General features: G+C 53.1%; 1 protein-coding gene across 1 annotated transcript; it reads right to left on the reverse strand.

Moving 5' to 3' along the window:
- Window positions 1–50,658: 50,658 nt before the first annotated feature.
- TEX29 (testis expressed 29) lies at window positions 50,659–60,594 on the reverse strand. The gene is made up of 5 exons (XM_005904639.3): window positions 60,537–60,594; window positions 59,032–59,142; window positions 52,447–52,516; window positions 51,528–51,691; window positions 50,659–50,779 (listed from the first exon to the last, which is right to left on the reverse strand). Exons 1-5 carry the CDS (start codon window positions 60,592–60,594, stop codon window positions 50,739–50,741), a joined length of 444 nt encoding a protein of 147 aa, XP_005904701.1. The 3' UTR covers window positions 50,659–50,738.
- Between the last annotated feature and the right edge of the window lie 1,024 nt (window positions 60,595–61,618).

The following is a 61,618-nucleotide window of genomic DNA, read 5'->3' on the forward strand; positions in this document are numbered from 1 at the left end:
ACAAGATTCCACCTTGCCCATGACTCCTCCTTCCACAGCCCTGACAAGGTATGGCCAAGCGGCCCAAATCACCCAGCCCATCTACACCATCTAAAGACCCGCACAGACAGTGGCTGCTCTCCTGCCACCACCAAGGGGCTGGCAGCTACTGAGTGACCTCTCATCCCGCAGGCTCTGGTTCTGGGACAAGAGGCCACTTTGCCTCCGAGAGCCCACACTTGGAGTGGACGGCTCGGGGTGCGAGCCCTCCGTCTGGAGGGATTTCCACTTTATGCCTCCACCCTGATCGTTACGCAACACCGTTAATGACGGTCCCGTTATTCTGCTGGCAATAAAGAAGAGAAAGCCTGCTGTTTCTCTATGGACTAACCACCCAGCTCCCACGCCCTGTGGGGAAAATCGCACACGTTTTTTCTGCTTTAGAGATCAGAGGCACTGAGCAGGCTGAGAAGGACGTTACCAAGCGTGGGAAGATTTGTGCAGGAAGAGCGCACGTCCGAGTCCAGAGTTAACGCTGGATGGAAAGCAAAGGTCGGCGAAGCCGCGGGCCTGGGCGGAAGTGCACGCGGTCTTCTCCCCAGGTCGTGGATTGTACCTGGGAAACTTGAGGGCTGTGCTGAGACCCCCACAAGCAGGTGCCCCAGGGATCTCACCTGGCTAAAGCCATGTGCCTCCCTCAGACATGGAGATGTAAGGACACAAAGCGGAACGCGCAGGGCCCCGTGCTGAGTCCCCAGTGAGAGGGCAGGGCACCGTGACCTGCACCAGAATCGCCTCTGCAGGCTCTCCGGCTGCAGAGAGCGGGAGGGGGGTCTCCCGGACCACAGCGTGCCGTGGGGCGCTCTGGTCCATGCATCCCCCTCACATCTGTCTGTGTCTGGAGGGACAGGCCCCCAGAGCCCCCGTGACCCCTCCGGTCAGCTGCGGCACGCCGGACTGACAGGTGGAGCCGCACGCCCAGGCTGAGAGTGCCCAGAAGCTGAAAACCCTCCCAGCTTTTCCATTCGTTCGTTCATCTTGCTCCCAGAAGGGCCCCTTGTATTCATCCCAGTCAGGTTTCAGACGGGGAGGGTAGAGACGAGCTCGACTGCTCCCCCTGCACTCAGGGGTCGGGAAACACGGGCGTCACTGGGAGGGCTCCCCACTGCCTGGCGGCCAGGGGTCTCAGGCCCTGCGGGCAGCTTCCGCCGGCAGAAGTCCTGACCTCCCAGCTCACCCTTTGAGAGCAGCACCCCTTTTACACACTCCTCTGAGGCCACACCAGAATGGCAGCAGAGACCACCTCCCACAGAGGAGGAATCCTGCCCGCCAGACCCAGCTCCGCAGGCTCTGCCGCCCCTTCCCCCGCACAACCATCATCCTCCGGAGCGAAGGCTCCTCTGGCACTGTTTAGGCTGGCAGGGACTGGAACGTGGCGTGATGGGAAAATCTTCTGAGCGTGCTGTTGCCTTCGGAAGTCTTAGCACCTCAAGCCTGCTGACTCCCTCAGCTGTCAAACCAACCTCCGACAGGAAGATCCCCCCACAGAGAGAGAGCCGGATGCACGGAGGAGGAAAGGAGTGCATGCGGAACCGTCTGGCTCTCCTTTGACCGGTCCTAAGCACTCTCATCTGCTCTTTCTTACCAAACGGTGGCAGCTGCTTTATTTTTCATTTCTGTGTCATGTCTGAAAAGTGAAGTTCAGTAGTGTATTCCCTTACTCAAATTCTGTTACTGTCGGGGAAAAATGGAGACTCTGTGGGATGTTTTACTCATTCTGCCTTCTGTTGGTTTATGCTGCTCAAGAATTTCATGGTTAGTCCATCCATGGAAAACCCAGAATTGTCCTCGAGGCCTAAAATTGTACATTCTCTTGCTGACATGGATGAAAAGTATACATCGCAGGCTGAAGGTAATGAGCGCCCTTGAAAACTCTTGATGATGCAGAGTCTTTAATAGATAACACTCTCCTCAAAGCTGCGGTCACCCACTAGTACAAAATAGTACCATCTCTTTCTAGACCGAACACCCAGTCACGGCTGCGGCACATTTTTCTCCCTCGGCTCATCTCTTCTATTTAAAATCGCTAGCCCCATGCGTCCTGAATGTTTACTGTTTTCCTCGGAAAGCGATGAGCAAGAATGCAGGCCAGTAAATAGTTATCAGCACCAGCTGTGAGGAGGGCGCTGCTCTCAGCGCAGGGGCAGATGGCAATCCCTTCCAAACGCTGGCGTCCGTCTAAGCGCTGGCTTCTGCTTTTGAAGGGCATTTCCAAACACTGACGCCAGTCTGTTGTTCATGGTAGCAGTTTAAGAATTTGTTGCTAATGGTGATGATTTGCATTGAACAAAAGACTGTGCTGCAAAGCTGACTGACCGAAAAGCCCCTCGAGACAGGTGGTTTGAAGTGGAGGTCTGCGCTGACCACATTCTGCTCTCCTGTCCTGCAGCGAGGTCAACCGGAGCGAGCTCACGAGCACCCCAGCCCTAGTCTCTGTGTCTGCACCCCAAGGAAATCAAAACCTGCCTCCCGGGGCATTCCTCACGTCCCAGGGCCCCCGCTACAGAATTTGGGACATAATGAGAAATCCTGAGCTTTATACACATCAGTGGACATCACGGGGAGCCTTTGCCAAATGAAGCCGGAGTCCCGGGGACAGCCATGTCCTGGGGAGGGCACGTGAGGATGGTGACCACACTCACCAGGGCCATGCCCCCGCTGGTGCCCCCGGTGCAGGGAGCAGTCCCCAGGGGGAGCAGAGGGCCTCACCTCGAGGGGGCAGGGAGAGGGCAGGACACCCCCAGAGCCCAGGACGACCGTTACACAGATACACAGCTCACAATTCCACAAGCCAGCAGCACAACCAAGACACAACAGGAAGACTCACAGCCCGACTCGCTTCGCCTGCGCTCGGGCACCGGCTCTGACCCCCAGCTCCGGGCCCTGGTCCCTTCCGGACGCACAGAGGCCCGAGGTGGCCTCATCAGCACACCATCCGGGGCTCCCCGCCTCCTCCTTGAGGGTCATCACCTGGGCCGCCCCATGGGGGCTGGGGGGGAAGGGGGTGCCCGGACCCGTGGAGAGGGTGTGACAGGCAGGGAGCCCCGCCACCAGCATGCTAAAGGTCTCCGAGGCCTCAGCAGTCTTCAGGCACAGCACCAGGGGTCTCGGGCACACCATGCTCTCTCCAGACTATACTGCAGGAACCCTGGGCAGAGCCTGCCTGCTAAGGCCAGGGAGGGCTGGGGGCGTCTGATTTGCCCACGTCCAGGGGATCGGCCAGTGGATGACCTGCTCCAACAGTCAGTAGCCACATGTTTTAGCTTTTGCATCTATTCACTGTGACCTCACTTTCCCCTGAGGCAAAAGCAGGCGTTCTTGCAGAGATGACATACTTGCCACGCAAACCTGCAGGGGGCAAGCGTGGCAGGTCACGTGGAAGGAGCGAAGCTCAGTGTGAGTCTCGGTCCTCATCACGGGGCCAGGATGCTTTCCTTCTGGCTACAGGAGAAGACTCGAGAGTCCCTTGGACCGTAAGGAGATCCAACCAGTCCATTCTGAAGGAGATCAGCCCTGGGATTTCTTGGGAAGGAATGCTGCTAAAGCTGAAACTCCAGTACTTTGGCCACTTCATGCGAAGAGTTGACTCATTGGAAAAGACTCTGATGCTGGGAGGGATTGGGGGCAGGAGGAGAAGGGGACGACAGAGGATGAGATGGCTGGATGGCATCACTGACTCAATGGACGTGAGTCTGAGTGAACTCCGGGAGTTGGTGATGGACAGGGAGGCCTGGCATGCTGCGATTCATGGGGTCGCAAAGAGTCGGACACGACTGAGCAACTGATCTGATCTGAAGGGCTTCCCAGGGGGCGCTCGTGGTAACGAACCCGCCTGCCAAGGCAGGAGAGGTAAAAGGGTCGGGAAGATCCCCTGGAGGAGGAAATGGGAACCCACTCCAGTCTTCTTGCCTGAGAATCCCACAGACAGGGGAGCCAGCAGGCTACAGTCCATAGAGTCACAGAGTCAGACACGACTGAGCGCGCGCACATGGTCAGGAGGGCCTCTCTGTCGGTACACCTGGCCGCACGGGTCAGTGTGTTTTGATACAGGACAAGTCAGGGAGGGTCAGCAGACACAGGGCAGATCTGTGCTCTCAGGAAATCCAGGCCCAAAGAGATCCAGATAGACGATGTGCTCATTCATAGTCTGATGAGCTGGGTGTTTTTTTTTTAATTTTCTCATATGAAAGCAAAGAGATTTCAGGTCAAAAAAAAAAAAAAGGAGAGACTATAAGGATCACATCAGATATCAAGATCAACTGCTTTGGGGTGATTTTTATTATTTTTTGAACACTTTTAAATTTGCATTAATGACCTTGTATTACCTTTATAAACAAAGTACTCCAGTGTTCTTGCCTGGAGAATCCCAGGGACGGGGGAGCCTGGTGGGCTGCTGTCTATGGGGTCACACAGAGTCGGATAGGACTGAAGGACTTAGCAGCGGCAGCAGCAGCCTTTTGAAAGTTAAGGATTACAGGGTAAATTTTATATGACAATAAAAGGGTTTAATGGCACATCAGGGCCCCCACGGACCACCTGGCAGGCAGAGAGAGGGCTGTGGAGGAAACTGGGCCCCACGCCCTCCAGGCGACCTTCCCAACACCCAGAGGTTGAATGCCACCCCGTGAGGACCCGCCCCCACGCCGTGAGGACCCGCCCCCACGCCGTGAGGACCCGCCCCACCCCGACCCCGCCCGCACCCCATGAGGACCCGCCCCCACCCTGACCCCGCCCCCACCCCGTGAGGACCCGCCCCCATCCCGTGAGGACGCCTCCCCGTCGCCTGGCCAGCATCCTCGGCCCCAGAGTCCTGCCCCAAATTCTCAAGGCGGCGCCCCCTCCTTCTTCGGGTACCCGTCAGGGAGCACCCGTTCCTCCTCTCGGCACAGACCATTTTTTGGAGCATCCTTGGTCACAGAACCCGGCTCCCTGGAGGAAGGAACCAGGCTCCCTGATGACGCCAGGGCGGCAGGAGCAGACACCAGACAAGCGCGGTCTGCCTCTTGGAGGGAGAAGGAGGGCCCGCACATCCCGAGAGCCCAGCCGTGCAGGGGCTGAGCGCCTGGGCGAGGGCCGCCCGAGGCCGCGGACAGCACAGCGCCCCAAGGAAGCTGACGGCCTGGGGCTGCCTTTGGGTCCGGCCTGGGCGTCACGCGTCTGGAGGCGGATTAGGACAAGAGGCGTTCTGCAAATGCAACGGGAAAGACGGTAGTTGTGAGAAAACATGTGGTTTGGATTTGACGCTGGATCCTGAGTAGAGCTGATCTCCTTCCAAGGGAAGGGTGAGAGATTTCACGTCAATTATCTTCTTTATGTAAAGACTGTTTGTGCCCAGAATACGAGACAAAATGTTTTGTCCCTTTCAAAATGCAGCAATTTGTGTCTTTCTGAACACCCAGTGTTCCGGGGGTGATTATGAGGCTTTATTGCTTCAAGATGCTGTGTGTCCCACATCTTAGTCTGAGAGATTTGACCAACATCAACCGCAGCAGACTCGCTGTGGTTCCTCCTTCCTGAGCATCTCCGGGAGAAGGATTCTAGGAGGCGGATTGTCATCAATAATTAATCCAGATATCCCTCCCTTCTCAGAAAGTCAACAAATCGCAGATAATTCCCTAATTATTGAAGAGTCGATCAGATTGATTACCATGGCCCACCAAATCAGAGGTGCTAAGACATAAGGAAGTTCACGTGAGAAGCCGAGGCGCAGCAGTAAGAGTCAGCGTGGACTGAGAGCTCTTCATGCACTCCGGGAACTCCTAGCACCAGGAGTGTTAGCTCATCGCGTCCCCAGGACGGCCCCAGCGGGTGGGTCTCATCGTCCCATCGTCCCAGACGGGGAGAGCCAGGCTTGAGGAGGCAGGGTGGCCAGTGCCTGCTGTGTCCAGGCAGGGGGACCCCTGCGCCTCACCTTTGTCATCCTGCCTCCCCTGAAGGTATGTCCACCCTCTGAGGCAGATTGGGCCTAAATTCCAGTTTTAATTACAGTTTGTGCATGCCAAGTTACTGCAGTTGTGTCTGACTCTGCGACCCTATGGCCTGTAGCCTGCCAGGCTCCTCTATCCTTGGGATTCTCCAGGCAAGAATACTGCAGTGGGTTGCCATGCCCTCCTCCGGGGATCTTCCCGACCCAGGGATCGAACCCACTTCTCTTGTGTCTCCTGCATTGGCAGGCGGGTTCTTTACTACTAACGCCCCCCAGGGAGGCCCCATTAAGGTTCAGCGAAACCCAGGTGTTGGCTAACTTGAATTAAACTCCGTTGTAAAGAGCAATAGCCCTCACTGACGGCAGTGCTTGGCAGGAGTTGAGTAAATATCGACACATCCTAGTATCTGGGCTGCACTGGCCACGCCTCCACACCCTGACCTGTGTTCTGAGAACGGCACGACCAGGCGCCACTGAGTCCTCTGTCCTTGGGCCAGGGCTGGAGGGCGCCTGCCTGAGCCCCCGCACCTCACAGGTCCCTGCCCGAGCTGCCCCCCAGGCAATCCCACCCCAGTGGACGGTGACCAGGGGACACGCCCACTGGATCGGCCCACACCCGCCACGAGGGGCTAAGACTTCGGAGTCCCGCATGCAGAGGGACGTGAGCCCCAGCCTGGGCCTGCTAGGGCTGCTTCCCTGACTGGCCTTCCCCAGGAGGGAGCAGCAGTGACTTGTGGGGTGCGGATTGATGGGTCCATGGGGCAGGAGTGGGGCACACGGCCGTGGCTCTGGAGCCAACTTACCTCAACCCACCAGGTCCCTTGCCAAGCCCCCGAAGATGAGACTTCTACATGCAAACCAGGCCTTCAGTGATCCTTAGAGCGTTTTCTCAAGGAGGAGGCAGGACCCACATTTGGTGGCTTGATTTATAGCTGAAACACCGAGACACATGGCCCGGGGGGCCGCCTTGGCTCTCTCGCTCTGGCCCTATAAATACTAGAAATGGGGAGCCAGCCCTGCGTGCTCTGGGGCCTAGCTGTATGCTTGTTGGGTGCTTAACCCTGGGAATCAAGGATGGTGGTGGTGGTGGTGGCTTAGTCACTAAGTCGTATCCAACACTTTATGACCCCATGGACTATAGCCCGCAGGCTCCTCTGTCCATGGGATTCTCCAGGCAAGAATACTGGAGTGGGATGCCATTCCCTTCTCCAGGGGATCTTTCCAACCCAGGGATCAAACCCTGTCTCTTGCATTGACAGACAGGGTCTTTACCTCTGAGCCATGAGGGAAGCCCAGAAAAAAAAGGATGTAAGGATTTAAATGACCCCAGGAACAAGGAACCCCTTTATTTTCAGCTGAAGGATATAAGGCCCAGAGAAGTAGTCAGGGTCAGGAATGGCAGCAGTGGGTGGACTCACAAATCCACAAATCCAAGAGTAGGAAAAGCAGATGTGCTTACGCAAAGGTAATCATCGATTTTTAAGCATGAGCATGACCTGGAGTAACCGCCCGAAGCACGGTCTTTACTTGACACCCAGAGATGTGATGGGGCCACGGCCAGGCCTCCCTCAGTTCCTTTTCCTGTAAAGTTACATCTTCAAAATCTGTGCTTTAAACCCAAGAATAACAGCAAAACCATTGTCCAGCAGAACTCGACTACAATTATTTAAGACCGATTGTATAGATGATTCATGTTATGAAACACACTTTATACATTTTAAGATTAAAAATAACTTCATTATAAAGTAATACTGAGAAAAGAATTAAAACTAATAATTCCAATTATTATCTCCAGAAATAAGCAAACTCATAAGTCCTCAAACATCATCTAAAGGACATCAGAACCACAATGTAGGAAAGACACATGTTCTCTCTGTTGGAAGCACACCCAGGATGTTTCTAGAATGCTAAGACCCCCACCAGCTGAGTACTTTCTCCCAGGGCCAGGAGTTTGGATGTAATAATTATTTCTTTTTATATTTTATATTATATTTTATTGTTGCTGTTCAGTAGCTAAGCTGTGTCTGACTGTTTCGACTCCATGGACTGCAACACACCAGGCTCCTCTGTCCTCCACTGTCTCCTGGAGTTTGCTCAAATTCATGTCCATTGAGTCAGTGATGCTATCAACCATCTCATCTTCTGTAACCCCATTTTCCTCTTGCCCTCAATCTTTCCCAGCATCGGGGGTCTTTTCCAGTGAGTTGGCTCTTCCCATCAGGTGGCCAAAGGATTGGAGCTTCAGCATCAGTCCTTCCAATGAATATTCAGAACTGATTTCCTTTAGAATTGACTGGTTGGATCTCCCTGCAGTCCAAGGGACTTTCAAGAGTCTTCTCCCAGTACCATAATTCAAAACCATCAATTCTTCAGTGCTCAGCCTTCTTGATGGTCCAACTCTCACATCCATACTTGACTACTGGAAAAACCATAGCTTTGACTATATGGACCTTTGTGGGCAAACTAATCTCTCTGCTTTTTAATATACTGTCTAGGTTATTATATTTTACATTAATATTTTAATTTTTCAAAAAGAAGAACAGTGATGTTTTGAGAATTTATCCAACACTTTCCAAAGAATGCTAGAGACATTTCTTCACTGTCAAGATAAAATATCTCAGATACCTGACAGATGGCCTTCTGAATAACATACACTTAGGAAAGACTAAAACCGAGGTAAAATATAGCATTGCATATTTTCAGGTTTATCTTTCAGTACTACGAAGTTTTTCAGAACTAGCTGGAGGAAGACTTAGGCATTAGGTTTTTGAGGTGTGTGCTCGGGGTAAGAATACAGTATAAGTAGGATCTGAAAACATTGCGTGTTTGCCCTGAACAAGAAACAACCATCTGCAAGCAATCTCTTAATTTTCCACAGCAGAAGACCGAAGGGCATGTCCCAAGTCATGGCGGCCTCATCCCAGACCAGTGAGCTTGGAAAGATGGTTGCATACAGCGGTAGAAAAGCGTTTCACCCAATGTTCTAGAGAGAGGAAGGTCGTGTAGCACAGATTAAAACAGAAAGAAAGAAAGAAAGAAACCCTTGAGATGCAATTCTTGACAGATAATTGTCTGCATGATGCCCTTTGAAAAGGCTGACGCTGGCTGCCAGCACTAAAAAAAAAGTGCCTATTTTTTAAGCCAACTTTTACTTGTCTCTTTTTCTTTTTCTTTTTTATTTGTCTCTTTGTCTAGTGATCAAAACTCATTTGTTTGCATCTACATTCTGATTCCCTGAAAAATAAAAAATACACATTCAAACATCCCTATTTCAGATGAATATATACTTCTTTGCCTTGTGGAAAGCCTAGTATGGCCGAGGTGACCACGAGCCACTTGACAATCCAGAATTAAAAGGCTGACATGGTGTTGATGGGAGGACCCTGCCGACACTGGCCTCCGTGTAAATGCGGGCTGTTTGCCTCCTCGCTTATAGAAGCCGTCCGCCTGCGTTAGGTCACGTGTGTGGACGAGACAGTCATGCAGGACACTGACCCTTCCTCAGTGGACATCCCCCCTCCTTCATTTCCCTCCTCCACCTTCATATTCAACTTACAGTTTTCAAAATACCATCAGAGGAAACTAACTCATCTCCCACCTGGCAGAAACCATGTGATGGGATCAGGCCGTGGGGTCTCCCAGCCCAGAATCCAGCCATCTGCCCAGAGTGACGCGGGGTCGTCCAAGGTGAGCAGCCACCTGGGTTCCGGGTGAGCTCCCAAGGGGGTGGGGGTGCCGGCTTCCCCGTCTCCATGGAAACCAAGGAAGCTGGTCAGGAGGCAGCCCCAGCGAGACCGGGCCTTGAGGCTGAGGTGGACACTTGACCCTGGTGGTTCTCCCAATGGGAGACTGAAGACTCCGCGTCACCGTGCAAAGCAGGATGGAGGCGGCGTGGCCGTGATGCAGGAGCTGGAGCGGCTCCCGGGAGGAGCTGGCAGGCCTCCAGCTGGGCCCCTGCTGCCACTGGTGAAAGATGTGGGGCCTGACCTACGCGAGCTCCGCAAGAAGGGCTTTGGCCAGCCCCCCGCACCCCTCAGCTCTCACTCCCCCACCCCAAAGGGCTGAGTCCTCAGAAAGAAGTGAAGGGCGCTCAGCCTGGGGCTCAAGGCTGCCCCAGGGTCACGGGGCAGGTGACTCTGTAGCCTGAGGCGAAGCCAGAGCCCAGAGCGCGGTGGCCGGAGCAGCCTGACCCCAGTGACCCCGATGATCCCATCTGGTGTCCCACCCCTCCTGGGACACCCGGTCTCTACCTCCCACCAAAGGCCCTCTTGGGCCAAAGATCCATCAGGCTCCGTTTTGGTGCCCTGGGCAGGGGAGGGGCTGGATGCCAGCCATGCCCGGGGGCATCCCCCGTGACCCACAGGCCTGACAGAGTCCTTCGAGGGGCGTGGAGGAGACGCACTGGCCGCAGAGGCGGCGGCCGAGACAGACCACTTGCTTTTCTCGTTTTTAAGTAACTGGAGAGAAACCGGGCTCAAGGCCAGGGTCCAGGTGCCCGCCTGCTGGATGGCCACCCGCCCCCGCATCAGACACCCCTCACCCCTCCCTGCTCTCAGCGGGCGCCTCTCAGGTGGAGGGGACAGAGCCACGGGTTACAACAGGAATCACAGAGAACTTTCCGTCAAGGCCACCAAATAGTTAAAACACAGGCAATCAGAGTTTTCAGGCTGAAAATGCGCTGTGATATGTGATCAATAGTTTCCATCATGAATAAAATCTCTTTCTTCACCGTGCCTCCCACAGTGGAAATGCTCCATGAGCTTTTCCTTATCATTTCCTTTGCAAGAAGTCAAAAGCCAATTCTTTGACAATTAGCAATCTTTTCTTTTGCATCAATTTAAGTTTAGCATTAAGAATAAAGCCCCACTCGACGCAGCTGTCAGCGGGAGAAAGTAAGAAGGGACTTGTCAGGGTTTCTCTGACGAGGAAGATAATAAAAGCCAGAGCAACCCTGGCGTTTTTCCCCCAAAATGCATGTGAAAGAGATTTTAAAAATCAGAATTTACTTAGCTGCTCATGATATTGAGAAGCACAGTACACTAACCGCAGCAGAATAAAATACATACAATTAGAATCCTCATTTTGAAAGACTTCAAAGAAAAGTATTTGTTGGAGCTGAAAACACATCGAGGTGTGTTAAGTAAAGCACCAAAACGTAAGTCCCCGTAAACTAATTGGATAATGACATATATTATCCCAACTGTCAGCTTCCACCGTGCCTTTAAAAGTTCCTTTTGTTAAGCACACAATTTCCTCATTAAAATACCAAAACAAGGCAAAAATACCTGTTAGCCAGCCCTGAACCTAGCACACACCCCGGCTGTATCTCAGAGACAGTGACGCCCCACGCTGCTCGTGCTCTCTGCTCGTTTCTGTGAGGCAGGCTCAGGGTTTATTGATTCCGTTTCCCCGAAACTCAAAGTTCAGTAGTTAAAAATCACACACCATGGTCTCATTTCAATGTCTCCCTTTGCCAGTTCTGAACCCAGGATGGAGTCTGCAGAGCCCCCAGGGAAGCCAAAAGATCCTCATTATTCCGCGGGATCCTCACCCCAAAATAAAGATAACCCAGAGTAAGACTGCCACCGTCCACCACACAAAACCCGGCAGGAAGGACTTTGTTCCAGCCGGGGGCAGACTCTGCCCACACCACCCGTACGCTTCTCAGCACCCAGAGGGCTTTCCTTTCTTCCTCTGTTTGTCCTGGGCACTATACTCAGAGCCAGACGCAGGAACTTCAAAAGCAGCCAGGAACGATTTCCCGGGCACAGCAAGGGCGTTCTATCAGAAGGGACGTGCTCACAGTCCCTGGGAAGTGGGGACAGAAAGCGTCCTCCAGGGAGCATCTCCCCCCACGGCTGGCCCAGCGTGCCCCCCACCAGTCTGGATCCGGGAGCCCCAGGGCTCTCTCCACAAACACAGCAGACACCGAGAGTGGGGCTGGCACACGTTTCTGCAATCCCCAGAACAGAACTTTTCACCAACTTGAGACAGAGAGCGCGAGTCCCGGCTGCCCAGGTGGCAACAGTGATGTGAGCGGCGATCCAACGGCAGGTCCCTCCTGCCCACGAGAGTCAGCCCTTCTGCTTCTGGCGGACCCCAGCTCGGCCCGGTGGCCAGCACACCCGGCCCAGCTCCCTCCACGCCGGATCCAGGGCAGAGCTGCTGTGGCCCTGGAACCCCCCCGACCCAGCGGCGGCCACTGTGGTTCAGACGACCAGACCCTCTGTGTCCAGCCCCAGCGCTCAGCAGAAGAGGCCCGGCCCGCGGGGCCCCCACCCTCCCAGGACACCCCTTCCCGCGGGGGGACCAGCGCCTACCTCCCGCGCGGACGTCCAGCTGCTGTCTGGTCGGGTCCCGATCCTCGTGGGGCCGCGAGGCGGCTCGAGCAGCCCGGGCGTCGGGGGCGGCAGGCAGGGTCTCCCGGCTGCCGCAGCCGAGGTGGCGATGGGCACAGCTGGAGCCCAGCCACGAGGAGCCAAATGCTGTGCGGCAGCAACAAGCCAACAAGCCAACGGAGTGGAGGGCCGTTTCTGGAGGCTTCCGAGAGCCGGGCACCGCGCGCTGCGTCTCCTCCTCGGATGGCTCCCGCTGCTCCTTCTGCTGCTTTTCTTGTACCATAATGCACTATGTCTGGCTTTTACCCTATTGAAAGAACATGAATATATTATTATCCACACAAAAGAGCAGGTTATTGTTTATGAATTACCAGCCTTCCCAGCAACAAAGGCTATTTTCATAAGAAAACTCAATTTCATTTTAGCTCCAATTTGATTACCAGCTGAAGAAAAGACGCTCCGCTCCTAACCCTCAAAGGATTTTTATTCATACCATTGAATGGGCTTTATTGCTTCCTTTTCAGAACTGACGTAGAAAGCTTTTAGAGTAAAACATTGACAAAAAATTATTGCGCTATTTTGTGCAACCACGGAGCTGAAGAGGGCAATGATTTCTCAGCCATCCTTCACTGTACTTCAGAATAGCAGAGGCTGAAATTAATGACAGACCAGAGAGGGGAGGCGAGCCCAGGTCTCACAATGCACGTCAAATCTAAATGATCACCATACATTGAAAAGCCCCCAAAAAAGCCACAGCTGATTGATTCACGGCTTTCACAAGAAAGACAGGCTTGAAGAGTTTATTGCACCACAATTTACTTGGAATTATCATAAAAACGAGTGCAGAGGCTGAATGTCACCCCAGCCTGCTCCAAAAACACACACCCAGGGACAGAGTTCAGGCAGACATTGTCGCCTCTCGGGCTGGAGCGCAGGGCGGCCGGGTGTCCAGGGAAGAGGCTCCGTGTGCTCTTAGCATGTAGAGCAGTGATTCAGGCTCCGTGGGGGAGAATGCTCACCCTCACACACACCGGAATATTTGTCCATCTTCATCATTTAAAATAGAAAAGACCTTGAGCTGGGAACAATGGCCCAGTGTCCTGGAGGCTGGTCGCCTGCTCCGAGAGGGGTCGTCCACCCTGGGGCTGCCCTGGAGGGCGCGTGTCTGTGGGCTTGTTGCTTCCATTTCCCGGGGAGACGGGAAGTTTGCAAGGGCTCAGTGGCTCACAAGAGTGGTTTAGAGGCAAATGTTTAAATAACACAGGTTGTTGTCGCTAAAAGTCTCTCTCCACATGCACAGCACGCCTCTTTTCATTAAAATCTGAGTAATAATGGCTAAGCTGGCGGGGTTGCCAAAGAAACCTGCATTTGACATTATGCAAACAGAGTCTGTGGCATGGTAACCCGGCTCTGGAAGCACTGGGGCCACGCCGGCTCACGGGGACAGCTCGGGTGGGATCGGACCAACCAAAACCGAGCAGATGCCCGAGAAATCTGCTGGCCAGTTGGCAGGCCAGCCCGCCACTGACCAGCCCGCCACTGACCAGCCCCGCCACTGACCAGCCCGCCACTGACCAGCCCACCACTGACCAGCCCCTCCACTTGCTTGTCTCCTGGCACCATCGAGTTTACAGGTGAAGAACGCATCACGCTCAATGTTTTACTGGGAAACAGCATTGATATTTTAAAACAAACTAGCCAGAGAGTAACACGACCCCCCATGAGCCACCACATTCTTCCAAGACTGTTGAACTCAAACACGGAAGACAAGGGTTTTCTCTCTTCTCTCCAAGTCAGGCTTCCGAGCCTCGCTGTCCAGCAGGGGCGAGGGTTTCCACTTGTAATAAGTCTTTCTCGATGACCTTCCCGTGATTACCGTGTCTGACCACCAACACCGGTGGCTGATGATGTCAAAGCTGATAATTAAAAAGCCAAGCTTCCGCCAAGCACTCACGTGCTTACAGACACCTGAGCGTTCGGAACTTGGTTGACAACAGAAGTCCAAGTCACTAAAGCCAGCGGTGCCTTCCTCGGGGTTTCCTGACTTTAAGACCTAAGGTCAAACGTTCACAGTACTGTGTCTCTGAATCAGCAAATGCTGACCACGGTTTCTGGGGATGAACAGGGAGGCTTCGGCCAGCTTCTGGCCACAGCACGTCCCCCAGCCCATCAGCACGTGACCTTGTTTTCCGTGTGGGTTTCTGTTAAAGACACCTCACAGGATACTCTCGATGCTCCACTCACATGGAGCCTGCAGCCAGCAGCCTGTGACCCCAGCCTGCAGGAGGCTCCTCTAACGGGCGTATTGTCCCCGGGAGGCCGGGTGAGGCTTCTCAGACTTTGCAACACTGCGCTCCCTCCAGCACTGTGCCTGGGGGCCATTTAAGACAGCAAAAACCACCCAAAACCTGGAACATGTGGCTCTGAGCCTATGAAAAGGCCACGTGGTCACAGCAAGAAAACCAAAATGAGAATCGGCTACCGCCTCATCCGACCTGAGCTGCGGACACGTACGTTGATTGATACGTATTCTTTGCCACACTGCACACGTCCGTCCACGAGAGGCCTCAAAACAACCACGCGTGTGGCTCTGAGGTTACGAATAAATGTGAGCAAATAGGCGGATCCGCAGACACAGAGTCACGGATGAGAATCACCTTCACAGACACAGAGTCACGGATGAGAAATGTGAGCAAATAGGCGGATCCGCAGACACAGAGTCACGGGTGAGAATCACCTTCGCTGTTCTTTGTGGACGTAAGGCCGTTTGCAGTTGTGTCCAGAAAGCGAAGGACTGAACTTTTCCCCCAAAAATGCAAGTGTTGACGCACCAACCCTGATGTAACTGTATCTGGACATGGACCTGTTATGTGAGGTCAGAAGGGCTTCATAGACGGCTCAGACAGTAAGGGATCTGCCTGCAATGCCGGAGACGCGGGTTCAATCCCTGGATCGGGAAGATCCCCTGGAGAAGGGAATGGCAACCCTGTCCAGTATGCCTGCCCGCAGAATTCCGTGGACAGAGGAGCCTGGTGGGCGATGTCAGAAGGACGGGGCCCAGATCTCTAGGACTGGGGGCCTCCTAAGAAGAGGAAGAGAGAACTCTGAACTCTCTCTGTCTCTCAGCACACAAGCAAAGGGAAGGCCTGTGAGGACACAGCCAGCGGGCGGCTGCCGGAGAGCCGGAGAGAGGCCTCAGGAGGAACCAACCCCCGGCATCTCCGGCCTCAAGAGCTGGGAGGACTCCATACCTGTGTTTCAGCGGCCCGGCCGTGTGCTCTGTCCTGACGGCCTGAGCGGACGGAGGCACCATGAGAACCGGAGCAGGGACGTCAGTCTGCAGCCCACCGAGATCCTCGAGTGAGGGTCTGCTGTTCACCAGCTCCAGGCGCAGACCGTGGGGCTTCAGAGAGACCCCAAGGGGGATGGAGCGGCAGCCTGCAGGCCAGGGGACACGTCCGGCCGCAGCCTGGCCTGCAGCAGCCCCGGGGCCGGCCCGGGGGCCTGGGGCCCACCCTCCAGGGGCCAGTTCCTCACAACAGGAGCCTGGGAGCTGTGACATCACGACCACCATCACGCCACCGAGCGTCCTCAGAAGCGGGAGTCTGGGGTCCAGCTGTCGTAGGCCCTGGGAGCCTGCGCGCTGCCTCTCCCGCCCAGGTGACCCCCATCCTCATTAGGTCAGAAAAACACCGCGATCAGTGAGCTGATTGGAGAAGGACTGAAGGAACCAGCGTGCAGAGCAGGCCCGGGCGGGGCCTCAGAGCGAGCCCTGAGCAGCCGCAGCTCTCCCACCTGGGTGTGACCAGGCCCAGGCCGTCTGCACACCCCCGTGCAACGCCATGCGCGCCCCCGAAGCTGGCCCTCAGGTATGCTTGCTGAGGCTTAACCAGGAAAAGCGTTTCTGGACCTTGAACAAGTCTCAGCTTCGAGAAACAAAGGAACCCATAGAATGGACAGAAATGACGTTCTCTTCAAAAGTAAACACAGATGGCATCTACTATTACTGCTAAAAGACCAGAAAGTTTGTTATCTTATGATTTAAAAAAAAAAAATTGAATAAGGCTTGAAATTTCTAATCCAATTCTGAGAGTATAAAAAAAAATAAGGAAATTGACATGTGATCTGGTATTAACTAAAGCACAGGTTTTGTTCAAATTGCACAAACTTTTATGCTCGTGTCCACTATTTATTTTCATACCTTATTCAAAGTTCCTCGTGGTACTCAGTTGCACTGAGCAGCTTGGCTGCATACAACAAGTTCTGGTCAATTCTCTTTTCATTTTTATTCTGTTGCAAATACTTCCTAATTTCCCTTGTTTATGGCTTCTTAGATGTACCCGTCATTTAAAAGTGGACACTGACTTTCTGAATACACGGGGTTTTTAAGCAACAAGAGAAAAGTAAACAGAGGGAACGTTGACAATGAAGCTTTCCCCGGGTTGTGGCAGCGTCCGGAAAGCCAGCCAGGGTCCAGCTTTGGCGTTGGGCAGACCTGCCCCTTGCTCAGGAGCCAGCTTCTCAGTCTCCCCAATAACCTCCGCGCTCCTGGAAGATCAGCATGGCCGCTCACCTGTCCTGGCTTCACGCAGCTGCACACAGCAGGAGCTTGAGTAAGTATTAGCATGAGACGCCATGAACATCACTCACGACCCACTGGAGAGCCAGCAGGGCGGGGACCCCAGGGCCTCGTCACACGTCAGCCAAGGTCACATGCTGGGGACCCACGTCAGCGTGAGGGCGACCGTGGACTCCGTGCTCCAAGCTGTTCACCAGAGACGACAGCACCTTTAGAACTGTGCGGTCCACCTGCCTTTGCACACGATTTAGAACATCTTTCAGCCACACTGGGAGGCTTCCCCGGAGGCTCAGACAGTAAGGAATCTGCCTACAATGTAGGAGACCACGGTGCAATTCCTAGGTCAGGAAGATCCCCTGGAGAAGGAAAGGGCATCCCACTCCAGTATTCCCACCTGGAAAATCCCATGAACAGAGGAGCCTGGCAGGTACAGCCCATGGGGTCTCAGAGTCAGACACAACTGAGATTCTGATACTTTCTCTTCACTTTTAGCCGCACTGAGTCCATTTCCTGCCTCTCTCGTCATCATCCAGACACACAAGATCCCGCTCGACTAAAGACTTCTAGCCGACCGCTGGGGTCCAGCCATGAACATACAGGAGCCCTGCCCAGCAAGACAGCACCTCCCCCGTGATCAGGGCTGCAACCGTCTGAGATCAGCGACCGTGTGGTCCCAGCTCCAGGAAGTCTCATCAGGTCTCCCGGGCCCCGAATGACCCATGACAACTTGTCCTTAGGCTTCGTCCTTGAAGCCAAGTCCAGTCGCCCGAGAAGCAGGGCTCTGGACCAGAGTCTAAGTCAGGAGGCCACGGAAGCGGAAAAACCACATTGTTCAAGCGGGAAAAGTTCGCCCGTGAGCTCAGCCCTGGGTGCCGGAGCGCTCGCCATTGGCGGAGCCTGACGTAAGAGAGCTCAGGTTTCCTCCACGGCTCTGCGGGCCTCACGAAGATGCTTCCCCGAAGTCCGATGGTGTCAGAGCAGACTGTCTGTTGTCACTGGACATTTAAGGAGCAGAGGACGCTGTCTTTAACTTGATGGCCATCCACTGCTCAAGAAGAAAATCTAAAAATTGCATAGTTATTCAGTTGTGTCTGACTCTGCAACCCTGTGGACTGTAGCCCACCGGGCTCTTCTGTCCCTGGGATTCTCCAGGCAAGAATACTGGAGTGGGTTGCCATTTCCTTCTCCAGGGGATCTTCCCAACCCAGGGATCAGTTATCTCCTGTGTCTCCTGCCTTGCAGGCAGATTCTTTACCCTCCGAGCCACACCAGGACAAAAATCACTTTCCATTTTTGATCACTGTCCAGTTTTTATCTTATTCTGCTTCATGTTTGAAAATTACAATCCAGACACTCTCAATTTCCTCCCCTGTCTACTCTTTTTCCCCCTCTTCTGATTATCAAAAAATAGAGACTGGCCTCATGTGCTTGGCTCACAAGTTCTTACAATCAATGCACATCTAAAAATTAGAATCCAGATGGGTATGAGCCATTTCAGCCTCTATTTCCATATATAACACAGCAAGAAAACAAGCCAGACTCAACCCAGAGCACAAATTCCCTCACGCAGGAAAACTCAAGTTAAAATCCTTCTGGACTTTGATGCGAGTCTTCTGAACCTGATCAGAAGTGTTGCTCCAGGGATGAACATTATGACCTCCAAGGCTTCTCAGGTCATGCTGGACCATGGCCATCAACAAGTTCAAAGGCCAGCTGCACCCTCCCACCCCAAAGGGAGCCCCATGTCCCCAAATTCTCCAGTATTCCTGCCTGGAGAAGCCCATGGACAGAGGAGCCTGGTGGGCTACAGTCCAGTTCAGTTCAGTCACTCAGCCCTGTCCAAGTCTTTGCAACCCCCATGGACTGCAGCACGCCAGGCTTCCCTGTCCATCACCAACTCCCAGTGTTCACCCAAACTCATGTCCACCTAGTTGGTGATGCCATCCAACCATCTCATCCTGTGTCGTCCCCTTCTCCTCCCGCCTTCAATCTTTCCCAGCATCAGGGTCTTTTCCAATGAGTCAGCTCTTGGCATCAGATGGACAAAGTATTGGAGTTTCAGCTTCAGCATCAGTCCTTCCAGTGAACATTCAGGACTGATCTCCTTTAGGAGGGACGGGTTGGATCTCCTCGCCGTCCGAGGGAGTCTCAAGGGTACAGCCCATAGTGTCCCAGACAGTCAGACACGACTGAAGCGACTCAGCACTCATGCAGGGTCTTAAGGGTTCCTGTGGCCTCGCTCGGGCCACAGATGGTGGGCGGCCCCTGCCGGGGTGGCCAAGCAGGCCAGGGTGTGGGGGCAGCCAGCCACAGCAGGAGGAGAGGGTGGGGGAGGCCGTGCGGGCCAAGGGGCAGGGGAGAGGAGGTCCAGCTGAGGTCAGGTCAAGCTGCCCAGAGGTGGAGGGAGGGGTCGGCGTCTGACTGTGGGGTCTGGTCTGGCGTGAGGACAGGGCCCTCTGTGTGGATGGGCCCCGGGTGCGGGCACAGCGAGTGGTCCATCCGGGAGCAGGGCTGGGAGCGGCGGCCTTGGCAGACACAGCCACCTTGAGCCTGGCCCTGCAGCCCGGGCACACCCACAGCCGGGCCTCCTCCACGGGGAGAGGGTCCACGTGCCCCTCGAGGCGCGTCTCGGGGCCCTGCTCCAGGGCTGGCCCCGGGCGTGTCAGGCGGCACGGAGGTTTCCTCACCTGTTTCACCCAGAGGGACTTAAGCGCAGACGCATCCCCCGCGAGCCTCCGTCCCGGGAGAGGCAGGGTGTGGCCCAGATGGTCACGGGGCCTCGCCTCCTCCAGAAACGCCCCTCGTCCTGGACGCGCGGTCCTGCAGGTCACACCTGGGTCTGGACCTCCTTGTGTCTGAATCTACGTCCCTATGAAAATGGCCAGCTGGCACATCAAGAGCAGCTACAGGCGTTTTCTTTCGCCAAGAAAAACAAGAGAAATCTAGATAAGATGCAAAGCCCAGGGGAAGCGGTGACGATGCGGAAAGAAGAGGCAACGAGGGACGAGGGTCCGATACAAGGAGACATGGGCGAGGACAGGAGGCGACACAGACAGGTGAGAGGCGACGGGCCGGGGAGGCCGGTGAGCTGGTGGGGACCTGGGATGGAGGGCGGCCCGGGGGAGGAGGACGCGGCGACAATCTCGGGGGGCAGCACTGCAGAACAGAAGCATCTTTTCTCTGCGGAAATCAGAGTGTTACCCCCAAAAGTCAAAGTTACCCTCGTAAGCCGAGCTTATAGTAAGCAAACCATGAGATGACGCAGAACCAGCAGGAATGGAATATGGGTGCAAATTCACTTATGCACACGTGTACACTCACTCACACACGCTCACACGCACACACACACACACGCACACACACACCAGGGTTAGAATGGGCCAGGCTTGCTCCTGTGTGTCCAAATCCAAGCAAGGAGTAAGCACGGCTGAAGGCGGGAGGGTGGGAAGCGTGGTGAGAGCCCAGCGCTGCTTCACGACGTGGAGAAAGGGGAATGACCAGGGGAAGCCAGGACGAAAAGGCAACGCCGGGGACGGCTCACACTGCCGCGGAAAGACAGAGCCCGCAGAGGGCCTCGACAAGACACAGGGAGAGCCGCCTCCACGCAGGCCTCAGGGTCGGGAGGACCGGGAGGAGCCCTCCCGCCACCGGCTCCAAGACCCTCCGGGCACAGTGGTGCTGGAGGGCCCAGAGCCCAGTGAAGGTGAGGAGGGCGGGCCAGGGCTCTGGACAGGTTCCGCCTGCTGGCTCATCACCATCAGCGGACCCGCCTCGTCGCCCGCACCCCCTCAAGGTCAGGCGGTTCTCCGTCCGCAGGGAGCCCCAGGCCCGAGGTCCCGGGACAGAGGCGTCACCCCCGCTCGGATGGGGAAGCGAGGCCTGGAGCCAAGCCCCACTCCAGCTCCGAGCCCCAGGCTCCGGGGACACACGAGACCCCGAGAAGCCTGCCTCCACTCCCCGTGCCCCACCCGTGTGAGGGCTTCCTTTGTCTCGTATGTGGGCTACTTCACAGAACATGGGAGGGGGCAAAGGCCTGGGCTCAGGAGGTGTGGGGAGCCCCCAGGCCAGAGCAGAGGGCCGGCCCAGCAGGGCACCGCCAGCCACCTTGCGCACAGCACCCACTCACCCGTGCTAGCGATGACCAAGACACTCAACTGCTATACAGCAGAGGCTCAGCCTATCCAACGGGGTGGCATCGTACAAAAAGAGGGGCCTGGGAGCCCTGACCTGCTGGTCATGACCCCCCCACTGACGGCCACAGGGACCAGGGTCTGGTGGCAGAGGAGGGGACTCGGGGGCCTGAGGGAAGGCCCATCACTGACCACTGCAGGAGCTCTTCCATGTGCTGACCTCGGCCCTTACACAGGGATAGCACCGCACACGACTCGTGACCATCAGTCAGTTCAGTCCAGTCGCTCAGTCGTGTCCGACTCTTTGCGACCCCATGAATCGCAGCACGCCAGGCCTCCCTGTCCATCACCAACTCCCGGAGTTCACTCAGACTCACGTCCATCGAGTCGGTGATGCCATCCAGCCATCTCATCCTCTGTCGTCCCCTTCTCCTCCTGCCCCCAATCCCTCCCAGCATCAGAGTCTTTTCCAATGAGTCAACTCTTCGCATGAGGTGGCCAAAGTACTGGAGTTTCAGCTTTAGCATCATTCCTTCCAAAGAAATCCCAGGGCTGATCTCCTTCACAATGGACTGGTTGGATCTCCTTGCAGTCCAAGGGACTCTCAAGAGTCTTCTCCAACACCACAGTTCAAAAGCATCAATTCTTCGGCGCTCAGCCTTCTTCACAGTCCAACTCTCACATCCGTACATGACCACAGGAAAAACCATAGCCTTGACTAGACAGACCTTTGTTGGCAAAGTAATGTCTCTGCTTTAGAATATGCTATCTAGGTTGGTCATAACTTTCCTTCCAAAGAGTAAGCGTCTTTTAATATCATGGCTGCAGTCACCATCTGTAGTGATTTTGGAGCCCAGAAAAATAAAATCTGACACTGTTTCCACTGTTTCCCCATCTATTTCCCATGAAGTGATAGGACCGGATGCCATGATCTTAGTTTTCTGAATGTTGAGCTTTAAGCCAACTTTTTCACTCTCCTCTTTCACTTTCATCAAGAGGCTCTTTAGTTCCTCTTCTGCCGGGGTCCAGCCCCAGCTGATCCAGGGTATTCGAAGCGGGGACGGCGTCGGCGAGGGTCAGGATACAATAGCTTCAATTAGATATTAATTAAAGATGTAAAGAGTAATAGGATAAGGATAGCTCAGTAGGAAAATTCAGTGCAGAAAAGAGGCTGAGTAGCTTGGTTTACTCGGGAGACCAATAAAACTTCAAGACAAGAAGTTTGCACCACTTACGTAGGCCACAGGCGTCCTTCCGTTCTCCCGAAGGAGAGGAGACACTGAGGCCTCCCCGGTCGCATCTTAGAAGCCCGGGCATAATTAGTAAGCATGGTGGGTTCCGCGCTCCAGATGGAGACTCAGCCAGAGTGAGAGAGAGAGCGACATGGGGAGACCAGTATTTCGAGAAACTGATCCCAATTCTTTATTTTCCATGGTCTACTTTTATACACTGAGATGTTACGCAAAAGTCACGTGGGGACAGCAGTCCTGACTTTTATTAAAATCAGGTGCTTCATACAAATGTATACAGAGGTCTTAGGGGTGTTACATCATCTTCTGGCCAGGGGGGCCTGCTGACAATTTACGACCCTCTCCTTGTGACAGTGGTCAGTCAACCAGAACACTTTTTTCTCCAAGGGTGATTATTCTTAAAACAGACGCCACCCAAATAAAGTTACATTCCTACAGGGTGAGGGTGTAGTGGGTTTTAGTCAAGGAAAGAATTTACTTAGCTTAAGGTCTAACGTGATTTATATCAAAGGTTAATACTTATTTCTTCTATATATTCATTAATGTGTGTAAGGGCAGGGGATGTGGAGACTTAGCAACAAACATTGGCTCAACAAATGAAAAACCCTTCACCAATTTCTAATCAGCCCATTATACTTATACTAATAGTTTTCTAACTTTTCTAAGGAACCTGTTTTTAGAAGGTTTAAAGCATCTCGTGCCTCTCACGGTTGGGAGGCTGTGAGCAATCACATGTGGCCGGACAAGCCTGTCAGGCAGGCTAGAGAACCTTCAGAGGAGTTTGTAGGTTGAAACACTCCTATCACGCCCAGGAGTTTTGATTAACTGGAGCTCTAGGTTAACTCCTTCTCCGAAAGAGGTGGTGGGGGACAGCCCCCCGTAAAGTCAGAGGTGTAGGTGAGAGCACAAAGTAGTAAAGCAGGCAGGCTCTGGTTATGGGGGTAGATGCTCGAGGATTTCCAGGGGGACTCCTGGGGCTCGATCCCGCCTTTGCGTATGTCGAGTCTTCCTCATGACCTTTGCCATGGGCGGAGTACCTCACTCTGGCCCCCAACACTCTTCACTTTCTGCCATAAGGGTGGTGTCATCTGCGTATCTGAGGTTATTGATATTTCTCCCTGCAATCTTGATTCCAGCTTGTGCTTCTTCCAGTCCAGCGTTTCTCATGATGTACTCTGCATAGAAGTTAAATAAGCAGGGTGACAATATACAGCCTTGACGAACTCCTTTTCGTATTTGGAACCAGTCTGTTGTTCCATGTCCAGTTCTAACTTGCTTTCTGACCTGCATATAGATTTCTCAAAAGGCAGGTCAGGTGGTCTGGTATTCCCATCTCTTTCAGAATTTTCCACAGTTTATTGTCATCCACACAGTCAAAGGCTTTGGCATAGTCAATAAAGCAGAAATAGATGTTTTTCTGGAACTCTCTTGCTTTTTCCATGATCCAACGGATGTTGGCAATTTGATCTCTGGTTCCTCTGCCTTTTCTAAAACCAGCTTGAACATCTGGAAGTTCGTGGTTCATATATTGCTGAAGCCTGGCTTGGAGAATTTTGAGCATTACTTTACTAGCATGTGAGATGAGTGCAATTGTGCGGTAGTTTGAGCATTCTTTGGCATTGCCTTTCTTTGGGATTGGAATGAAAACTGACCTTTTCCAGTCCTGTGGCCACTGCTGAGTTTTCCAAATTTGCTGGCATATTGAGTGCAGCACTTTCATAGCATCATCTCTCAGGATTTGAAATAGCTCAACTGGAATCCATCACCTCCACTAGCTTTGTTCGTAGTGATGCTTCCTAAGGCCCACTGGACTTCACATTCCAGGATGGGTTTGTGCAAAACAGCACCGAAAGCTGTCGGCTCGCACAGCAGCTGCTGGTTGAGATCCCAGTTCCGGGAGCCAGCGCTCTTCGCGAGGCTCAGCTGGGGCACATCTCAGCTCTGCAGACCACGGTCATCAGCTGGCGCTGTTTCTGCTGGTGTGCCTGGGACGCCCAGCAGCAGCCTCCAGCAGGGAGCCTGGGCGTGCTCACGGGGCAGCAGCAACCCCAGCAGGGGCAGGAAGACGCCTCAGGGACTGGGCTCAGGGCAAGGATGAGGACAGTCCCCCTCATGTGCGGGCCACGGCCAGCAGGGGTCAGCCCAGGCGCCGGGAGGGGAAACAGCCCCAGCTCTGGTGGGAGGACAAGCTACAATCCGCCAAAAAGCACTGGAAGCCCAGGAGGCCCCTGAAGCCTCCAGACTCTGTGGGGCCGGAGACAGGCAGGGGAGGCCTGATTCGGAGAGCCGTTCGGTTTTCGATTTAAAGCCCTGGAGGGAGTTGGGAAGAGGTCGTTCTTCTGGGTGTTTTTGCCTGGAGAGCGAGAATAAAAGCTGAGGCCAGTGGAGTCAATTTTCATTATATATATATATATATTTTACTTATTTATGAAATCAACTGAATCCGGGGGTGACTTTCCTCTGTGTTTTGAAATAAGGCCTTAAAAGCTTGTGCCCTGGGTTTGCATGTACTTGGCAGAACCTCTGTGCACAGCCCTGAAGACAACTGAGGGAGAATGTATTTATATTTAATGCAGTCACATTTGAGGGGAATTTGGGTGAGGAGTTTTTAAACAGTGAAAAGGGACGGGGTGCAGAAAAGACCAGGAAGGGCCCACAGCGGAGGCTGAGAAACACAAAGGCTGCTTGGGGTCCACTTTATCCTGCTCAGGCCAAGGAAGGGGCTGTCTGCTTCCTGTTCATCCCAGTGAAGCCAGAAGCCCCCCCACAGCAGGCAGTGCTCCTTTATCTTTAAATAAAACAACATTCTTCTATCCATATGTTTTGCATTTAGTCTGAATGAATCAGATTTTTTTAAATGCATTTAGTGTGATGAAAGGTTGACCATTTCATGTAGGAAAAAAATCAAGAGCACTTGGGAACCCGCTGGCATGCGGGCACGCAGGAGCTTATTGGGCTTTTAATGACCCCTAGGTAGAGAGCGCGGCCCCTCCGGACGGCAGAGCAGAACGCCAAAACCCAGAGACACGCCAGAGCCCCAGGAGCTGCGCCAGTGTGTGTCTCCGCCCACCACTGCCCCGCCAGGACCCCAGACCTGGGGCCCCCCTGGCAGCAAGGACACGTGACCAGAATGTCCCCGGCAGCATTCATTTGCCTTCTCGGTTCGGTTCTCTGAGGCCATTGCCATAAAATCCCATCTGGGTTTCCCTGGTGGCTTAGCAGTAAAGAATCCGCCTGCAAATGCAGGAGACAGGGGTTCAGTCCCTGGAAAGGGAAGATCCCCTGGAGAGGAAATGGCAACCCACTCCAGTATTCTTGCCTGGAGAATTCCACGGACAGAGGAGCCTGGCAGGCTAGAGTCCATGGGGTTGCGGAGAGTTGGGCACATCTGAGCGCACACGCACACACACACACACGCACACACACACACTCACACACACACACACACACTCACATGCGCGCATGCACACACGCACACGCACACACACGCACACACACGCGCGTGTGCACACACACCCGCACATGCACACACACTCTCTCTCACACACACACACACACACACACACAGTGGGCCAGTGTACAGCGCTGTCGGGAGTCAGAGGGAGCCGCCCAGCCCTCTGAGCCTCTCCTCGCCCCACCTAACCGTTCACCTCCATCCTGGCACCGCAAGGCGTAACCTCCTTCCTTACCCACAGTACAGCCTGGACAGGACCCTGACCCCAGGGCTTGGCCCCCAGACCAGCCTGTCCCCCGAACCCCACGCTCTCCTTCAGCCGACAGCAGCCCAGACCAGCCCTCCCTGACCAGCCTCTCCGGTGGGTCCACTCAGACCCTCTTCTTTCTCAGGCATGTCTTTCCCACTAGACACTTTCCTCCGTCACCAGACGCTCAGGTGGGCCGCAGCACCCCGAACCCCAGCTGGGGTTGGAGCCCAGAACCACTCCCCTCTGCACCTGCTGCACCCCAGGGATTGTGAGGACAGACTCAGTCCCCCCAGATCCTGGACACCCAGTTCCCATCTCCACTCAGCTGCAGGGAGGAGCAGAGTGCACTCACCCTTCTTTATGTCCCAAACTCTCCACCTGCCAAAGAACCACCATTCCTGCCAAAGACCTGTCTTCCCAGAGACGGGGCCAGGAGGAAGCGTGTCCACACAGCAGTTTGACATTTGGGGAAAAAGGAGCCACGCAAGCAGAAAGGATCGTCTTCATGTGTGGCGGGCTCAGGTTTTCTGTTTGTAGCGGAAACAATGAGAACCCCCCTGGGAGCGCCTGGCCCAGCTCGAGCCTCTCTCCTCCTGAATCCCCTGATGCAGGCCGACCCAGGGCCCACCCTGCCCACCGCTCCCGTGGATCTCAGATGAGCTGAGACAATGGTCGAAAGCTCACGTGGCCACGCCCGGAGACCCTCCTCCCAGCATCTACTCCAGCTCACTCTGAATTCTAAAGTCACCCGTCTTCTCTGCGGCAAAGTCCAAGCTCAGCCTATGGCACCTTCTACTCATGCGTCCTGGGGGCAGAAGACTTCAGGGAGAATGACCTAGGTTCCCTCAGGAAGGAAGGGTGTGCAGAGCCACAGTCCCGGGTTCCAGTCTCCACAGTCTAACATGGACTCACCCGAGCATCACCTGAGGGTCCCAAGGTCCGTGAGCGACCACTTGAAACCGCCACCCTTGCGGACAGCTGAGCAGACTGACCACCGGGCCAACTGCCCCCAGAGAGGCCCTCACGCATCCGTCCCTCCTCTCGTTCCTGATGTAGATCTGACCAGAAAAAAGAGGGCCCTAAAATCTTTGTTTTACAAGGACACATTTTCGTTCCTTGATTTGATTTGATTTGATTGAAGTCGCTCAGTCGTGTCCGACTGTTTGCAACCCCATGGACTGTAGCCTACCAGGCTCCTCTGTCCAAGGGATTTTCCAGGCAATAGCACTGGAGTGGATTGCCATTTCCTTCTCCAGTGGATCTTCCTGACCCAGAGATCGAACCCGGATCTCCCGCATTGTAGACAGACGCTTTACAGTCCTTAGGGGAGCAGATTAGTCACGTGATAGCACTGCTTTCTGTTGGAGAGGCTCCCCTGTTCCTACCCAGGACGAGGCGTGTGTGTGTGCGCATGTGTGTGCCTTCGTGTACATGTGTGTGTACATGTGTGTGCATGTGTGTGTATATATGAGAGTGTGTGAGTGTATACATATATGTATGTTTGTGCATGTATATGTGGATGATGGTGAGATGGTGAAGGACAGGGAAGCCTGGCGAGCCGAAGTCCATGGGGTCACAAAGAGTCAGACACGACTGAGTGACTGAACAACAGCAACAACATATGTGGGTGTGTATATGTATGTATGTCTGTGTATACCTATGTGTGTGAACATATGTTTGCATATGTATGGGTATATGTGTATTTATGTACATTTGTACGTGTGTGTGTGTGTGTGTGTGTGTATAAAGGATGGTTAATGTCACGTGTTATCTTGCCAGGCCACAGTGCTCAGATGCTTGGCCAAAGTCAGTCAGGCTGGAAGACTCTATGGAGTCATTTTTCAGATGTGACTAATATTTTAATGATCAGGCTTTGAGCAAAGCAGAACATCTTCCAAAATGTGGGTGGGCCTCATCCAATCAGCTGAGGGCTCTAAGAAAAACAGACTGAGATTCTCTGAAGAGGAGGGGATTCTGCCTCCAGAGGGCCTTTGGAGGTGAACTGCCATGCCAGCTCTTCCCTGGGTCTCCAGTGTGCCTGCCCCACACTCACGGGAGCCAATTCCATAAACTGAATCTGTCTCTCCCCCAAAAAATATTATCAGATCAGATCAGATCAGTCGCTCAGTCATGTCCGACTCTTTGCGACCCCATGAATTGCAGCAGCCAGGCCTCCCTGTCCATCACCAACTCCCGGAGTTCCCTGAGACTCACGTCCATCGAGTCAGTGATGCCATCCAGCCATCTCATCCTCTGTCGTCTCCTTCTCCTCCTGCCCCCAATCCCTCCCAGCATCACAGTCTTTTCCAATGAGTCAACTCTTCGCATGAGGTGGCCAAAGTACTGGAGTTTCAGCTTTAGCATCATTCCTTCCAAAGAAATCCCAGGGCTGATCTCCTTCACAATGGACTGGTTGGATCTCCTAGCAGTCCAAGGGACTCTCAAGAGTCTTCTCCAACACCACAGTCCAAAAGCATCAATTCTTCGGTGCTCAGCCTTCTTCATAGTCCAACTCTCACATCCATACATGACCACAGGAAAAACCATATCCTTGACTAGACGAACCTTTGTTGGCAAAGTAATGTCTCTGCTTTTGAATATGCTATCTATCTAAGGAAAGTTGGTCATAACTTTCCTTCCAAGGAGTAAGCGTCTTTTAATTTCATGGCTGCAGTCACCATCTGTAGTGATTTTGGAGCCCAGAAAAATAAAGTCTGACACTGTTTCCACTGTTTCCCCATCTATTTCCCATGAAGTGATGGGACCGGATGCCATGATCTTCATTTTCTGAATGTTGAGCTTTAAGCAAACTTTTTCACTCTCCACTTTCACTTTCATCAAGAGTCTTTTTAGTTCCTCTTCACTTTCTGCCATAAGGGTGGTGTCATCTGCGTATCTGAGGTTATTGATATTTCTCCCAGCAATCTTGATTCCAGCTTGTGTTTCTTCCAGTCCAGTGTTTCTCATGATGTACTTTGCATAGAAGTTAAATAAGCAGGGTGACAATATACAGCCTTGACGTACTCCTTTTCCTATTTGGAACCAGTCTGTTGTTCCATGTCCAGTTCTAACTGTTGCTTCCTGACCTGCAAACAAATTTCTCAAGAGGCAGATCAGGTGGTCTGGTATTCCCATCTCTTTCAGAATTTTCCACAGTTTATTGTGATCCACACAGTCAAAGGCTTTGGCATAGTCAATAAAGCAGAAATAGATGTTTTTCTGGAACTCTCTTGCTTTTTCCATGATCCAACAGATGTTGGCAATTTGATCTCTGGTTCCTCTGCCTTTTCTAAAACCAGCTTGAACATCTGGAAGTTCATGGTTCACGTATTGTTGAAGCCTGGCTTGGAGAATTTTGAGCATTACTTTACTAGCATGTGAGATGAGTGCAATTGTGCGGTAGTTTGAGCATTCTTTGGCATTGCCTTTCTTTGGGATTGGAATGAAAACTGACCTTTTCCAGTCCTGTGGCCACTGCTGACTTTTCCAAATTTGCTGGCATATTGAGTGCAGCACTTTCATAGCATCATCTTTCAGGATTTGGAATAGCTCAACTGGAATTCCATCACCTCCACTAGCTTTGTTCGTAGTGATGCTTCTTCCAAAGGCCCACTTGACTTCACATTCCAGGATGTCTGGCTCTAGGTCAGTAATCACACCATTGTGATTATCTGGGTCATGAAGCTCTTTTTTGTACAGTTCTGTGTATTCTTGCCATCTCTTCTTAATATCTTCTGCTTCTGTTAGGTCCATACCATTTCTGTCCTTTATTGAGCCCATCTTTGCATGAAATGTTCCTTTGGTATCTCTGATTTTCTTGAAGAGATCCCTAGTCTTTCCCATTCTGTTGTTTTCCTCTATTTCTTTGCATTGATCGCTGAAGAAGGCTTTCTTATCTCTTTTGCTATTCTTTGGAACTCTGCATTCAGATGCTTATATCTTTCCTTTTCTCCTTTGCTTTTCACTTCTTTTCTTTTCACAGCTATTTGTAAGGCCTCCCCAGACAGCCATTTTGCTTTTTTGCATTTCTTTTCTATGGGAATGGTCTTGATCCCTGTCTCCTGTACAATGTCACGAACCTCATTCCATAGTTCATCAGGCACTCTATCTATCAGATCTAGGCCCTTAAATCTATTTCTCACTTCCACTGTATCATCATAAGGGATTTGATTTAGGTCATACCTGAATGGTCTAGTGGTTTTCCCTACTTTCTTCAATTTAAGTCTGAATTTGGTAATAAGGAGTTCATGGTCTGAGCCACAGTCAGCTCCTGGTCTTGTTTTTGCTGACTGTATAGAGCTTTTCCATCTTTGGCTGCAAAGAATATAATCAATCTGATTTTGATGTTGACCATCTGGTGATGTCCATGTATAGTATCTTCTCTTGTGTTGTTGGAAGAGGGTGTTTGCTATGACCAGTGCATTTTCTTGGCAAAACTGTATTAGTCTTTGCCCTGCTTCATTCCGTATTCCAAGGCCAAATTTGCCTGTTACTCCAGGTGTTTCTTGACTTCCTTCTTTTGCATTCCAGTCCCCTATAATGAAAAGGACATCTTTTTTGGGTGTTAGTTCTAAAAGGTCTTGTAGGTCTTCATAGAACCACTCAACTTCAGCTTCTTCAGCGTTCCTGGTTGGGGCATAGACTTGGATTATTGTGATAGTGAATGGTTTGCCTTGGAAACGAACAGAGATCATTCTGTCGTTTTTGAGGTTGCATCCAAGTACTGCATTTCGGACTCTTTTGTTGACCATGATGGCTACTCCATTTCTTCTGAGGGATTCCTGCCCGCAGTAGTAGATACAATGGTCATCTGAGTTAAATTCACCCATTCCAGCCCATTTCAGTTCGCTGATTCCTAGAATGTCGACATTCACTCTTGCCATCTCTTGTTTGACCACTTCCAATTTGCCTTGATTCATGGACCTGACATTCCAGGTTCCTATGCAATATTGCTCTTTACAGCATCGGACCTTGCTTCTATCACCAGTCACATCCACAGCTGGGTATTCTTTTTGCTTTGGCTCCATCCCTTCATTCTTTCTGGAGTTATTTCTCCACTGATCTCCAGTAGCATATTGGGCACCTACTGACCTGGGGGGTTCCTCTTTCAGTATCCTATCATTTTGCCTTTTCATACTGTTTTTGGGGTTCTCAAGGCAAGAATACTGAAGTGGTTTGCCATTCCCTTCTCCAGTGGACCACATTCTGTCAGACCTCTCCACCATGACCCACCCGTCTTCAGTTGCCCCACGGGCACGGCTTAGTTTCATTGAGTTAGACAAGGCTGTGGTCCTAGTGTGATTAGATTGACTAGTTTTCTGTGAGTATGGTTTCAGTGTGTTTGCCCTCTGATGCCCTCTTGCAACACCTATCGTCTTACTTGGGTTTCTCTACCTTGGGTGTGGGGTGTCTCTTCAGGGCTGCTCCAGCAAAGCGCAGCCATTGCTCCTTACCTTGGACGAGGGGTATCTCCTCACCGCCGCCCTTCCTGACCTTCAATGTGGGATAGTGCCTCTAGGCCCTCCTGCGCCCGCAGAGCCACGGCTCCTCGGACAAATATTATATATTATATATATACATATAAATTGCATTTTATATGTATATATATATATAACTGTAGACAAACATGCATATCCCCACACACACGTTCTATTATTTTATTCCTCCAGAAAAACTATTGAAAATTAGTGCCTGACTGACACACGAATTCACACATTTTTAATAAACGTGACTCTTATCTTCATCCTGACAGACACCTGGTTTTACTCACTTGAGAGCCACCTGGATAGATTTGTTCATCACTGAAGTCCTCCCTGCCCCACACATTTCCAGCAGCTGCATCGAACTGTACAGAAACGCCAGTTACTCAGCCAAAGATCTGCTGGTTTTCCAGATGAATCAGCTTGCCCACCCTTCTCCAGTGTTTCTTCTAAAATCCCTTCCAACATGGCCCAATGGGAACCACCCTCCCGAGGTCCAGCCCCGGCTGCCCTGCCCTCCCCTGGTCATGCGCTGGGCGCAGAGGGGCATGCAGAGCCCAGGCCCTCCCGTGGGGAGCCGCACTCCCTTCATGGACGTGCAGAAGGCGGCTCCCAGGCAAGTGTGGCCCCAGCCACGGTCTACACCTGGCAGTCCTCACGGATAACGTCATTAGCAGGAGAGTCCTAGGCTGCACACACAGCATTTTCCACCATTTATCACAATGTTGATCTTTATTTTAAATATAAATCAGGCAATCATTTATGTCTTTTATGTTCTTTGTATTTATTCAAGAATATTTAACTGTAGACAAAAGGTGACTTATTCATTATTCATCCTGAACAAGGCAAGTATGGCAATTTGAAAAGGCTGACATTTGAGCTTTTTGCCAACACTCGCAAAATTATATCCTTCCCATTGTAAATCAATGAAGTAGAATCATCGTGCACAAAGGAATTAAATTGCCTTGTCACTTTAATAAGGCCACCTTATACACAACCTTCCGCCAGCGCCATTGTGCAGAGAGATGGCGCCCGTCCCCAGCCGCCCAGGTCTCAGCTGGCTCTGCGATTACACGAGCATCCTCCAGGTCCCTCTCCTCCCGGGAGACGGTGTCAGGATGTCACGGGCAGAGCTCGCTATCAGCGACGTGCATGCCTCTGAGCAAATTAGCACCCAGCTACAGCCGTGCTGCAGGCATTCTGTGAACTTGTCCCTCTCCTTGGGCCCTCCGCTCTCATCTGCCTCCCACCCACTCCTTGCACCCACACACACACACACACACACACTTACAGAATCACACACACACTCATGCCTCGAGAAATAACTCTACCAACTCGTCCTTGTTTTCACCGAGAAAGGAGGCGTTTTTGTAACAACTCATGACGGCCCTTCAGATGCGGCATCTTTGTTGCTGTTGTTCAGTCGCTCAGTCGTGTCCGACTCTGCAACCCCACGGACGGCAGCACGCCAGGGCTCTCTGTCCTCACCATCTCCCGGAGCTTGCTCAAACTCACATCCATTGAGTCCGTGATGCCGTCCAACCATCTCATCCTCTGTTGTCCCCTTCTCCTCCTGCCCTCAGTCTTTCCCAGCATCAGGGTCTTTTCAGATGAGTCAGCCCTTCGCATCAGGTGGCCAAAGTATTGGAGTTTCAGCTTCAACATCAGTCCTTCTGATGAACACCCAGGACCGATCTCCTTTAGGATGGACTGGTTGGATCTCCTTGCAGTCCAAGGGACTCTCAAGAGTCTTCTCCAACACCACAGTTCAAAAGCATCAGTTCTTTGGTGCTCAGTCTTTGTGGACAGTCGAAAAAGAGGAAGGGCTGGGGAGGTAAACGTATAAAGCACAGGAGCAGCTGGACGGCGGCAGAGAAGGCAGGTCCAGGTGGCTCAGGAGATGAGAACATCCTCTCTCCCTGCTCCCCAGCACTGAAGTCATCCCTACAGAACAGAGGTGGTGCTCCCCAGTGGAACAGGAAAGGCGTTGATGGCAGACTCAAGGCGGCAGTGCATTTTTGGAGGATGGAAAGCAAATTCACAGTGGCCACTGACAGAGAGAATACAGCAGTGATGAAACCTGGGTGCCGTCAGGATGGAGAAAGCAACAACACTTGGCTGCTCCCCAAGGACCCCCGAAAGGCTCAGGAGCGGGGACACCCGAGTCTCCCGAGGGGGGATGTGGAGTGTGGAGGGCAGGCCCCTTCCCCAACTTGAACGGGCAGGAAGCCGCCCCCAGCCCACTGCAGCCAGCTCTGAGGAGGCGGGATCAGTAGATTATGCGATGCGGGAGCAGAGAGGCACAGCCGGGTGTGGAGTGAGACACCGTCCTCACAGCTGGCACAGCAGGGCGAGCACACGGGGGGCCCAGCGTCCTTCTCGACGGGCCCGGCCCCAGGGCCAGGTCTCATCCGGCAGGAGGCAGGAGCGCTGTCTGGGAAAACCCACACGCCAGTTTATTCAGGCGTCTCCACCAACTGCGCTCCAGCCCCCTCCCCGTCCAGACCTATATCCGGTGTCAGAGTCTCCAGGCCCTTGGGGAAAGTCCCTGACACAAAACCCAGAGGCAGGAAGGTGGGAAAGAGGGAAAAGAGAATTAACTCAGAGGAAATAGAAATAATAAAGGCCGCAGGGGACACATCTTTAAAGTACAGTTAACATCAAAGAGATAAGAGACATTGATTTTATGGACAAGAACAGCATGCCATAAAAACACATTGTTCAGAAAATGCAGAGAACACTAAACCTTTTTTCCTTTTCAACTGAAGGAATAGAAATAGAGAAAATCATTTGGATAATGAAAAATACAGAGATGAAAGTTCAGAGAGAAAAACTTCAAAGATTGATTCAGGAATTTTAATACCTATTTCCAATTAGAATTTTTTTTTAATAAAAGAGCAGATAAGGGTGATGAGATTGCCCCCAACCCCAAGAGCTGGGGCTGAGCCCTCTTGGGATGTGGTTTCTGCCTCCCAGGACAGAAAGAGGCTGTGCCTGGGGCCAGGCCTGCCCCCTGATGTCCTAAATGGGGGCCTGGGGCACCCACCTCCCCCTCTGGGCCTCGAGTGTCACACCCCAGGGCTGGGGTCAAGGCCAGCCCCACACCTTGCAGATGAGGAGAGGAGGGTTCCTCTAAGGACACAGGACGGTTGTCCCCAAGAGGAAGACTTTCACTTTGGCTGGGGTAGGGCAGGGGTGGAGTCACACCTCCTGGGCGAGCGAGCTTGTCTGGGGACAAACCGAGGGGCCAGCTTACCCAGGAGGTCAGAGGGAGAGGAGTCAGACAGCAAAGCTAATACAGACATAGAGGGTGATCGAGTGCGTGGGGGGAGATGAAGGCGTCATAGAAGTGTCCACATAGAGGCTGACCATCGATGCAAAGAAACAAGTTACTGGCAGAAAAAGAGAAAAGAAGGAAAGCAAACAATTAAAAATAAATAGAACGTGTCACAATACACACAGTAACCACAACACTTCACCACAGAATACGACTGACTCAAACGTGACACTGAAAACTGAAGGTTTCAAATGCTTCACAAAGTAAAATCAAACCGCACGTGTATCCAGGAGACGCAACCAGAACAACGTGTCTCCTTCTGCCAAAAGGGCAAACAGTTTCGGCAAATGCACAGGCGAGGAGAGCTGTGAAGGGTCGTGTGGGATTCCGGGGCAGAAACGGCATTAAGACAGATGGGAAGGACGCCTTGGGTGCTTAAAGCGACGACTCACGATGCCGAGTCTGTTGTGAACACCCTCGTGAAGCACAGGAACCACTGTGATGCAGGAGCGTCGAGACGCAGAGAAGGGAACCGCTGAGCTCCAGGAAGACCGCTCCTCTCGGTCCAAGAAGGGTCAAAGGGCAAAGCATCAGGAAGGAGACAGAGATCCTGGTGACGAGTAAGCTTCAGCTCTGGACACAGGACACGCTCCCTCTTGAACCCTCACGAAACAGTCACAGAGACGCACCACATTTAGCCACAGGCAAGTGTTTAATAATGAAATATAAACATAGATGTCCATTAGGAACACCCAAAACCTACAGCACAGAATCTTAAGTGCTGTACCAAAAAGCCCTTTTTTCTTTTTCTTGGGGGGAAAAAAAAAACTCTATAATAAAAAACAGTAATTAGCTGAAAAATACAAATAAAAATTGTAGGATTACTAAAAATTGGGGGCAATAAAGTGCTGCACACCAGAATGTATGCTGCTGCTGTTGCTAAGTCACTTCAGTCGTGTCCAACTCTGTGCGACCCCACAGACGGCAGCCCACCGGGCTCCCCCGTCCCCGGGATTCTCCAGGCAAGAACACTGGAGTGGGTTGCCATTTCCTTCTCCAGTGCATGAAAGTGAAAAGTGAAAGTGAAGTAGCTCAGTCATGTCCGACTCTTAGCGACCCCATGGACTGCAGCCTACCAGGCTCCTCTGTCCATGGGATTTTCCAGGCAAGAGTACTGGAGTGGGGTGCCATTGCCTTCTGCACCAGAATGTATGGGATACAGTTAAAACAGTGATCAGGAAAAATTGTGTAACTTTAAAAAATTATACCAATAGAATAAAAGAATAAAAATAAAGGAATTAAGTTCCCAACTCAAAACCTGGAAAGACAGCTATAAAATAAGTCAAGAAAAAGCAAAAGGAAAAAATACTAAAGTTAAAAGTAAATGTGACAGAATAGAAACCAAATTCGTATTTGCTTAACATTTGCTTAGTAATTCTAAACATGACTGTTAATAGAATACAGTAGAAAATTAAGCAGAAGTATTACATCAAAGTGTCATTTCTCTTAGAAGAGATGAACACATACTTCTATAATTTGCCTAAACAAGAAAGTAAAGAAAAAAAGAAAGGGAGAAATAACAAAGAAAAATATGAGCATAAAAAACTAAGAACTGTTTTGTACAACTCCATGCAGATTGATTTAAAAATACAGATGAAACAAACAACATCCTGGTTTAGTCACTCAGTCGTGTGACTCTCTGTGACATGATGGACTGCAGCCCACCAGGCCCTTCTGTCCACGAGATTCTCCAGGCAAGAGTACTGGAGTGGGCTGCCATTTCCTTCTCTAAAATAATATCCTAGGAAAACACAATTTTCTAAAATTGACCCAAATAAAGATAGAAAGCTTAAACAGACCTACTCCCAGAGACAAAATACAGAAAGTTATCTAAGAGAACTGTTCCTTTAAAAAGAAAAAAATCTCAAAGGTTTATTGGGAATCTATTATATAAATACAAAATAATCTCAACATTATTTAAATTGTTGCAGAATATAAAAAGACAGAAACCTTCAAATTCTTTTTTGAAGCAACTATAATACTGATCTCTAAACCAATAAAGATAGCCCAAAAGAAAAACCAGAGACCCATATTTCTTACAAGTATCAATGCAAAAAATCCTACAAAACTTATTAGCACACAGAATCCAAAAACAGATTAAAAGATAATACATCATGTGTAAGTAGATTTATTAGGAATGTGAGACTGGATCAATATTAGAAAATCGATTAATATAATTTGCCACATTAATTAACAGCTCTAAGGAAGAAATGGTATGATTTTCTCCATAATACTAAAACAGCCTTCAATACAATTCAGCAATTTCAATAAGAACTCATGGACATTTCGCTGAATACAGAGACACACGCACAGACTTGGACGCGCGTGCAGATCTGTCTCCATTCGTGTCTGCACGCATGTGTGCTCGGTCACTTCAGTCATGCCCAACTCTGCAGCCCTAGACACTACAGCCCGCCGGGCTCCTCTGTCCATGGGATTCTCCAGGCGAGAATGCTGCAGTGGGTTGCCATTTCCTCCTCCGAGGGATCTTCCCAACCCAGGGATCAAACCCATGTCGATGTCTCCTGCATTAGCAGGCTGGGAAGCCCACATTTGTACTTAAATACACACATACACACATATATACATGGACTTCCCTGGTGGCTCAGACAGTAAAGCGTCTGCCTACAACGTGGGAGACCCGGGTTCAATCCCTGGGTCGGGAAGATCTCCTGGAGAAGGAAATGGTAACCCACTCAGTATTCTTGCCTGGAAAATCCCATGGACGGAGAAGCCTGGTAGGCTACAGTCCATGGGGTCGCAAAGAGTCGGACGTGACTGAGCGGCTCACACACACACACACACAATTTAACTCTATATTGAAAATATAATGAATATAATTGGATCAGGAAAAACCATTACAGGGTTAAAAGTTTGGAAAGAAATAAAACTTTATATGCACATCAGGTAAAAATATACTTGGAAAACCAAAGAGACTCAATAATGAAAATAACGAAAACAATAAAATAATTTTTTTAAATGGGAGAAGGTAAAATGAATCCCAAAAACCAACAGCCTGTGTCTGTGTGGGTGTGTAATGGGAGAGAAGCCCACTATTACAAAGGCAACAGAGAGGGTCTAGTGCTTATGAGTTAACCTATCAAGGAATATGCAGAATGCTCGTGAAAATAAGGTCGAACCACTCCAGCAGAGCACAAAAATGACTTGAGCAAATGAAAAACAAATCCATTGTTCTAGCAGAGGATAATTCAACATTATAAAAAACATCAATCCTCCTTAGAGATACCATATAAATTTAACAAAATGGAAATAAAACTCCCAGTAAGTTTTTATTGTGAACTTACACAAGTTGATTCTACAGTTTAAATGAAAAATTAAGCCTTCAACATAATTATATTGCATATTATTCAAATGTAGCTAATAGCTAGGAAAATTCTAAAAGCAGAGCAGTGAGGGAAGATTAATCCTACTCGATATTAAAACGTACTAAAAAGCCTCAATAATTAAAACCGTGATCTTGGCAAATGAGCAAGCCAACCAGTTGAACAACAAGTCCAAGCAGAGAGCCAAAGTCGTATGTGAATACAGTTCATGGTGAGGGTGACATCTCAGATCACTGGGAAAAGACAGCATCTGTGATAATAAAGGATGTTGCTGACGCACAGCATGCCTACGGTCCTTCTCCCCATGTCCTCTGCCTGCATTTTGTCTGTGGAAAGACTTGAGCCAAAGAATAAGCTTAATCAGAGAAGTGAGGACATGCAGAAACAAAGGGACAGGGTCAAAGCAGACCAGATAATAGCAGTGTAGTCAGCAAGCAAAGTGAGGGTCTTCAGTGCCTCCTCAAGGGCTACGGATAATATTCTGAGCCATGCCCTGTAGATACTGCAACACCAGGGGGAAGAAGTTAATGACATGATGACCAGACTCGAGCCATGACATAAGCTGCCGCGATTCTGGGAACGGGCCTCAAGGAAATGGGAACAAGATGACCATGGCCCCGAAGACCAGCTGTTCTGAAGACGACCGAGAGACACTGGGCAGACCACCGATGACTGGTTTTGTGGTGACTGTCAGAGCTGACTGTGCTGTTTCTGCATGGAGCCCTCTCCCTCAGTCTATAAAGCCCTGGACCACTGGCTGAGGTTGACGGGGGTGAAGGTCAACCTCCAGACAGGAGTCTGCCCTACCCGCCGCCCATCCCCAGTTGCCAGCCTCCAAAATAAAGCAAACTTTCCTTTCCACCAGCCTTGCCTCTTTCCCGGCTTTTGAGCAGTCAAATGGACCCCACTTTCAGTAACATTGTGATCATTGTATAGCTGTTTAAAAAAGGCATAAATGAGTCTATCCTTCACACCATATACCAGAATAAAGACCAAAGAGACCGGTCATCTACATAGGAAAACTTCTAGAAGAAAATATGGGTAGATTCTTTTAGAAAGATGTGAAGGAAACTTTTTAAACTATGATATAATGTATATGCAGTAAAAGCCACAGCTGGACCACAAAGCAGGCTGAGCACTGAAGAACTGATCCTTCTGAATTGTGGTGCTAGGGACTGCAAAGAGATCAACCAGTCCACCCTAAAGGAGATCAACCCTGAATATTCATCGGAAGGACTGATGCTGAAGCTGAAGCTCCAAGAGTCTGGCCACCTGATGCGAAGATCCAGCTCATTAGAAAAGACTCTGATGATGGGAAAGATTGAAGGCAGGAGGAGAAGGGGACGACAGAGGATGAGATGGCTGGATGGCATCACTGACTCGATGGACATGAGTTTGAAGAAAATACAGGAGATGGTGAAGGACAAGGAAGCCTGCTGTGCTATGGTCCATGAGGTCACAAAGAGTCAGACACAACTGAATGACTGAACAACAATAGAGAAATTTCCAGGATATACTTTAAGTTATAAAAGCAAAATACAAAAGATTATAAAAAAGGATACTACCTTCTGTGTACATACAGAAGGAGATTAAATAAGAAATGCAGGACTTCCCTGGTGGCTCAGTGGTTAGGAGTCCGCCTGCCAGTGCAGGGGGCACAGGGTGATCCCTGGTCAGGGAAGATCACACATGCTGAGGGACAACCAAGCCTGTGAGTCACAACCACTGAGCCTGTGCTCGAGAGTCCGGGCTCCACAGCGAGAAGCCTTCACACAGCAGTGGAGACCCAGCACGGCCAAAATACAGTAGATACATAAAGGAAATTTTAAAAGAAATATATATATCCTGTATACATCTATACTCTCATATAGAGACACACACATATATACATATGTACAGAAGGGCGGCGGCTGCGACGGACGGCACAGAAGCGCGGCCGAGAGGAGCTACCCCACGCCCGAGGTCAGGGGCGACGGCTGCGCTTTGCTGGAGCAGCCGTGAAGAGATACCCCACATCCAAGGTAAGAGAAACCCAAGTAAGACGGCAGGCACTAAGAGAGGGCATTAGAGAGCAGACACACTGAAACCACAGTCACAGACAACTAGCCATCTGATCACACGGACCACAGCTTGTCTAACTCAGTGAAACTAAGCCATGCCCTGTGGGGCCACCCAAGACGGGCGGGTCATGGTGGACAGGTCTGACAGAATGTGGTCCACTGGAGAAGGGAATGGCTAACCACTTCAGTATTCTTGCCTTGAGAGCCCCATGAACAGCATGAAAAGGCAAAAAGATACGACACTGAAAGATGAACTCCCCAGGTTGGTAGGCACCCAATATGCTACTGGAGATCAGTGGACAAATAACTCCAAAAAGAATGAAGGGGTGGAGCCAAAGAAAAAACAATACCCAGTTGTGGATGTGACTGGTGATAGAAGCAAGGTCCAATGCTGTAAAGAGCAATATTGCATAGGAACCTGGTCCATGAATCAAGGCAAATTGGAAGTGCTCAAACAAGAGATGGCAAGAGTGAATGTCGACATTCTAGGAATCAGCGAACTGAAATGGCCTGGAATGGGTGAATTTAACTCAGATGACCATTATATCTACTACTGTGGGCAGGAATCCCCTAGAAGAAATGGAGTAGCCATCATGGTCAAAAAAAGAGTCCAAAATGCAGTACTTGGATGCAGTCTCAAAAATGACAGAATGATCTCTGTTCGTTTCCAAGGCAAACCATTCACTATCACAGTAATCCAAGTCTATGCCCTGACCATTATCACTGAAGAAGCTGAAGTTGAACGGTTCTATGAAGACCTACAAGACCTTTTAGAACTAACACCCAAAAAAGATGTCCTTTTCATTATAGGGGACTGGAATGCAAAAGTAGGAAGTCAAGAAACACCTGGAGTAACAGGCAAATTTGGCCTTGGAATACAGAATGAAGCAGGGCAAAGACTAATAGAGTTCTGCCAAGAGAACGCACTGGTCATAACAAACACCCTCTTCCAACAACACAAGAGAAGACTCTACACATGGACATCACCAGATGGTCAACACCGAAATCAGATTGATTATATTCTTTGCAGCCAAAGATAGAGAAGTTCTATACAGTCAGCAAAAACAAGACCGGGAGCTGACTGTGGCTCAGATCATGAACTCCTTATTGCCAAATTCAGACTGAAATTGAAGAAAGTAGAGAAAACCACTACAGCATTCAGCTATGACCTAAGTCAAATCCCTTACAATCATACAGGGGAAGTGAGAAATAGACTTAAGGGACTAGATCTGACAGACAGAGTGCCTGATGAACTATGCATGGAGGTTCATGACATTGTACAGGAGGCAGTGATCAAGACCATCCCCAAGAAAAAGAAATGCAGAAAAGCAAAATGGCTGTCTGAGGAGGCCTTACAAATCGCTGTGAAAAGAAGGGAAGTGAAAAGCAAAGGAGAAAAGGAAAGATACACCCATTTGAATGCAGAGTTCCAAAGAATAGCAAAGAGATAAGAAAGCCCTCCTCAGCGATCAATGCAAAGAAATAGAGGAAAACAACAGAATGGGAAAGACTGAAGATCTCTCCAAGATAATTAGAGATACCAAAGGAACATTTTATGCAAAGATGGCCTTGATAAAGGACAAAAATGGTATGGGCCTAGCAGAAGCAGAAGATATTAAGAAGACGTGGCAAGAATACACAGAAGAACTGTACAAAAAAGATCTTCATGACCCAGATAATCACGACGGTGTGATCACTCACCTAGAGCCAGACATCCTGGAATGTGAAGTCAGTGAGCCTTAGAAAGCATCACTACGAACAAAGCTAGTGGAGGTGATGGAATTCCAGTTGAGCCATTTCAAATCCTAAAAGATGATGCTGTAAAAGTGCTGCACTCAATATGCCAGCAAATTTGGAAAACTCAGCAGTAGCCACAGGGCTGGAAATGGTCAGTTTTCATTCCAATCCCAAAGAAAGGCAATGCCAAAGAATGCTCAAACTACTGCACAATTGCACTCATTTCACACACTAGTAAGGTAATGCTCAAAAATTCTCCAAGCCAGGCTTCAGCAATACGTGAACCATGAACTTCCAGATGTTCAAGCTGGTTTTAGAAAAGGTAGAGGAACCAGAGAGCAAATTGCCAACATCTGATGGATCATGGAAAAAGCAAGAGAGTTCCAGAAAAACATCTATTTCTGCTTTATTGACTATGCCAAAGCCTTTGACTGTGTGGATCACAATAAACTGTGGAAAATTCTTAAAGAGATGGGAATACCAGACCACCTGACCTGCCTCTTGAGAAACCTGTATGCAGGTCTGGAAGCAACAGTTAGAACTGGACATGGAACAACAGACTGGTTCTAAATAGGAAAAGAGTACGTCAAGGCTGTATATTGTCACCCTGCTTATTTAACTTCTATGCAGAGTACATCATGAGAAACGCTGGACTGGAAGAAGCACAAGCTGGAATCAAGATTGCCGGGAGAAATATCAATAACCTCAGATATGCAGATGACACCACCCTTATGGCAGAAAGTGAAGAAGAACTAAAGAGCCTCTTGATGAAAGTGAAAGAGGAGAGTGTAAAAGTTGGCTTAAAGCTCAACATTCAGAAAACTAAGATCATGGCATCTGGTCCCATCACTTCATGGGAAATAGATGGGGAAACAATGTCAGACTTTATTTTTCTGGGCTTCAAAATCACTGCAGATGGTGACTGCAGCCGTGAAATTAAAAGACACTTACTCTTTAGAAGGAAAGTTATGACCAACCTAGACAGCTTATTAAAAAGCAGAGACATTACTTTGCTGACAAAGGTCGTCTAGTCAAAACTATAGTTTCTCCAGTAGTCATCTATGGATGTGAGAGTTGGACTATAAAGAAAGCTGAGTGCTGAAGAATTGATGCTTTTGAACTGTGATGTTGGAGAAGACTCTTGAGAGTCCCTTGGACTGTAAGGAAATCCAACCAGTCCATCCTAAAGGAGATCAGTTCTGAGCATTCATTTGAAGGACTGATATTGAAGCTGAAACTCCAATACTCTGGCCACCTGGTAAGAAGAGCTGACTTATTTGAAAAGACCCTGATGCTGTGAAAGATTGAGGGCAGGAGGAGAAGGGGACAACAGAGGATGAGATGGTTGGATGGCATCACCGACTCAATGGACATGGTTTTGGGTAAACTCCGGGAGTTAGTGAAGGACAGGGAGGCCTGGCGTGCTGCAGTTCATGGGGTCGCAAAGAGGTGGACATGCCTGAGCGACTGAATTCAACTGAACTTACAAAAAAAAGTTATAAATGTAGGAGGAACAACAGAATTAGAATATCTGCAACCACAGTTGAGGATGACAAAAATCATGGGTGAAGGTTGTTGGGGGGCTGGATGTTCACACAGCTTCAGTGTCTCACCCCACAGATTTCTTATCATTTTCAGAAAGGGGCATGCAGCTTATGCTGGGCAAGCCTGGTAGTCATCTCAGCCAAGTGATTAGAGCTAGACAATGCAAAAAGACAGGAGGGACACAGATCATCTGTGCAGCCCTCCCGCCGAAACGTTCGACCTGAACTGAATCCTGAGGAAACCAGCACGCAGTCCAGGCCGTGGACACCACTCAAGACAGCTCAGCTGGACTGTGTGGTGTCCACGTCGTGAGGGGAGGGGAAAAGCGGCTCGAGACTAATGGAAATAAGGGAGGTGTTCGAACAGCCATAACACGATCCTCAAGGGTTTCTGGATTGAAAAGGTACGTGAAAGGCATCTTGGGGCTGACTGGGAAAACTGGAATACAGAGTGTTTCTGATGTGCAGGGGCTGGAACAGCACTGGCAAGTCGGGGCAGCCTCGTTCCTGGGAAGTTCATGCTGCAACACCCGCCGGGTGAGTCAGGATGGTGAGAGAGAGAGGCAGAGGGCACAGGAGAACACGGGCATCAGTGATGCAGACAGGGTGCTGGGAGGAGGGGCGCAGAGGCTACGAGCGGGTAAGCCTGATCCTCCAGGACAGGAAGCCAGTGCGCAGGGGACAGAGCTGCCGCTCCAGCCACACGGCAGCCCTGGGTCGAGGCCCAGCCCCGCCGCTTCCTTGCTGTGTCTGCACCAACGCCTTAACCCCTCTGGGTCTGTTTTTTCATGGGTTCACAGATAGTACCTGCTTCCTTGGGTTACTGAGAAAATCAGGAGTTAAAAGGCGAAAAGGGCGCTTCCAAGACCTCCTGGTACATAGTAAGTGCAGGCGAAACAGCTCCTCAAGGAGACTGTTTAGAAACAGGCAGGAAAACCCCCAGGTGGCCCTGAAATGGTGGGCGGTGGCCATCCCGGGGAGGTCTGGGGTGGGCAGGACGCGTATGTCCTTCCGAGGCACGCAGGAGCATGTGCGTGTTACACTCGGCTCCCTCGTGGATCTGATGGAGGGTCGTCACTAAGAAGGAAGCAGAGTGGGCCTCAAGATGCAACTTTAACTCCGTGTGGCTAGAGACAAGCTCTGAGACACACCTCTGTGTGCTCGTCTCCCTCCTGGAAAAGGCAGAGGAACCCAGTTCAGAGGGTTCTTACTCTGAAAAAACAACCTACCACCCAAGAGCGGTTACATAAAACTCCCAAGGGTCAGTGGAAAACAGCAAGAAAGCATGATCCGTTGTGTGACCCGCCCCAGGCCCTAGCAGGACGCCCATGTAGCAGGACGGTCCGCCCTCCATGGGCGCCGCACGTGGGCTTTGGGGCTCCAGGGCCCCTCTGCCCGCAGGGCCGTCTTACCCTGGGGCTCCAGGCTTCCTCCAGGCCCGCCAGGAGCAGGGCGCCCGTCTCCACCTCAACCCCCACCGAGGACCGGGAACCGGCAATCAGTCACTCCCAAGAGCCACTAAGGTGCACACTGCAACCACTGACCCAAATACACATATTTTCTCAAATTTGAAGCACGCATACACATGTATCACAGTGTGAGAACGCTTTCTCCTCCCAACATGCAGTCCTGTTCTGAGAGTTTCCTGAAATTGCAAGCCTGAAAACACACAGGCACGGGGAATGTGTTCTTCCCATCGCTGACTTCGCTAGGTTTAGTCGGAAAATGTTAATACTGAATGACCTTTCTCTGAAGGGTATTTTAAGGAGACAAAGCAATTTTCCGTAATACGGTTACCATAGTGATTGGCCCTTGAAAAGGCGGGGGGAGAAATGATGTACATCTGCAATCAACAGTCACTGCGGCAACAAATGGTTCGATAAAGCAACACGGGGATTAATGTGAAGCAGAAGAGATATGCAGGGCTTTTTAAGTCACCAGAAAAAAGCAGCAGCAGTGCAGTGAGGCACAAGGCCTTGGTAACCAGCAGGGACCTTTGCTCAGGCGGAGGGGAGGCCCCGGGCAGGTCCCCTGCCCTCCTGGGGGCAAAGGTGTCCCACGGGGGTCAGCGGGGGTGGAACCCTGCGACAGCCTCCTGCTGCGGGTGAGGGAGGAGCCCTCTGCCCCCGTCACAGCCGAGTGTGTCTGCGGCTGGACTCTCAAGTTGAAGCATAAAGGGGGACCCACTAAAGGAACCCAGGGTCCTGGGAAAGACGGCCGATCCCGGGTCTGGACCTGGATACTGCATTATGTCAGAGAGCAGGAAGCTTCTCCTGGAGCAGTGGGGACAGGCCAGGGGCACGAGCTGCCTGCAGGGCTTCTCTGGCTGAATACGGAATTCACACATCAAAGTAAGTGATGGTGGAAACAGAACTGCTGTTCAGTTGCTAAGTCATGGTCAACTCTTTGCAACCCCATAGACTGCAGCACGCCAGGCCTCCCTGTCCATCACCAACTCCCGGAGTTTACTCAAACTCATGTCCATCCAGTCGGTGATGCCATCCAACCATCGCATTCTCTGTTGTCCCCTTCTCCTTCAATCTTTCCAAGCATCAGGGTCTTTTCAAATGAGCTGGCTCTTCTCATCACGTGGCCAAAGTATTAGCGCTTCAGCCTCAGCATCAGTCCTTCCAATGAATATTTAGGACTGATTTCCTTTAGGATGGACTGGTTGGATTTCCTTGCAGTCCAAGGGACTCTGAAGGGTCTTCTCCAACACCACAGTTCAAAGGCATCAATACTTCAGCACTCAGCTTTCTTTATAGTCCAGCTCTCTCACATCTGTACATGACTACTGGAGAAATCAGAGCTCTAACTATGGGGGCTACACAGTAACAGAGTATAGCCCTTTAAACAATCGCACCATGAGTTCACGTGGATATGGGTGAAGGAATGAATATATAAATGGGAATTTTAATGAGGACACTTACCTAATTTCAGAGTATTTATATGCAAAATACCAAAAAGGAGAAGAGAGGAACATGAAACGGACATGCCTGGGAGGTGTCATCCTAAGTGGTTAATGATAACAGACAGCAGTCACGGGGCTGCCCAAAGGTGACTCCTGGGAGAGGTGGTGTGATGAGACCCGGCCCTGCTCCACGCAGCCTGAATGTGCTGTGAGGAATCACCAGATGAACATGGAGGAGGCACACTCTTCAGTAGCTGGGCTGTCATCTTCAAGAGAGCCTCTCTTGTGGTCTCTTAGGACGTCCGAGGAGGCTCCAGGCTGAAGGAGCCTCGCGGCTCAGGGGGAGACGAGCTGAGCCGGGTCCTCCTGCCTCCGCTCCTCCCCGCCCTGCTCGCCTGGCCCCGGCGGGCAGGGCCAGCTCTGCTCTTACACGCACGCCCGGCCTCGACCCAGCTGGCGCCGACACAGGGGCCTGCGTCTCTAACGGGTTCCCCGGCGGAGCACACGGGGCACCCAGGGCCCGAGACGGCGAGAGTGCAGTGGCCTCCTCTCCTCACAGGTCCTCTGACGGCCCCGAGGGCAGAAGCCCAGCACGAGCCTCTCCGGGCCACAGCACGGGCATCTCAGGGCTGCGCCCACGGTGCCGGAAGGGGCGGGCCCTCCCGCTTCCGGCTTCCGGAAGCACTGCGCCCGCCGGTTCACCGCCGCTCCACCGCGCGTTGGACGACTCACTGCCCCTCCTCGAGGGGGCGTCGCCCTCTGACCCCACCCGGAGAGCGCCGGCTTCTCAGGACCCCCGGGGACACTCAGGACCACCTCCCGACCTCAGGGCCCGTAACCGTCACCCCGTCCTGGGCTCGGCTGTGGGCGCCTGCAAGCCGTCTCCCTGCCCCCTCCCCGGCCTGCCGCCCCGCTGGGGACGGTGTTTCCCGCGGGAGTTAGCAGCTGTGCCACCACCGCCGTGTCCCCGGGCGGCACGTCCTGCCCCGGCATCCCCGGGGGAGCTCTGGGTTTCGTCTATCTCACCCAGAGCCTGGCACGTACAGAGGCTTCCTGGAAACCAAATCCTTCATTCAACAGAAAGGACTGGTTTCCGTGCTCCCTCAGGATGAAACTATGCGTGGGCTGTCGGGTCAGGCGGGGCTCCCCGCGGCCCAGGCATCTCCACAGCCTCGCCTGCTGCCCCTGTGACGCCCCAGACACCCCGGGCCAGTAGGCCCGGGCTGAGCATCCAAGCTCAGCCACTCGCTCTGGTCCCTCTCCATGTCCAGACGCGTCTGTGACCGGGAGACACGACGCCTCTCCCAGGGCGCCAGCCGGGCTCCAGAAGGAAGAGGCCCCCACGTCCCAGGTGGCTCAGCTGGTAAAGAATCTGCCTGCATTGCAGGAGACCGGGGTTCGATTCTTGGGTCGGGAAGATTCCCCTGGAGAAAGGAACGGCTACCCACTCCAGTATTAGGGCTTCCTTAGTGGCTCAAAGGGTAAAGAATCTGCCTGCAATGCAGGAGACCTGGGTTCAATCCTTGGGTCGGGAAGATCCCCTAAAGAAGGAAATGGTAACCCACTCCAGTACTCTTGCCCAGAGAATCCCATGGACAGAGGCGCCTGGAGGGCTACGGGCCATTGGGCTGCAAAGAGTCAGACACACTGAGCAACTTGACTTTCACATTCACACTTTCACCACATGGAGGGGGCACAGAACCTTCTGCCCTCAGAGTGACCTTTATCCTAAGTGTGTGCATGCGTGCTCAGTCACTTCAGTCGTGTCTGACTCTGTGACCCCAGGGACTGTAGCCCACCATGCTCCTCTGTCCATGCGATTCTCTGGAGTGGATTGCCATGCCTTCCTCCAAGGCATCTTCCCTACCCAGGGATCAAACCCGCATCTCTTGTGTCTCCTGCATTGGGAGGCAGGTTCTTTACCTCTACCAACAGACCCCCACTTAATTCCTAAAACCACACTATGGAGACGAGAGATGAGGATTCATTTTTAAAACCCACTTGCTTGCAACCTAGAGACAAGCACAAGAAAAGCCAGACTAGAAATCATCACGGGAGCGAAGGGAGAGTTTTGAGCCAAAGAAAACACTCTGACTTGAATTCTCTTCTTTGTGGAGAACCAACAGCAGCCTCTGTGTGGCTCGGACCCGGAAAGCTGCCATGTGCCGGCGGAGGCACGGCCACGCCCGTGTGCCCGCGGAGAAGGGGGCGCAGGCTGACTCCGTCGGGCGCTTACAGGCGCTGGAGCCAAATTAGGACTTATCAGCACGTTCATTATCTAAAAATAAACCAGCTTTTCTTTGCTTCATCAAAAGATCAGATTATAGAGTACGCCGCCTTACTTGGAGAATAAAGTGTTTTTATTCTTAGACAGTGAGGACAATGAGAACTGTTACATAACCTGTCAGCGTGTGGATGGGCCGGTTACGGAAGCGGGTTGTTCCCTCTGATGAGGGCTGTCTGGCTTCCCCGCTGTAGAGGGGCAGTGGATAGCCGCAGAGAACACACAGTCCCAAGATTTAGGATGCAAGACAGGGCGCGGCTCTTGCCAGTCTTCTAGACCGGTGGCTCTCTGCAGGATGGCCGCTTTCCCTCAGACACCCGAGACCAGGACTGGTACCCTCTCCACCCAATCTGCAGCCAAGGGGCCGCATTCTGTGCATTCACAGAGCAGGCCTGCCCACCTCCCCGCGCCAGGGCGGGCGTCCTCCTGACCCCAGCGGGGAGCAGAGCTGAGCCCACCTCCCAGCCAGGGAGGTCACTGTGGTGAGGAAGGGGTGGCCACACCGCACGACCGGAGGGACCAGCCGTCCCCTCCAACACCGGCCATCATCCCGGGGTCCCCGGAGTGCCCGTGCTCCAGGCCGGCTGGCTGCACCCTCGGGGGGCTTCACAAGCACCCTCGTGGCCCACAATCTGCTAGAACAAGTCACAGAGCTCAGGGAAGCACGACTCCCACAATCACAGGTTCAGGAAAACGAAACGGATGCGTCTCTTCCTTTCTAGCCAAGGCAGGCACACGAGATGGGGTGGGAGCGTCCACAGGTGGTGCAGCCCTGTTGTCAGGACACATCACCCCCTGCCTGGTCGACGGGGTCCCTGCCCGGGGTGCTTGGCTCAGCCTCAACCTCTGAGTGTGTGCGGTGGCTTCATCACAGACGTGGCTGAATCGCTGCCCGATCTCCAGCCTTCTGTCCTCCCAGAGGTCAGGCTGAGATCCAGGGCTGATCTCTCTGTGGCCAGTCCCCCACCCGAGTCACCGTGTGGGTGTGACCTAGGCCCAGCCCCCTCGCCCCATCACAAGACACGCCTATACTTGGGACACTCCATGGCTCAGCAGGGACCTCAGGCGCCAGGTCTCTCTTTGGGCTGAGGCCAGGTTCTCTACTACCCAGCTGGGTCCTGGTCAGGTTCCCCAGAGGAACAGAATCAGCCCGAGACCGACTGACTGACTGACTGACAGGAACTGGGGGCGGACACATCCCGAGAAGCGCAAGCAGCCCTGGCCCAGCAGAGTCTGTGCCGCCCGCGCCAGGCTGCGTCCGTCAGGCCCAAGACCGGGGCAGAGCCGTCTCAGCTCGACTCCGAAGCAGGAGAAAGATGATGTCTCGGTTCAAAGGCAGTCAGGGCGGGCATGAGGAATTCCCTCGATGGGAGGGTCAGCCTATTCCTTCCTCCTTCTGTTCAGGACGGACCGCAGAGGCCCACCCAGGGAAAGAATCTGCCCACCATGCGGGAGACCCGGGTCCCATCCCTGAATTGGGAAGATCCCCTGGAGAAGGGAATGGCACCCCACTTCAGTATTCTGGCCTGGAGAATCCCACGGACAGAGGAGCAGTCCACAGGGTTGCAAAGAGTCGGACACGACTGAGAGACACTTACACCTTCACCCTCACTAGGGAGGGGCTGTGGTCCCCTCAGTCCACCTTCCCCACCCAGAAACCTCATCCAGAAATATCCAGAATAACATATGACCGTGTCCCTGACACCCAGCGGCCCGTCAAGCTGACATGTAAAATGGGCCAGGCCTGACTTCCCTGTGGGTCTGAGTGACCACCCGTCTCGAGCCGGCAGCCCACCCTGGGTGGGGGTGAGCTGGCACCGTGGGCTGCCTGGCCCAGGTTGGAACAAGCTGAGCGTCGAGAACGCAAGCTCCTGGGGCCCGGTCTCAGCTCAGGGGTTGCTCCCTCCTGAGGCAGAAAAACAAGCTTTGGGGACCCAACACAGAGCACAAGCATTTCAAAATACCTTTATTTTCTCTCACCGGTGGTCACTCTACAAAATATTTAGGCCGTTCCCCGGCCGCCCCACCGCGGTCAGAGTTTTCCTCCCGTCATCACTCAGCCTCTGTCTCGCGCCTCAGTCCTCTGTTTCCTCCTCCTCTGTTACTATGAGACTCGCTGGATTTAAAGATAAAACAGAGAGAAGTGGGTTTTGAGTGGGACTCTCGGCCACCCAAGGGGGAGACCCTCCAGGGCCTGTGGATGCAGCTGCAGGGATGTGATTCACTCAGAAGCGCGCTTGGCAGCTGGGTCTCTGCCTCCCCTACTGGGGTCTCTCCACTGAGTCCTGGGGCCAGAGCCTCTGCAGCCCCCGAACAGCACCCCCATGGGAGGTGAGCACCAAGCCTGCAGGCCCCCCAGGGCTGCAGCCATGTCCCAGAGGACAGCCAGGCAGCCTGCTCGCTGCCCCTTGGGACAGTGAGAGCCCGAGGCTGACTCCCACCGACCACGGCCCAGGACAGCTGGTCACCGCAGCCACGTCTCCTCGAACCTGCCAGGGGCTCCGGCCAAAGCTGCCTGCCTGCAAGGGCAAGGGGCTTCCTGGGAACCAGCACAGGCAGGACGTGTCCCAGGCGGCGATGCTCTGAGACTGCCGGCTTCCAGCCAGCTCCTGAGAGAGGTCAGCCCACCGCCCTGCGCCCCCTGCCTGCCAGGCCTGGGGGCAGGAAAGGGAGGACGCTGTGGACGGAAGCCATGCCACGGGCGGAGCCCACCTCACAAGCCCACCCTCCGGGTCGGAGAAGACAGATCGTGCTCCTGTTCAGGCTAGCAGGCGAGCAGCACACGCGGGGGCCGGGGTGGAGGCCGAGGGTCTCTAGCAGAGGCGCTCTTGGCAGAAGTGAAGCCGGCTGGCCCGCCGCCTTACCGTCCTCCGTGCCGCTCTCCTTGGACTGCGGCCTCTCCACGCTCGGGGCCTTCGAGCCCGCCCCCGCGCTGCTGGGGGGCTGCGTCTCCACCTGGACGCTGGACTTGGCCGACACAGGCGCCTCCGTGGGGACTTCCTTTTCTCTCCGGCTCTCCTGGATGACTCTGATGGGCAGAGAGAAAAGGATGGGGACCCCGAGGGGCCGCCCGGCCTTCCACCGGGACACACCCGCAGCATCACAGCGTTCACGACCCTGCCCGCGGGTTTGAAGGAGAAATGCTCTGTCGCCTCAGCTTTGTTTCACACAAGCTCCAGACTCACCGGGCGCGTGGCACCCAGGCTCCCACAGACACACAGGGAGCGGGCCGGGTGTGCGTGGGCCACGGTCACGGCCAGGCTGGGCCACAGAGGTGCCACCCGGCTCCACTTGGAGGAGGAACATGCTTTTTCCTCGCCGTTGGATGGAGTGGTTCAACCAGCCTCACCGGCTTCCATTCACAGGACAGGGGCCGGGGGCCCGAGTGCAGGCTGCAGTCCGGCCCTGCCTGAGGACCTGTGGCAGCTGCAGGGCCTGGAGGGCGGGTCCTGACCACTAACACGCACCCCCGACGCACGCCTGAGCACAAGCCTGCCGCGCAACCGCGCAGGCCGAGGGTGGGGCCTGGCGGCCTGCAGACCGCGCTCACTGGCCGTGAGGCTGAGATGCGAGGAGCCAGGCTGGCACCAGCGTCCTTCAGTGCCGCTGGCATCAGCCCTGAGGGTGCTGGGCAGGAAAGCGCGCACCCTGGCCGGCTCATGCCCAAAGACGGCCCTCCTCGTCGCCCACACCGCAGCAAGTCTGGGAGCCGCCCGCCCACACAGCACCCTGTTCCTGTCCCCTCGGGCCCGCAGGTGAGGTTCAGAGAAGGAAAGCGCTGACCTGTAAATGATGGTGATGACAAAAGCCCCAGCGATGATCACGATCAGGGCGGAAAACACCTGCACGTAACCTGGAAAACAGTTCCTGGGCGTCACTGCGGGCCAGCGTCTCCCCAAAGCCGCCTGCTTCCCAGCGGCGGCCACGCCCCCCGCCCGCCGCCGGCCACGCCCCCAGCCCGGCTTAGCCTCTGCCCCTTCCTCCCCCGGAAACGCATCCAGGGACCCGAACTGGCCCTCGTGAGGGCCCCCTAGAACCGTCCCCTGAGGACAGTGATGGGGTGGGCCGTCCATCTGTCTGGATGTCTGTCCAAACATTCTGTCCATCTGTCCTCCAGAATCAGCAGCACCCAGCCTCCTGGAACCTGGGCTGCCCCCTGCCCTGGCCTCCCTCTGTCCTGGCCTCCCTGGAAATGGTCCCTCAGTACACAGGTCAGTTGTACCAAGACATTAGGAGGCGCTTTCAGGTGACAAATTGCACAGGTCTGACTGCAAATTTCAGTCTGACTCCTTTATCCATGAGGGGTGGCCACTGCCCCCAGTGGCTCCCACCTTCTCCAGACTAGCCCCCAAAGGAAGGCCCGGTGCTTCTCAAGGTGACTCAGGGCAACCATGCCCCCCGAGTGTCCCTGTGCAGGAGCACCCCTTATGGGTGTGAACTCTCAGCCCTTGTCCACTCCTGGGAAGGAGAGGGAGGGAGGAGTTGGGCGACCCCCAGGCCTTCCGGGGCGGGGGTGGTCCTCCGCCTTGGGGGCCCTCTCGGTGCCCAGGCTCACAGGCGGGTCCAGGGGGCCAGCCTTCCCTACGGACTGATGCTGGGCCTCCTTCCGCCAGCCAGCTCGGGACTCGGACGACTGAAGAGCAGGACCCACGTCCCCGGGGCCTAGGAGCTCCGCGTGGAGGCACTTGGACCATCTCCCCCTGGTTCTGTCCCCGCGTTCTCGTGAGGCTCAGGCCAGGATTTTAAGGAGCGAGGCAGGCAGGTGGGCCTGCACAGTGCCCTATGCAAGGAGCTTGAGCCCTGACCCTGGCTGGGCCATCAGCATGCTCAGCTGGCCTCCTCGCCGACCCTTTACCCTTTCTCCAAGCAAGGGAGCAGCCGGCTGGCGAATGCCGACCCAACGTGTGACGTGACCTCTTCAGTCCCTCGCTTCCTCCTTCCTCTGAGCCGTCTGCCCCTGACCCAGTAACAGCAGCATCAGACAGCATCCTCGCTGGTGGTTCCCTGGGGCCGCGGGGTCCCAGATGTGAGGCTCGAGTCAGGAAACGGAAAGGGGCGACGCCACCCAGCGCGGTGAGCAGGGGCTGAGTATGCGGCAGGCTCTCACGAGCGAGTTCACAGGCAGAGGGCGTGGGGGTGCTTGGGGGCAGCCGCCGCCCCAGGACCATGACCGGCTGGGAGCTTCTTGCTGGAGGCGCCTCCTGGCAGTTGGCTTCTTTCTGTCCCCAATGCCTTGGCTGTGGAAAGGCGTTCCCCTGGGCTCACCTCCTCGCCTCCAGGACTATGATAACCTGCCTCATGTTTCTTACCCCCAGTATGAACGCAGTGGTGTAGACACTCCCGTGGTGACCTCTGAACTGGGCACTGCAGGGGGACGCGACCTCCAAGGTCAGGGTCACTGCAGCTGCGGCCCAGCTCATGGTCCGGCCGCTGGCCTCAGGGAAGAGCATCTCACAGCTGCGAGCTGACCTGTGGCGTGGAGCAGGCTTCTGTGCACACCCAGTGCTGCCCCGCAGCAGACTGAGAGCCTCAAAGCAGCTCGTCCAGCCCTGGGCTGGCCTCAGACAACCACCCCCTCCCGAAATCTTAAATGCGGTCTCGTGAGCCACCTGAGCCCAAACCACCCAGCCAAGCCTCTGAATTGCTGCTTAAAGCCATTAAGCTTGGTAATTTATCACCTGGTGATAGATAATACGGGGCAGTTCCTAGACCTCTGTGCAGTCAACGCACGGTGTCGAATGAACGGAACTGAAACCAAGCCTAAGAGTGAATTAGGAGCTTCCAAGCGAAGAAGAGGAAGCCCCTGGGGCTCAGATGGTAAAGAATCCTCCTGCAGTGCAGGAGACAGGAGCTTCCAAGCGAAGAAGAGGAAGCCCCTGGGAAGCCCCTGGGGCTCAGATGGTAAAGAATCCGCCTGCAGTCCCTGTGTCAGAAAGAGCCCCTGGAGGAGGAAATGGCCACACACACTCCAGTGTTCTTGCCTGGAGAATACCATGGACAGAGGAGCCTGGTGGGCTACAGTCCACGGGGTCACAAAAGAGCTGGACATGACTGAGTGACTAAACCACCACCCAGGGAGAAGACAGCAGCCCACACGTTCTTGCATTCCCAGAAGCAGCTGTTCCTTAGTGTGATTTGTGTCCCGTTTCATGAAAGAAATTCAGAATCTATTTGTGTCCTAGTTTATGAAAGGGATTCAGAATCTAAATGTAAGTGGATCCCTATTAGAGAGACACGCGGATTTAGTCGGTTAAAAGTTTTAGTTTTCAATTGTTGGTTGTATCTTTGGTATCTTGGTGCAAGTACTTTTCTTTCTTGAGGTCGAGCTCTTGAAGGCAGAGACTGAATCTCAATGATTCTCTCTGCACAATCTCCAGCCAGCATGCATCAGTGGCAAGCAATATGTGCGATTTATCATATAACACATATTATGATTGATCACTCAGAAACAGCAGCAATTGAAAAAATATCTTGGCAAAGCCTCCCCCAGATAGTTAAACAAAAGTTTTGAAATTGTCTCAGCAAGTCCCACAAAGAAACTGAAGTCACATACTTAGCGGAAAAAAAAATGACAGGTTAAATGGTGTACCCGAAACTCAAGCTGAAGACTGAAAGCAAGTCATTCTCTTTGAGTTCCCATTTCTTTCTCAAAGATCTAATGCTAATTCCCCAAGTTCACGTTCTTAATAATACAGATTATGCCATAACACGAAGTGCACTTCAAACCAGCCAATTTAAGAAGTTGGTGAAAGGTTTTCATAACATGGAATTATGAGCACAAAGAGCTCATAATACCCTGTCACGGAACACTACAACTTACAGCACAAAGGTTCACGTGCCTCTTAAACGAGAAAATGTCAAAGAAACGAAAAGTACCGAGGGCACGGTGAGAGCCCAGTGCAGGGCTCGCTGCCCAGGCTCTGCCCACAGACGGGCCACGCTCGCAAACTCGAGGGAAGTCGGAAGAAAGGCCCAGCCCACACGACTCGTGTGTTATAACCGAAAGGATGGAAAGAGGCTCAGCCCTCGCCTCCATGCAAAAAAATGACATACCCACTTGTAGAACAATGAGCCCTCTTCAAGGACAGAAAATTCCTGGGTTTGTGTTCTTTTCTAGGTTCCTTAGAGACACTAGTAATTTAGGTGCTGAAAAGAATAAGGCTTATTTTTCAAATAAGTGATAGGTGATGGTACCAATTTACACTATGTCTCAAATACAAACATTTACAAGTGGCCAGCTCCCACCACGAAATTCTGATAAGAAGATGCTCAGAGACGGAACAGATGAAAGAAGAAAAAGCATCAGCTTGAGTTTCTGTTCTCTCGCTGGCTGCGATCTTCCTTGAATGATCCGTGTCACTGCTTCATGCTATTAGGGCTCCATTTCATTATGATGTGAGCACACAGGGATGATTAACGGCTAAAACGACGAACCGATGCTGGGAAAGACTGAAGGCAGGAGGAGAAGGGGACGACAGAGGGTGGCATCACCCGCTCAGTGGACATGAGTTTGAGCACACTCCAGGAGTTGGTGAAGGACAGGGAAGCCTGGCGTGCTGCAGGCCATGGGGTCGCAGAGTCAGACACGACTGAGCGACTGAACAGCAGCAGTGACCTGTCCTGGGACTTGACCTGGGAGTTTAATGTCTTTTGCATCTTTATATATAGAAGGTTGAAGAGCAAACCCACTACCCTTGGGTGTTAAAGTTCCCTGCTTTTAGGAGCTTCCCACAGTACACGTCTCAGAAAAACTAAGCTGCATATGGGCTTAGGACACCAACATCCTCTAAGAAGAGAAACTCCATGATGGAGACGAAGTGAGCCAGACTGGCTGCTCTCCACACAGTGAGATGTGTCCAACCACCAAAACCGCAAAACGGCAACAAAAGGATGGAAAATGCCAGAAGCAGCAAATTACGGTCGGCTGGAAGCAATCAGAGGCGACTGTCGAAACCACAGCGGCTGACGTGGTTGACAGCAGCTCGGGGCAAACAACAGGCTGAGCAGAAAGCTTCGCGGGAAAGCCTGGGGAGTGGTCCGTCTCCAGGGAGACTTGGAGAGCTGTGATGCAGCCCTTGGAAGGCAGGGAGCAGCCCTAGGAGAGCAGAGGCGGTCCCAGGCTCACCCTGCTGGCTGAGCTTCAGGTTCCATGCAAGCAGGAAGCGGAGACTAAGGCAGAGCTGGGGACCACCTGGGTGACACGGGGTCCCGGCCCACACACAGGGCCCTTGGCGGAGACTGGGAGATGATTATTTCCGGGCATCTACAGAGGTTTCTGTCCAGACACTAGCTGACCACTAGGCTAACCAAAGAGAGTCTTCAGTGAGCTTCAAAGAAAACAGACGCTACAGAATCCACTTAGAAAAGTACTGTTAGACAATGACCCAGCCCCAGCGAGAGGTTTAGGAGGCAGGGGAACCTGGTTTTCAGAGTCACCACATTATATAATTTAAATGTCTGGTTTTCAACAACAACTAAAAAGATATGACACATGCAAAGTAACACGAAAATATGGCCATTGTACATGATATGAAAAAGGCCATCAATAGAAATGGTCTCTCAGGAAGCCCAGATATTAGGCTTACTGGGCAGAGACTTTATTTTAAACAGGCTCAGAGAACTAAAGGCGGCCATATCTGAAGGACAGAGTATGAGAATGATGTCTCACCAACAAAAAGAGAGAAATTATTTAATTAAAAAAGGAACCAAATAGAAATTCTGAGGTTGAATGTATAATCCTGGAAACTAAAGTCTCACCAGAGGAGCAAACTGGTCGATTTGAGCCACAAAAGAAAACAGTCGGCAAAGCCAAAGATAGGTCCACCAAGAGCATGCGGTCTGAGTATCAGAGAGAAACAGAGTCAGGACGAATTAACAGAGCCTCAGAGATCCGTGGGACACCAGCCCAGTCGTGTCCAGCGCTGTGCAACCCCACGGCCTGCAGCACGCCAGGCCTCCCTGTCCATCACCAGCTCCCGGAGCCCACTCAAGCTCATTCATGTCCATCACGTCGGTGATGCCATCCAACCACCTCAGCCTCTGTCGCCCCCTTCTCCTTCTGCCTTCAATCTTTCCCAGCATCAGGGGCTTTTCCAATGGAGTGTCCCAAATATACAGCCTCTTTTCTGCCTCTTTTTTGAGCCAAACTGATGCCTCTTTTGACCTAAGTACCAAATCTTCACCCCACGGGAAGACACTGCTCCCCATTTGACTGAACCCAGATCTTGCCAATGCTTTAGCTTCTTGAACTGTTTTGCCTAGAACATCACTTTCTTGAAGGCGCTGGAGTGACGTTTTAAGTGGGACTGCCTGCCCCCTGGGGCAGTGGCTTCCCAGCTCCAGGAACGAGAAGGCAGGTCTTGGGGGTGGGGGGCTGAGCCCCACTGGGACCAGAGAGGAGACCTGGCGGGCCGCAGAGCACAGCATGCCCCCCGGGGGGCAGGGGCCCGGGATACATTTCCCAAAGCGTCCGAGCTGTTGAGGGTCCGCAGCCAGTGCCCGGGGCTCTTTCCTGCGTCTGATGAGGCCTCCTGCAGACTGCCTGTTCCCGAGACCGTGTGCCCTTCCCCAAAGTCCTCAAGCCCTCACCCCTCCTTCTAAAAGGGAGGCATACGGGCCAGGAAAATGCATGTACCACCAAGTGGAGCTTGAGGGCTCAGAGACACTAATCCAGATGAGCAGAGGCAGAAAATCCAGAGAGCGCCGTGGCAGCGTCCCTTGGGGTCCAGGCGTCGTGGCTCACCTCCTCCTCCCCACCCCCCACCTGCTTCAGGCCGCCCCCCGAGTCCTGCTTCCCGGGGTGCCCTCCACACTGCCTGGCCTGGGGGTGTGGCCACTCCCCGGCTCAGGCCCCCACCCTCCCGGGCATCCCTGCCAGTCTCACCCTGACCCCCAGGTCCGTCCCTGGGCTCAGGATGGGGAGCAGAGCTGTGTCGGGTTGACGTCTTATTCTGACCCTTGACGGTGGCCCGTCCTGGGCCCTTGCGGCCGCGACCCCCACCGGGTCAAGTGTGTCCCTGCACACCGTGCAAGGGGCCGCGGCCCGAGCCGGCTCTTTCTGTGGACCCAGGGGCTCCAGCTCAGCCTTCTACGCCCCCAGGATGGAGGGAGCTCAAAGAAACCCCTGCAGTAGCGCGTAAGCCCTCTGGGCAGTGAACGTTCCCCGTGGCTGAAGGCCCCCAGCCAGCCCCTCCAAGCACTCTTTTCTGGGTGGCACCAAGCAGGGTGATGTGGCCAGGGGACGTGGAAGGAGGCCCGTCCAGCAAGGGGGACCGGGGCGAGGCGGGCAGGCCGTCCCAGGCCCGCAGGGCTCTGCCACCCCAGGCCCGCGGGGGCTCTGCTGTCCCAGGCCCGGGGGGGCGTACTCACTGGGCACAGCCTTCTCGTAGCAGATGCCTTTATAGAAGCAGCAGCCAAGCTCCTTGCAGCGATCCCTGCTGACGTTGTAGTCACATATGTCGTACAGCGGGATGTCGCACACTGCAAAGCAGACATAAGGAGGGCATCACCTGCGGCTGCAGCCCCCGAGGACTCCGAGGAGTGCAGGGCAGGGACGCGCGGTGGGTTTTGCTACGGTCTTCGCTGCGTGTCACACAGACCTCACTCTGAGAGTCCGATCTGGAAAGAATGCAATTTCTGAACAAATTAGGGTCAAGTTAATTACACAGGATAACGCGGGGTCCTCCAGTGACTAAGAACTAACGCATCTCGGCAAGAGCTCGCCAGGCTCCGCGCTCCACAGAGAGACCGGGAATGAAGGTCTGACACCATGGGCGCCGGGAGCTGGGGCAGGAAGTGTTACCAAGTCAGGTGTAAGCACAGGGTGTGTGAAAGCGATGATGCCGTGGGTCATTTCAGAATTCAGAAGTCCTCTGAGAAGGACAGAGCTCAGGGCCCGGGGTGGCGTGAGCTGCACGGACGGGCAGGACCCTCAAGGGCCACAGCTGCCCCACTGGTCCCCTCCCCGCCCTCCTCCGGTCTGGCTCCTGCAGTCGGGAGTCCTGCATCCTGGTTCCCAGAGGTGAAACCTGGGCTTAGAAAGAGTCCAGAACCAGACATGTGCCTCGGGTGTGAGAGCCGCTCACGTCCTGCGGGCCTGCATCAGGGCTGCCCAGACAGACAGGTGGCAGGGGCTCCCCAGATAGAAGGGAGGGGGTTGGAGGGGGCGGGTTCCCCAGACAGAGGTGGGGGACAGGCTCCCCAGACAGACCTGGTGGGGGAAGGATCCCCAGGGACAGGCTCCCGAGACAGATGGGGGGATCAGGCTCCCCAGACTTGGGGGAGGAGGGCAGGCTCCCCAGACAGACCCAGGTTGGGGGGCAGGCTCCCCAAACAGATGGGGGAGGAGGGCTCCCTGGACAGCCCAGGTGCAGGAGGTTATCAGGGTACCCCGTCCCAGGCAGAGAGCCTCCTGTGGGGGGAAGCCCACTCGGGACATCCCTGGGAAACCAGATGTAAGCCATCTTAGGGGGTCTCCTTTATGTCCAGTCTCCACGGCAGTGAAGCGAGGGTTTGGGGACGCCAACAGCTCCGACCTGGCCTTCCTGCCTTGCTGCTGCTGCTGCTAAGTCACTTCAGTCCAGCCTTGGGACCCTCTCTGACCCCACCTCGGCCCGCGGCCCCGCCCTCCAGCTCAGGAGCGCCCCGCCCTCCCAGTGTGGAGGCCGGCCCCCGGGTCCCTGGGCACGCTGGGGCGAGTCCTCCGAGGGGCCTCTGGACCGGTCACTCGATGGAGAAGGGAGAGGTGTGGGCGTGGTTGGAAAGGCCCGGCCCTCAGGGCCCCTCGCTGTCCGCGTGTCCCCTGTTGTCGGGGATGCACAGTCCCCGCCCACCCGGGCCGGGCCGGCCGCCGCCCCTGCAGGCTAGCTAGTCACCTGCAAATTTCTTCAGGAGGTGCGAGGGGGACTTCTTGAACTCGGGCGCATATCTCATCTTAGCAGCTGAAGGAGGGCCGAGGGGTCACGGGAACCTGGGGAGAGAGCTGGTCAGTGCGGGGCCCCGGCCTGGCCGGCACGGGACGGGGGCGGCCGGCGGGGGCCCGGGCCCACCTGGCAGGCATGTCCTGGCCGAGCCCCGGCCACGCGCCTCACGACACGCTCCACGAGCACAGCAGCGCTCGGACCAAGCAAAGGACTGCCCAGCGCCCCACCCACCTCGGCACCGGCCAGGGCAGGCCCGCCTGCCGGCTGTGACGTCACACAGGCCCCGTGACGTCACACAGAGGCCGAGCGGGGGAGGCGGCCTGCGGACCCCGCCCGGAGCCCCTGCCTGCACGACGCCCGTCCCGCTGCCCAGCCAGTCTCCTCTGCAGAACCGGGTCCCGCAAGGCTGAGGCCCCGAGGCCCTGGGGCGAGGCAGGCCTGGTGAAGCTGAGAGCCCTGGAGGACCCGGCGTGCCTGTGGACGGCACGCAGTTCAGTTCAGTTCAGTTCAGCCGCTCAGTCCTGTCTGGCTCTTTGGGACCCCGTGAACCACAGCACTCCAGGCCTCCCTGTCCACCACCAACTCCTGGAGTTTACTCAAACTCATGCCCATTGAGTCAGTGATGCCATCCAACCATCTCATCCTCTGTCGTTCCCTTCTCCTCCTGCCTTCAATCTTGCCCAGCATCAGGGTCTTTTCAAATGAGTCAGCTCTTTGCCTCAGGTGGCCAAAGTATTGAAGCTTCAGCTTCAACATCAGTCCTTCCAATGAACACTCAGGACTGATCTCCTTTAGGATGGACTGGCTGAATCTCCTTGCAGTCCAAGGATGGCAGGCGAGGGGAGGCCAGAGACCAAGCAGGAGCAGGCAAGCGGGTCACGCGGGGCTTTGGCCTTCACACGGCGTGAAGCCAGGCGACAGAAGAGGGTCTGTGCAGAGCAGAGTGAGCTGTCTTCACAGCGTCGTCTGGAAGGACCGTCAGGAGGCAAGAGGCAGCCTGGGATAACATGATCACCCAGGGAAAATTAAACGAG

This window comes from Bos mutus, chromosome 12 (assembly GCF_027580195.1).
Source record: "Bos mutus isolate GX-2022 chromosome 12, NWIPB_WYAK_1.1, whole genome shotgun sequence".
Lineage (NCBI taxonomy): Eukaryota > Metazoa > Chordata > Mammalia > Artiodactyla > Bovidae > Bos > Bos mutus.

Excerpts from the sequence above, each read along its gene's own strand:
- TEX29 (XM_005904639.3), bottom strand. The coding sequence starts at position 60,594 with ATGAGATATGCGCCCGAGTTCAAGAAGTCCCCCTCGCACCTCCTGAAG. Across the intron at positions 59,143-60,536 it reads CCTCCTGAAGAAATTTGCAG|TGTGCGACATCCCGCTGTAC; the intron begins GTGACTAGCTAG and ends TCTGCTTTGCAG. Across the intron at positions 52,517-59,031 it reads CTACGAGAAGGCTGTGCCCA|GTTACGTGCAGGTGTTTTCC; the intron begins GTGAGTACGCCC and ends ACTGTTTTCCAG.